General features: G+C 32.0%; 3 protein-coding genes across 7 annotated transcripts; 2 read left to right on the forward strand and 1 right to left on the reverse strand.

Annotated features, from left to right (window-relative positions):
* Nucleotides 1-218: 218 nt before the first annotated feature.
* LOC113396424 (bifunctional 3'-phosphoadenosine 5'-phosphosulfate synthase) lies at nt 219-23,476 on the reverse strand. Of its 2 annotated transcripts, none has more exons than XM_026634354.2 (14): nt 23,199-23,476; nt 13,502-13,676; nt 10,609-10,781; nt 7,698-7,835; nt 6,665-6,784; nt 5,675-5,815; nt 4,908-4,970; nt 4,257-4,496; nt 3,795-3,950; nt 2,570-2,675; nt 1,979-2,121; nt 1,403-1,564; nt 999-1,107; nt 219-610 (listed from the first exon to the last, which is right to left on the reverse strand). In XM_026634354.2, exons 1-14 carry the CDS (start codon nt 23,235-23,237, stop codon nt 501-503), a joined length of 1,875 nt encoding a protein of 624 aa, XP_026490139.1. In that variant the 5' UTR covers nt 23,238-23,476; the 3' UTR covers nt 219-500. The 2 variants fall into 2 exon arrangements, with proteins under 2 accessions (XP_026490139.1, XP_026490138.1); XM_026634353.2 differs by lacking the exon at nt 23,199-23,476 and adding an exon at nt 19,874-20,107.
* A 593-nt stretch (nt 23,477-24,069) lies between these two features.
* LOC113396426 (putative uncharacterized protein DDB_G0291608) lies at nt 24,070-30,558 on the forward strand. Its single transcript, XM_026634357.2, has 9 exons — nt 24,070-24,372; nt 24,469-24,546; nt 26,480-26,618; nt 26,759-26,894; nt 27,171-27,336; nt 27,606-27,659; nt 28,761-29,080; nt 29,534-29,665; nt 30,156-30,558. Exons 1-9 carry the CDS (start codon nt 24,264-24,266, stop codon nt 30,252-30,254), a joined length of 1,233 nt encoding a protein of 410 aa, XP_026490142.1. The 5' UTR covers nt 24,070-24,263; the 3' UTR covers nt 30,255-30,558.
* Nucleotides 30,559-52,227: 21,669 nt separating this feature from the next.
* On the forward strand, nt 52,228-65,409 carry LOC113396417 (protein FAM13A-like). Of its 4 annotated transcripts, none has more exons than XM_064215076.1 (11): nt 52,228-52,361; nt 56,777-57,408; nt 57,625-57,723; nt 58,210-58,476; nt 58,585-58,768; nt 59,154-59,287; nt 59,930-60,211; nt 60,378-60,605; nt 60,742-60,858; nt 60,993-61,178; nt 61,621-65,409. In XM_064215076.1, the coding sequence occupies exons 3-11, from the start codon at nt 57,700-57,702 to the stop codon at nt 61,798-61,800; spliced, it is 1,602 nt and encodes a 533-aa protein (XP_064071146.1). In that variant the 5' UTR covers nt 52,228-52,361; nt 56,777-57,408; nt 57,625-57,699; the 3' UTR covers nt 61,801-65,409. The 4 variants fall into 4 exon arrangements, with proteins under 4 accessions (XP_064071146.1, XP_026490122.1, XP_026490124.1 ...); XM_026634337.2 differs by having other exon boundaries at nt 58,282-58,476; XM_026634339.2 differs by lacking the exon at nt 57,625-57,723 and having other exon boundaries at nt 58,282-58,476.
* Nucleotides 65,410-66,668: the final 1,259 nt, after the last annotated feature.

The raw sequence follows: 66,668 nt of genomic DNA on the forward strand, positions 1-66,668 counted from the left end.
TTATAAGTAGGGTATACGTGAATAATTATAAGTAGTAAAAATATTTTGTAGCATTACATTAAAATTTAAATGTTCAAGCGTGTTAAATTTTTAAGTAGGTATTTAGTAATTTTTAATAAAACTTAAATAGAAAAATAATATATAAGTAACTACATTTAATCATATAACATACATTATTAATAGCTTTTATTAGTGTACTAATGAACACTTTTATGTTATAACAAAATACGGTTTTTATGTGCAATCGTCTAGCGGTAACAAAAGTTATCGTGATATTATAAACGGACCTTAATATATTTTTTTTCTTTAAATAAATGTCAAAAGTAAAAAGTAAATACATTTCGTACTGTGAAAATTGGAATGTGTATAACTACACAAAATAATTCTTTAGAGACAATTTAGGAATGTAAACCATTATTTGGAGACGACATTTTTACGATTTCCAAGGAGTTTAGTAAAAAATATATATATTTTTAAATATATTTCATTTTTTAAATTAATTAGTTTGTGTCCATTTTTGACTTAAGCGACTGATAATATTCTGAGAGCACTTTCCAAGCGCTCGGCGCCATGAAACCCTTGGGCGGTTCCTTACCGGCTCGGGCCAGACCTAGAAAATAAAAATTTATAACACAACAATTTAACAAACAATTATAAACAGATCTAAGTTACGACAGGGCCAATGCATGGATCTCGAGTTCTTTCTCAGCTCAATACAAATCCGGAAATGTATCATTGTTTAAAAGTTGCTGTTATTGATAACTAAATTAAATTATAAAGGTAAGTTAGTCATAAAAGTTAAGCATTTTATAGGTTAGTTACTCAACATTATAAAATTTATCAAAAAATCAATCAATCACAAAACTTATATTCTTATTATATAAATGACATGGTTGGCTTCATTCTAATGCTAAACAGCAGTACTTTATATTATTGTGGATTAAAGGGACACCACACAGTAAAAAAAACATCTAAAAAAAATTTTAGTTAAGATTTACCCCGCATTCTAGTTCCGGAAATGAAGTCGAAGTCTTCTTTACGAGTCGGGTCAAAGAAAGCCATTTTACCCACTGATGCGTCATAAGCTGCTACGCGGAACGGAATAATCTAAAAACCAAAATAAAATAATATACTTTTTAAAATAAAACAACAGCGTTTCGACTTGGATCCTTCTATTATTATTTTGCCCCTTCTTTCGATCGACTAATAATCGTAATACAGTCCAGTCATTAAAGACAAATCGAGTCCTCATTGCTCGCTTACTGAGGATCGTAGGTTTAGGGTATATCCTTAGGGTTGTAGCTTGCTACATGCCAAATTTCAGCAAATTCCATTCAGTGGACTCAGAGCATACAAATAGTTTATAATGACAAATTCGGCTCAGAGGTGAGCCGGATCGCACCTCGAGGTCGGCGAGGCCGGGCGCGACGGCGAGCAGCATGGCGCCGTGGCGCGCGTCGAACAGGTCGCCGGGCGCCGCGGGGTGCGGCACGCCGGCCGGGTCGCGCCCCACGATGTAGTGGTTGGCGCCCGCGTTCATGCGGCACTTGGCGTGCCACTGCACCTGCGCACGCACGCTATGCGTCACTACGATCCCAGCGCCGGACTCAGAGGGACCGGAGCGACTGCCCTGGGGCCTCCACGGGAGAGAGGTCGCCACAATAGATTCCGAACAATTTTAATGTAGTATATGTTTAGATATCTAGACATAGTCAAATTAATATACTATTATTAAGTAATGTTTTGAAAGTAACTGATGGAAGGAGTTAATATACTACTGACAAATTTTTTGCAATAAGCTCTAAGCTGTGCACGGATATAAGCTTTAGTAAAGTAATAGAATTATTTCTGAATTGGATGACATAACTGTTAAACGAAGGAAATTATTTAAATTAGCAATGGCATCACCAAAAATATAAAACCTTTTGAGAAATACTACTTTACCAATAAATAATTTACAAATAATTTAATATAATACCTCAGTGGGTCCAGCATACATCATAGGCGAGGGGAAAATGGCAAGAACCGTAGACTTCGAATCCAGAACGCCTTCGTTCAGAACGGCTTTGTGTTGGTTAATTCTCACTTCCAGCGGAACGTCGTCGTCTTTTGTCCAGCCTCCTTTATTTTACAAGAAAATCAAATTAATCATAATATAATGTTCCGAGGTTCTGGGTTCAAACCCAAGGCCGGTAGAAAGTTATTGGGTTTTTCTATAGCAAAATTCTCAGTAACAATTCGGCGTCTGGAAGTGTAGTGACTTGCGTGTCTCGGAAACAAGTAAAGCCGTTGGTGTCCTGCACCTGAACTCTTTCCGGTCATCTTGGATTTGCCGTCTCTTCCGATTATGAGAGTGAGTGAAAGAATAAAGAGTATACCTGTGTTTGCGCACACACTTGTGCAATATAATCTGACCTTGATAGTTGACTTTGAGGTTTTAGTAGGCTTTAGATTGGACGCCGTGGCCAAAATCGCAATACGACATCACATAAAAGCGTAAATACAATGCCCAATTAAATTTATAATTAGCGTCGAAGTATTTTACGATGTGTATAAAAATAAAGCTTACCCAGAGGGTGTAACAAGAGGACGGGGTTCTTGAATCCTCTCTCGAGCAGCTGCCGGCGCGTGTCCTGCATCAACAGCGCGTGGCCGTTGTGGATTGGATTACGAAGCTGGCGAAAAAATTCATAATTAACTTTGTATAATTGACATACATAGACGATATACATTCGAATTCTCAACTTTTTTCCCGTGTATTTTTTGGATGTTATATATTGTACAACGGTAGTTCTAAGCTATCAAACGACATTATTTCTAGGTGGTAGGGACCGATGCTAGTCTGTGCAGGTGCACTCATCCGCTAAACAGCAATACTTAGTCTTATTGAGTTCCAAATCGAAACGTGAAATAGTGTAACTAAAAAGACAAGGGGCAAACCCCAGCTCACTTCCCAAGTCATTTATATTTGCATCTATTTGATTTTACACAGTCACAATTTAGTGTTACGATTACCGATTCCCAGAAGTGTATATTTGTTTGTACATTTGGTAGACCAAAAACTTTAAGAAGCGTTAACCTTGAATAACTTTTAAAACGGCTTGACTTATTGAAAAATCATATTAGATCTTTTTTTAGAGATCGTTAAGTTTCCTATAATAATATGATTTGATTTCTACGAAACACTATTTTAAAAGAACACAATAAGTTCCAAATTTAAAAAAAAACAACAGTTGTTTAAATGAGAAGAGGCACCTCTTAACATTAGGAGCAAAGTCAAAGTTAAATTTATAAATCGATATCACGATGAAGTTAAGTATCAGATTTGTCATACGATTTTTAGATAAATTATGACTCGTATGATGATAATAATTATTAATCAATAATCTGAATTTTTATAAATTAGATCTAAATTATAAAAAGAGAAAAACAAAATCAAGAAATTATTTATCATTATTTTTCTTTGCGATTGTTTGATTTTATTTGATTGTTTGTGTTGTTTTTCGATCTGCTGTAAGTAATATTGTAAGATACCTGCAGAAATCTGCATCAATGTAATTTATTTGATCGTGCTATTAGTGCAGGCGCAAGGGATCAAGTATGGTGGCGATGTAAGGAATTATTGATGATGAATTTTTACGGCACCAATTTCTATGTGCGGCGGTGAAGACTTACCATTGGGTGGTCATTTAGCTGTTCAAGGCGAAGAAGCTAATGGGACCATAGATTTATAAAAAATTGATTTAACGGTGTTGTATAAAAATATATCTGTATTTTATAAAAAAATATCTTACTTGGAAAGCAAATACGGCGTCCGCGTTCAACTCTTTGAACTTTTGTCTGAGCTCGTTAGGCGTGAGACGGTACGAGTCCAAGCCGTCGTCCCAACGAATACGTTCGAACACCTCCAAGTTACCGCCTACGAGCCAGTCACCTGATTCCTCGATCATCTGAAAAATACAATTTGTGTTTTTTGGAACTTTTTTTTTTAATTCAACCAATTACAAGGTCATGTCAGTCAGAGAAAGAGATAGAAATAGAATAAGTAGAATTGTTCAACGTGTCCGCCCCAAAGACGGATTTAACTCAATTCGAAATGAAGAAACATGTAGTTAAACATATTAAAATGATTGCATATAAATTTCGTCTACGTCTACTTCTAATAATCATAGATTAATCACGCTCTCGACCAATGAAGTCGTGTCGATTTGTTGTCAATTTGTGATGAAATGTCGTTCATTCGGCCGAGCCCCGACCTTGATGTAGGGGTGCCCGGGGTGGTAGATGCCGAACTGTCGCGCGCAGCGCTCGGGCTTGCGGTGCGGGTAGAACTCGGGCGCGCGCAGGACGGCGACGGCGCGGCCCGCGTGCACGAGCGCCACGGCCGCCGCGCCCGCCAGCCGCTCCTTGTCCGCCGTCTGCAGCGGCAGCACCACCGGCACCGACTGGTTCACGAGCGACGAGTCGCCCAGCGTCAGGCAGTTGGAGTGGAGGGCCTAGAGTCGGAAGGGAAACTGATACTACCCGGTATGGTACTGCGGGGTGAGCGGCCAAACTCCAGCTTTGTTTGTGCACCAAGAATTTACAACTATTTTTTGTTTGTAAGGAGCCGAGATGAGATGTGTTGAATAATTCCTCCCGTGCTCGGCGATGAAGAAAAACATCTGAAGGAAAACTTTATATACACGTACAAAGTTTACCTTCAGATGTTTTTCTTCAATTTCAATGAAATTCTCTCACATTTGTATCCCCCAACCCGCATTGGAGCAGAGAGGAGGAGAATAAGCTGAAAACCTTCTTCTCAAAGGCAAGGAGGCCTTAGCCGAGCAGAGGTATGGACCACTATCAGTTTGAAATTCAGATATTAGGATTGCTAACGATAAATATTAATAAACAAAAACACTCACTTGTAAATATTCAATTTCTCGCATAAAACCTTTGAGCGGATAGGCCCAGCCCTCGGATAGCACCTGAAATAAACAATGGACATTAATAACAATATTATGTTACTTTTCTACGTTTAATACAGTAATATACCATAAGTTTTTATTAAACAAGACACGACCAAAGACGTCAGAGAGATACGATTAGGTTTTTGTTGCCTGCAGCATTTTAATTAATCAAATGCAAATTATAAAATACACAAGAAATAAACGACCCGATTCTCGAAGTGAATTCATTATTATAATTACTTTTGCCATAATGTAAAACATTTACGTTAATCTATTGTACAAAAAATTAATTGCTTTTCATTAAAATTACCGGTAATTTAATTAAGATTATTTTATAAATAATATTATTGTATAATTATCTTCTGAAATAAGTTAAGAAATGTAAAAAAAGCTATTTTTTCTTTTTCTCATTTTCATTTTATTTTAGTAGGCAGACTAGATAATCGTCCACCACGATGATGATGAGCAGACAATGATACTGCAAGAAATTTTAAACTTTCCTTGCATCATCCTTAGGAAATAAGCTATTCCTGTGCCAATACTAAGTCAGCAATACTAAATAGCACTGTTAGGCGAGTAGACGCACACGTGATAAGCGGGCGTCTATATATGTCTAGAAGTTCCTGCACGGAGCCCTACCATCGTATAAAATAAGCATAGAGCATTTTTATGATATGACAATAATGTGACTTTATCGTATCTAATAAATTTGTTCAACTCACTTGAACCCACTGCAAATCAAGCTTCGTGATCTCAATCTGAGGGATCCTCGCCGCCTCTTCTATGGCGCTGCTCAATCTGTTCCCGTATATAAACAGTTCTTCGACACCGGCACCGTCGACTTCGTAACGAGGTATTATGCCCTGTGAATAAAAAATTATATAACAGAACGTTCTTAATTTGTTTTACAAAATGTATTTTAAATGAAGCCCTTTGATTGGTCGAAATGGCGCCGTATAACTTACCACGTGAGTTTGATTGGATGTTACACCTAAATAGTTGGACGGATATATTTTATGGAAGTAGTTTTGACTAAATTTTAATTTACATCTAATGAATGGGGTTAACTTCTAGTACAGAAATACATACATATTAACAAGTTTAATGTATCGACCACTAGACCTCTGCTATATTTAGACTAGGTCGGTTTCTATATATAGCATTACACATATAAAGGGAGCGATATGTTAATCGTAAATATGACCATTTAATAACATGACAGCTAATATATTAGCATAACTTAATACTGCATAAGAATTTCTTAGTTCTACTGACATCGAAATTTTTATGAAACAATAATTTGTAGTTTTCTTTTTTGTAAAGTCTTTGTTAAAAATAATCATTTACTTGGTGGTAGGGCTTTGTGAAAGCCCGTCTAGGTAGGTACCACCCACTCATCAGATATTCTACCGCCAAATAACAGTACTCTGTATTGTTGTGTTTCGGTTAGAAGGATGAGTGAGCCAGTGTAATCACAGGCACAAGGGACGCAACTCCAAGGTTGGTGGCGCATAGGTGGTGTAAGGAATGGTTAATATTTCTTACAGCGCCTTTGTCTATGGGCGGTGGTGACCACTTAGCATCAGGTGGCCCATATGGTCGCCCGCCAACCAATGCCAAAATAATAATAATAATAATCACATTAATTTTAAATATATTGTTATTTTAAGTTTATTTAAAACTGTAGAGTAACGGAATGAACTAATTCTCACCTGTGATTCAAGAAGACGGACAACTTCCATTGTAGATTCTTCGACTGATCGTCCAACTGTTTGGATGACCAGCTCTGGGGCTTCAGGCCGTTCATAGTCTTGAGTGATACCAGTGAAACCCTGAAGACATAATTAAGTATTGTATCACTCATAATAAATATTTTATTATTATTATTATTGACAAAGTCAGTTTCGTTCGCTATAAATATTATTGTAGGAACTGTAGTATTACTGAAACATATCGAGAAAGACGATAAATTTCATAAGTAAAACAGGTTTGGTAATATTCCAATATAATAAACATACACGGTTTAACATTTAAAATTAACCTAAAATTTACTTTGAAACTTAGTTGATAATCGCTATTAGCCCCCCCCCCCCCCTAATCCACTTTCTCTGACGACCTAAAAGTGGTAGTATCAAATAGATTTCATTAGCAAGGGCCTTTAATTCATGTCATCGGATCACTGTTCATTATTTTTTTAATTTCATATTTTTAAGCGTACGCAGTAATTTTACGGAATATGGCATTCATTTCAAGTGAAAACATCTTGGAGGTTTTTTTATGTGTATTTGTTTAGCTTTAAACGTTAGGAAGAAAGGAATCAAGAACAACAACAATCAAGTTAAGTCTTCACCGACTAAATTTCAATTATTATTATAATGTAAATTTATTTTTAATGAGATTTTTCTTCCTATTAACCTAACATAAAGGATTCTATCATTCTTCTTTAATAATAAGGTAAATAATTACTTTACAGGCAATGAATACGCATCTTAAAATATCGCATACGTATATACAATATCTCGCGTAGAACTTTCGCGTAGTTCGTTCGTGTAGTTGTTTTCATATTATACTAAAAAGAGTTACATACGCCCGATTATTTTCAATAAATTCAATTTTCAGAATCAGTTAAAAACCTAGGCAGAAAGTGTGACGTCTAATTTCAATGGAGCAATATAAAATTAAACTCTGAACCAATTAAATTACATGTATAAAATGTTCTTTTATAAATGTAATTTGATTACCTACCTTAATTTGTCCTTCACGGGCCTTCTTATAGAGACCCTTAGTGTCTCTCTGCTCGCAAATTTCCAATGGCGTGTCAATAAACACTTCGAAGAACGGAAGATCGGAATCGGTGTGAGTTCTGCGGGCCACTTCTCTGTCCTGTTACGAATGATTTACAAAATTATCAAAATTATGACAGACTGTAAGCATACGAGTACTACTTTTGTAACTTCCTGGGTAAGTATACATTATCATCCGTGTAGCTATGATTTTATATTCAAGTTTTTATTTTTATACCTTGTTATACGGTAATTAGGACAGTGCACTTATAAACTATAAGGGATTACCCTTCATCAAACCACGTAATAGTTTTTTTAAGGAGTTATTTATAGCGAACGGTTTTCGTATATTTCCCTATACTTGTGATACAAGATAAGTCAATGGAAAGTATCCTATGGGTTCTGATTCCTTTTGTGAATATATGGGAAATACAACAAAAAAGGCTATATATTTTGATTGCTTAAAGAGAACATGATGTCTTTTGGGTTATTTTTATTATAAAAAAAAATCTTTATTTAAAATGAATCACGCTATACTTGCCTGTTAAAGGTAACTTAATAACTGTAATGAATCGTAATAATAAACCGTTTTGAGATCAACTGTGAACTGTTACACAAATGTTAAATATAATTCCTCAAACTTAATATTCTGTATATAACAATTAAATTGTATAAAGAAAATATTTATATTTTTTGGAAGACCGTGAGAATAAAGTCGCTCTTTATTACTTTTATGAACACTTATCATTATAATTAGCCATTGTAAGATAACCTTCCATGAAAATTGTATCACATCATTTTAAACAAAAGTTGGATTGTCCACTTTAATCGACCAATAATTAGATCTAAACATTCATAAAAATTCTCAAGTATTATGACGTATAAAACAAGTTATAAATGCTTTAAAATCTGATAAAAAAATATAGGAAGTCGTGAGGAGATTATTTAGCTATCAGCGATATAGAATCGTTATAATCTGATAAGTTACTTTAGTTTGGTATAATACATTTTTATAAAAAATAAAATATAACATAATAACGATCAATGTACCTCCCGGGTCACGTTACTGCATTCACAATTATACTAGCGACCCGCCCCGGCTTCGCACGGAAGCAATGCTGATACTATAGAATGTCTTACAACGTTCACAGTTTTTTCAGTCGTTAGACAAAACAAACCGCTATGTCAAATAATCAGTGTTTTCTACTATATTGTGCATATATTATACATATAAACCTTCCTCTTGATTCAATCTATCTGTTATAGATAGATAGATAGGTAGATAATGATCAAAGCATACACAGAGACAGACAGCGGAAAGCGGCTATTTTTTATACTATGTAATGATTCTTGCAATGAACATTTTTTTTTAACCGACTTCAAAAAAGGAGGAATTTCTATGTTCGGCTCGGTGTGTATGTACACTTTTATATTTACTTTTATATATGTTCAGCAATTTAGACATGAATAGTAAATCGATTTTAAAAATATATATATTTTTTATTTGAAACGTTATACATTTTTTGTTACCAAATCATTACTTTTATATATGACTAAATAAGATATTCAATTTTAGGGAATAATTAAAATAAATGTGCGGTCGCTTAACCTGTGGAGATTAAATGAACAAAATATGTATATATTAGTATATGCCAAAGGCGATCAAGAAATTACTTTGCTAATATTGCACCTGCCTAACTGCTTTCATAAAAAGAGAAAAATTCTCTAGAATCACATACAAACTGTTTCAAAACAAAATCTGTCACTTATCAAATTTCTCATATAGATCTCCAGATTGTATAATCTCGGCACAAACATTTTATCAGAATCCAGCGCCAAATCGTGCCTGTTACGCTAATGTGTGGCACATACGCTGACCTTAGAGTAATAAAGATACTACCCATACGGAGGGTATGTCACTCAGGCGCTAGATTTTCTACTCGGCGCAAAGGCAATATTTTGAATTATTGATTTCCGGTGTGAGGGGTGACTGAGCCTGTCCACTCGTAATTGAAAAGTCACGATTACTGGTTACTTTTATAGACAGATGAGAAACTGTATGCAAATATTGACTACAGCATGTATTTTTTTTAATGGAAGCCATGCGTACATTTTGTCCACCTACTATAAACTCATCATTACCACCCAAATATGTTCAATGTCTAAGAGAAATATAATCTATTCGCATCATCTTCAATGCACCATCAACCATTGAAAGTAAAATATTGTGTTTGTTATGCGTGTAACACTACTTCATAACACCCTTCAAACCGCACTATAGTATATTGAAGTATATTGCTGTTTGGCGGCAACGAAAGTGAGATGGGTTGATGATGATATCCAACCAACAGATTGCAGCTACAACGATCATTTGGGGGACATTATATGATACCATAATGCACGCAAGCACAAATCCAATCTCTATTCCAGCCATCATAATCAAACGGGGGAATTCCCACACGACCGCAAAGAGGCGCAGGAACAATGGCTCTAAATATTTTCCAAGGGATGGAAACATGTCTATGTAACACTGTACATAGAAACTTCGGGTTGCAACTGTAAACTACTTTTTGACTATAAAAACTCGATATTTATTCCTTTTTTTATTATACGGAACTCAGTTCCAAAGGATCTTAAAGAGCTTTTAACTACGACAAGTAACAAGACAGTCTGTTGGCACCTAATAAAATTCCCGGTTATAATCATTGTACCTAGCAATAATAATTACGCTCATTTAGTTCGAAACTAAAACAACTATGAATAACACAATCCGATGATATTTTGATGCAGAATAACTTATACCGGTATATACCGGTTTTATCAATGGACGATACCAGTTACTGTAGTCACTCTAAACTAGAATATTAACTTACTTCTGCAAATGGGGAAACAAAACTGCACAAGCAGACGACTCCGCTGTCGGCGAAAAGTTTCGCCACTTCGGCCACCCGCCTGATGTTCTCCTCTCTGTCTTCCTTGGTGAAGCCAAGGTTCTTATTAAGACCAGTGCGAATGTTGTCGCCATCGAGGCCGTACGCTGGTATACCTGGAGAAAGAATTCCCATATGATTTTTTTGTGTGTGACTATCTCCTCAAGCCACGTTTGTTTTACGAACCTTGCTGTATTGAATCGGAAAATGTAATAACAATAATGTAATAACATTACGCTTATCATGATCTTAACTAAATAAAGAAACGACTCCAAAAGGAAGAATACATTAAAAAAAATAAATAGGTAGTTACAATTATCCACAATCGTTCAACTATAATCCGAACAAACGAACTCGAACTGAGAATGCAAACGGCCTAGAATACAAGTAGGCACAAGTTAATTAATGCTGTAAACACACACAACAACCATTCATTCCGACGTATGCGCTAAAAATAGACGACATTATTATTATGTAATACAACAATTGTTATTAATTAAGTATAAATACGCACGTGTAAAGGAAATCTTAGCTTAAGTACGTTCACCTATTGCAAATCATGTTTATGAATAAACTGCATGCACGACAGTCGAGTGAATCGACGATGTATGATTTCGATATTTTATTCATTATTAAAGAGCATTTGTGTAATTATGTAATCAAATCATTTATCAAATTAGTAAATTAATATTATATTAATTATATAGTTAATTAGTAGTTCCGAGCATTTTGCGAACAAATTGTTCTAAAAGATACTATACCAAAACTTTGTATTAGAGAATTTAAAATCACTCAAATAGCTAAGACATCATCATCCGTATAGTAAAATCTGTAGGTGCATCAAATTTTACCTTTGCAATTTGGATCAATCCTTATAGAGTTATGAGTTTTAAAAATCACATAAAAAAGGGGAGGAGTAAGCTGTATAAGTATTTCCTTTTTTACTTTAGGAAGTGTCAGCCCGTCTGGGTAGGTACACTTATTACATTTTCTACCACCAAAGAGCAATAATTAATATTGTTATGTTTCCGTTCCAGAAACATGTGTCGACATACATGGGATATATTTTCTATAGTTATGAACAGACTTCATATAACTCCAGGACTTTTCTTTATATAAATTAATATCCCGTACGTGTGTATGTAATTAAACTCCATTTTGATAAAACAATGTGAGTATTTGAGTTGTACCTTACGGTTTATATTGTACCCGATAAACGGCGCTACGATCGTTAATAAAATTCTTATTTACCCGGACGAAGTCGGGATAGACGGCTAGAATTCTGTTTGAATAGTTGTGTTACAAGTTACGAGTAAGTACGATCCTACAAAACACATTTTCACATTCATATCCGGAATTCTATAAACTTTCTTATATGACAACAAATCATCTGTCTTATTTGTATCTCGCTCTTGCATGATCATTTTTAGCATGGCAACACTTTTGTTATTCGAAATTCTTATTGTAAATTTCATATTTCAATAACAATGAAAAAGTACTCAATGCTAATAGCGTAAGCCGATTTTTGTCCCAGTGATTATGGGCCGATGGCTACACATAAAAAATCGGTTGTGGTCTTATTTTGAAGAGCTCCAGCCTCCAGCCACATGTACAGAAAAATAAAAATGATTCTTGATTGCAATTAACTAAATTTACATGACTATGAAAAGAAAACAAATGATAAACGTGTAAACCTACTCCGACATACGTTATTTGTTTTGTGTTTTAATTTAAAAAAAAATTAATAATAACTGACTGTTAGGCTGCGGACAAGGTGAACTAGACGTTGCAATGTCTAGAGTCCGTTCTGAAAACTCACTCAGGATACAAATTGACAACAACTCGCAGCATGCTGTCATTGATGGAGAAGGACCATTCGACAGAAACATTGTCGCGCGCAAAATATTACAATAAGTACAATGCTTACAGTTCATTGCATTGACCTTTTATCAAACAGATCATCATGTTTCAAATAACAATGTTTAAATTTTAAACTGTGAAAGTTTATTTTAAACAAAATTAAAGTAAATTGTTATCGATAAATTCCAAATATAACTGAACTACTGTATAAGTACTATTTGCCTTTAAAAAGGTTTAATCATTTTGACGCCAAATTTAGATGAGTGACTTGCAGTTTACAAAGAAATTCAAAACAAAATCTGTTACAGATTTCGAAATTTCTAAAAAATCTATTGAATAAACGCGAAGTTTTGCGGGCGACCCACTAATATATAATAAATAAATAAACCATACCATGCTTATATATAAGATACAGAAATATATTAACAAGAATTCCAAAATAAAATATTAAAAAGATTTATTACAAATTATACCATGGCTAATCATTTTCTATCACGAGTATATTCCAATGTATTTTTATAAACGTTATGAAAACGTCTTAAATTTATAAATTTACAATCTAATCTCTTGTATATTAGGTATGTACAAATATTGAAGACAGAATGTTTATAATACCGGTTTATAGTAAATTTATGATTTAAACTTTCGCAACTTTCACAGAAGTTCAAGTGACGGAATAAGTTTCCATATACAACTTAAAATTGCTTGCGGTTATTAGTCCCCTAATTGTTTTTATTTTAAAAATCCGATAGCTTCATTTGACATGTATGAATAAAACAATTTAACATACATAAGAATAATTATAAAAAGAAAGACATTTACTCCCCATTAAAAAACAAAAGTTTAAATCACTGAACATCTTCTTTGGGAGACAAACAATGAAAGAAACCTGGTTACGATTCTGGATGAGGTCCAAAATGAAAGTATAAGAAGTAGTTCTTTCAAGTGAAAAAAAAACTCTTAAATTATTTTTTACCTTTGGAGACAAGATACGCTTCAAGTGCGAAAGCTATACTAGTTTTGCCGGCGCCACTGAGTCCGGTAAACCAAACGGTACTTCCCCGAAACGCTCGACTACCCAGAGCTCTGCTTCTTTTAGCTCTGGACACTTGGTGCTTCTGCTCGACCACATTTGTTGCTACTTGCGCACACTGAAACAAATATAATCAAGTTATACCTAGAAAATAATAATAAGTATAATCAGAAATTGATATTTGTTACTAACAATATTACTCGAACAAGGTCGGCAGCACTAGTGCTTATATTAGGGTCACTATATTAAGAACGTTTTCTAGCTCTAGTAGGCAGTAATTGCAACGTGTAAGCCTTAAAACCCAACACCTCTAATTTACATCAACACAGTAAATTAAACGTTGACATAATCTGATAAAGTTGATGTAATTAACCAGATTCCTTTTGTGGCAAACGGTAGAGTCAACACGTATAACAAGAATCAAGTTAAATTTACTTAATTAAACGAAATATATACATATATATATAAACGAAATATATATATAAACGTTATGTATATATAAATCTTAGTACGTGGGTGTGTGTAACTGAACGTCTCCTAATCGCTTGGACCGATTTAGATGTGTATTTAAGTAGATCCCTCGATATATAAGATTAGACCCTATATGTAGCGATCGGTAAGTAAATAAAATTCTTATTTTACCCGAAGTAGGGACGGACAGATAATTAAACTATATAGTGTGAAACGTACGCGCTGCGTGTATTTTTATAAGTTTTATTGTTTTTTAAGGTCAAATTTTCCAAGCTGGATTCGAACCAATTCCCCTTATCTCACGGAGTTGAAATTTCACATATTGATTCAGTTCCGACAACGACGCATTTTTATGGTAAACATCACCTGATTCTACATCTAGGGTTGGCTCGGACGTAGTATCTCTTAAACGATCAACAAATCAACAGAAAAAAAAAGTTGTATACATATCAAAGGATGTTTTGCTAATTTATTAACCATATTAGTGACCATTCACAACGGAAATTAATACAGGAGATATAGTGCCTAAGTGTGTGCAAAAACACATATGCATTCTATTTCATCACTCTCGTAATCCGATGGAACAGCATTTGGCAATTTGTCACAATAGATAAAATTCAGGCACGGGCCAAACAACATTAAGTGATTTCCGAGGGACAGGACTGCTACTGCTAGCTTCTAAACTTTCGGCAACTCCAAAACATTTTATTGGCCCGACACGGGTTTAAATCTAGAACCATGAGTTGAAGCCTTATGAGCTATCCGCTATATGGCAATCATTTCAATACGTGGTATCTTATCAGTGCCTCTATTAAGATATTTTAATAAGCAAGCGAGAATAGAAGGTAGAATGATCTCATTAACATTACAATTCTTATCACTATCATAATAGCAAACTGCTATACTAATATAATTAAGCAACAAAATTAAATTTTTAGTAACGCATTTGTCACTATCTATTTCCCTACCACCTTCGACTTCCTCTACAAAGGCATTTCAAGGCAATAAATAATAGATCACAAACCATTTGAACGCGGAAAATTGTTTACAGTTCATTAAATCGGAGGTTACTTGCAACAATAGACACGTAATTCATTTTTATTTTAAAAATTAAAAAGAAAACAATAATTGGTGAATGTATTTAAAATAAGAACAACCAGAAGTAACGGTCAATGTGACCTTCAAAAAGGTCGAGTTTAAAATTACATCTATTACGGTTTACGACTCTAAAACTGTATAAAACGAGTTCCTGTTCCTTATATATGTGCATCATAACATAATTAGTATTAGTAATAAAAAAGTTAAAATTAATTGTAACAGTGGTGACTGTTATGAGGTAATAAAATACGACAGGTATATTTACAATGCGCGATACTTTTTCATTATTTTTTTTTTCATACATATTAATGGTTTACTTTAATGTAATTATAGACCTAGATACATTAAATTATATTGCTAATAATTCGAACAAAGAATTAAACGATTGTAAATAATTATTACGTCTATTATTCACTATAAAACGCAAGCAATTTGCACGTATTTTGTAGGTAACTTAATGTTATTTATGTATGCACATTGAAATATTTAATAATTTATTTAACGACATCGTGTTTTAGATATAATACGTAATATCCATAAGTGTGTAATACAAAAAAGATAAAATTAATGATTAAAAAATCCCGAGATTGTATTAATCTACATCAAAATAAACATAATGTACAAACAAAAAACTATTCGGCTTCGTGTATTGAACAGTATTTCCCAGAGAATGGGTTGCGACACACACAATAGGCTATTTTACTGGTTTTTAAAATGCATTTTATATTATTAAGTACAGATTAAGGAACCCAGTAAAAGTTGTTTATTTTGAAAAATAAACTTAAAGCCTGGTCAAGTTAGACCAAAAAATAGAGGTAATTTTACCAAATTAGCTTAGAGCTAAAAATTCAACTTATTTATTATATTTATTAATAAAATCGACCCCACAAGTGCAAAAAGATTTTTTCAAATTCAAAAATCGTAATCATGGCTTCTTTGGGTTTTCCAGCCAAACAGTAAGTTTTATCGTAAAAATAGTTCAGACAATAATTGTAGATAATGTGATTATCTATAAAATTTGACTTTATACTTTTTCTCATAAAAGTCCCCGTGTTTGAGATATAACAAAAGCAAGGGAGAACGATACTTTTCACATTTATTTTATAACGGTGTATCGAACATTCGTACCAATTTTTAAATCTGTGTATTTTAATAACTTCGAATCTCTATTTTGACCAGGCTATTATAAAACTAATTGTTATAAATATTATATATTATTTATCACAATATTACAATAATTATAAAAAAATATCTTATAGGTAACTTACAATGAATGCTAAATCTGCTAAGATATATCATCGAAGTCGGAATCGCATGAAAGGCGGAGAAAGTGAGCACTTTACGTAAACAAAGCCACATAACTAGTAGTAACGTTGGATACTGCAGTTATCGCATGCGTGCAAGTATATACTTGCAAATAAGTATAAATATATATACAAAATATGGTGCTCTCTTTTATACACAATAATTGTAGCCCGTACAGAAGAAAGAGAAAACTATATTTGTAACAAATTTTATTAATAACACGGCCCTATTGTAGGATGAGTGTTCGAATTTATTAAATCGAATGACAAAAACAATATAATTATTATAAAACCTTTATGCATTCTTTCGTTATTGATATTCTACGTAACTTTCGTTTTCATTAGATTTATATATAAATACACTAATATTACAAAGTTCTATTTTTTTGTCTGATCCATGCAATAACTACTAATACCAACGAAACTTTTGTCTTATAACGCAGAAACGGGATGTAAAAAGACTTTGTCGTATGTTAATATGATGCGTATATTTATTTACAAATATCGTTTCACACAAAAGACAAGATTATTTATATAAATATGTGTACTTTACGGCAGACGACAGTATGATTATAATTTCCTTATGTTTTTTATTATATTAATCGATTGAGTTATCGAGAAAAAGAATTACACGGTCGGAGAGAAGATCATTGGCCAATAACAACAACTAATTAATAAAAATATGGTGATTGTCTTAATTTTTATTTATCATGGGAAATCTAAACAACCTGAATTATAGAAAAATATGTCGCGAAATGTTAAAATTATTTGTTAAGTACATATATAAAACAAATCACAATTTTAAACCTTATTAAAATAAATTCCATACTGTATTTTTTTTTTGTAAATATCGGCTTAGTTATTTCAGAATCTTACAAAAGGTTTGCTTACTTTCAGTACAATTGAGTGCGGACGGAGATCGTTACGTAAAGTATATCTTTAATTTAAAAATATCTCAAGTTAAAACCTTGAATAAACGAGTATTCGTGCGAAGACAGGCCAGAACTGCTATTGTGTAAAACCACAATTGTATTCGAAATCACTTTCAATCGAACTCTCATCTAAATTGAAAAATATTTGGTATTCTGTAACAGTATGTCATATTACGAGAGTGTTAGACGACCAAATAAAGCATAAACCTACATTGTTTAAAAAAGTCAATGACGTCACTTCTATTGTAAAATATGTTATATACCTATGTAAATTCTTTATAGTTTAAAATAATTTACAACGCAATATCAGAATTTTATTATTACGCAAATTTTATTAAAATTATAAATATATAAATATTTTTAAAAAAAGTACGTTATCAATGTCAACCTATATACTTTTTTATAATATATATTAATGTCAAGCTGTAAAATTAAATTACTTTTCGATTACGCCGAGCTCACAGCTTACCAGCATAGCAAAATAGGTAAAATTAGAGGAACAACATCCGATACAAGAAAATCGAATCGTGACGATGATGGAACAAATGTTTGGAAACTCGCAACATAGTGGAGGAAATAAATGGGCAGAATTATAGATAAAAAATATATTTACTTTTTATTCGATACTTTTATATAGTTTCCGGTAGCGTCATTATTAATATATACACATTAAACACCATTCTAACATTGTATTATAAAATTATTATCAGATATATTTTTATATGAAAAATATATTTTTTTTACTTTGGATTTAAAAAATATATTTATTAAGAAAGTATTTAATACAAATATTAGGTTACGTATGTGGTTATCGCAGCTGCTATTTATAGATAAACGTATATTTCTACCTATTATCTAATACTTAATTTATTGTATATTATTTACGTAATCAATTCTTACATTAAGTACGCTAATATTAAAATTGTATTATCAGATATAAGTTCATACTAAATGATAATTCAAATGGGGTCCATTGAACTTGTGGCTCGCACCACCCTCAAGATACGAGTATTATCAGTGGCGAGACAAGGTTGAATACAATCGTCAACAATTCTTATAAAAGTAAAAATATAAACTTTTATTAGAATCCCTAGAATCTTCTGGAATGTACAAATGCATGGGACACTTACTTTAGGCTTTGAATCCAGAACTGGGGCAATAATTTCTCTAATTTGATTTTTTAAATGTCTTTCATGCTACACACCTCCAAACGATCATTCTGAGTAACACATATGAAATCATTGACAAAATATATTTTTATATTTACTCCGGATGGCCATCCTTTCGCGGCGGTCCCCGATTGGACTATTAAAGCTCCCCTTATGTTTTGCTGAATAAATTAATATCTCAGGTACCAATCGATATATCACAATAGACTCAAATCATGTAAGCTTCTACAAACAATGTATAATTAAAGAGCTAGCATAATGTATTAAAGAAAATTATTTGCCTCATTTATATATTTACTTAATTTTACTCTTTATTTAGAAATGGAATGCGTATCTTTATATATTTATTATGTTCTTTGATTCCTTTGTCTCGCTTAAAGATGCAAACCTTCGATTTCATCATAATTCAGAAGATGTTGTATGGCATTTAATTTAATAAGAGTTGTCTGATGATTTGTAATTAAGTTTTGTAGGGTTTGTAATGAAGTGAATAGAGAGCAAAAAGATAACATTGTTTAAGCTGGATAAATCATAAGAGAAGCATCAAATTAATGCATTTCTAATTCTACGTAGTTTACTTGCTTACTTTACGTTTAATTCTACGCTTATCTCTTTTATATTTCTTCGAGTCACACTTACGCGTAAAATTTTAAAAATATATTAACGATATATCAGATTTCTTTTCCATATTATCATTTATTATCAGTTATATATAACGTATATTAATCAAAATAAGAAATTTAATATTAATATTTTCTGTAAACAAAAATTGTCAATTTGTGGTTAGGGCCTATAATTTTAGATACATATATATTACAACATATTTTAAGACACAGCATCAAAATAAAGTCACTAGGATATAAAACAACGGTACCTACTGGTGAATAAATCGCTTGAATGAATAGGAAGTCATTGTATAATATTTGTTTATAACTCCGTCAATGTTGCCATGATGAAGTCGGGAGTCGGGACAATAATGATGGGTAGCTATGGGCTTTGGACCACAATTCGTACATATACGAGCTAACGCCTGGCCATTTATTAGGAATGTAAAAATTACCAATCTGTTAGATTTCTTTTATTTACATCTACATATATCTATGACATATAAAACATTATGTTATATTAAAACTAGTTAGCAAAAATGAAAGTATTGGATGATGCCGTTTAATGACCGGACACTATTCTCGAGGAAATATAAACAAGTGAAAGTAGAATCTTTTTTTATTGTGTACAATTTATTTCTTTTTTTTTCCTAATTAAGTATTCTATTAGTATGTTATTACTAATACTTTATTAAATAGTTTTAAATTTAAAGTTTATAAATAAAATATAACTAACCGTTCTGATTATTGGATTACCCCATTGTCCAATTTTATACTTTTCAAAGGTTTCCGCGATTTTCTTATTTCGTATTTCCAGACTCATTTTTAAAATTAGAAACGAGCGCTATTTGCCGCTTTATTTTTCCCGCCAAACAGAAATACGTTCGGAAATTGAACCGGTTATGAGAACACGACAGCACGCGTGCTGCTTCACAAAGCACTAACACCAATGATCGTATTTCCCTTATAGCTGTAGCGTTGTTGACTTCGAATGTAATTCAATTTAATTGATAAAATGCGCTCAACTGTAATAACAAACAGGTACGTGCCAACCGTTTTCATTTAAGACTGTCAGCGATACCTTGATTAAGTATTATTGTTTAAAAATCTTGTTTTTTTTTCAATTGTATAGCTAACAAATAGGCCACCTGATGAACACCTCCGATATACACCTTGGCTCTATATAAAATATTAACCATTCCTAAGTTCCTCACATCATCAATGCGCCGATAATCATGGGAACTAGAATATTTTTTCCCTTCTGCGTGTGATGACACTTACTTAACTTTTAACCCGGAAACCACCATAATAATAACAACGGACGAGCGAGTGGTCCGAGCCAGAAGGGTCGAAGGGTTGCACTAAGATCTAAATACCTACAAAGTGTGAATGCGATCAATTTAAAACATTGTTTTAAAAATTGCAAGATTATGTTAAGTGTTGTGAGATTAGCTCTGTTATTTAACTCACTGTAATAATTTAATTTCATATATGTTTTAAATAAGATATACAATTATATATTTATTTAAAGATTTATTTTCAAGGACAAATTCGTATGGCGCACTTGTATTAACATACGCCATGGCCAGAACACCTGCCGATATAGTGGATCAACATTCATTTTTATATATGTCGCCGCGAATATTATTTAGCTGATAAGGTTAATTTATATATAATATTTATATATAATATTATACTCTTAAAAATTATTGTAAATGTTAAAATTATGTGTGGGTAAAATATGCCCAGTATTGATTTTATAAAAATTGATTAATCGTGTAATTACTATTAATTACTTTTAATTATTTTCATTTAAAATTATTAATTGTTTTATAAAAAGAATTGTCAAAACCATTTTCTAATACAGTGATTTTACAACATCTGTTTGTTTAATAATGAAGTGTTTTTGTAGTTGATGTCCGCCTCTGGTGGGGCGGGCGATTTAATAAAAGAGGGTTGATTCAAGTACAGGGGGCTCTTTGTTACCGACTTCGGAAGAGAAAACATTGTAAGTAAAATCTATGTTGGGTAAATAAGAAAAAGCTGTGTTGATTAAATAAAACTAACTATTTTGAACTATTGCTTGTTTTTGTTCATACTCACCTTTTTATTTTTAAATCAAATAAATGCCGTCGATATCTTAAAGTTGCTTTTCAGTATAAACATAAAATTATTATAACTATAGCAGAGCCGATGATCAGAACAAGGTCAGCGGTTCAAAGAAAAAATTTAAAAAACAACTAGTTTTTGAACCAATAAGGTTTGGAAAATGTTGCTCTTTCTAATAAAAGCTTTGAGGTGATCGTTTTATTTGTAAGGTAATTTATCCATTTAAGAATCACCTTTAAGCCATTCCAATTAAAAAAGGAATAAAGAAATCAATGTCATATTTATATATTACATGCAAATTGATTATTCAAGATTTCAACCAATGATATCACATCTATTCATCGTTAAAATTCATGATTTTGTTTAACTGCTCTTGTATCTAGACACATAATATTTATAAAATGATTTCTTCTCTGTTCAAATTCAAGCTATATTTAAAATTGTTTTTGAGGATGCTCCTCCAATATCTTTTCTTTTTATTAACTAATAAAAGATAGATATATTTTTAATTGAACATAAAATGGGCTATTTCAAACTTCATCGTTGGCCTTTATGTAAGTAGTTACCACTCATGACACTTTCTACCTCTAAGCAATACTAAGTATTATGTTCCAGTTTGAAATGTGAGTAAGTCAACACAATAAAACACAATTGACATAACTGAACTAAGTTCTGAATATTTGTGGAGCATTTACAATAATACCTACTTACCATAAGGTGACTTATTTACCAATATGCCTACTTATTTAAAAAAAAAGTTTATATAAAAAATACATAGTTGAAATAATAGTAACATTATTTAGCTAGTGTCATTAATTTGAATAAACTATCACACAAGAACATGTCAGGGTTATTTAAATGTTTAACTTCAATGATAACTGGTTTTCCTACAAAATATTATACCAATTAGATTGTACTACGTAGTTCTAGTAAACTGGAAAAGAAATTAAATAATAAATTGACAAAGGAAAATATTAGAAAAAGATAGTGACAATAAAAAACCTTATAAATTTTTAAATAGAATGTAGTAGCGATTAAAATTTCTATAAATTTTATTAGTTTAGGTCAATGTTATTATTTGTTTAAATAGTAAGTTAACCTCTTAAGGATTGACTTTCTTATATCCTCACACATTGAAGGTAATTTCTGTACCAAATGACGAGTTTAAAACACACATATTCAAAATTGAATGTATCAAGAAATACATATCAATTTACAAAAACTAATTTCACATCATGTCAACCATAAAAAAGCAATTAGAAATTTCTAAAAATGGTAAAAGTTTGTCTGAAGCAGTAAACTATGCCTGCAAAAACAAGAACAGCATAAATAATATTGATGAAAAAATTTTATTAATCAAATTGGAAAAATACCAGAACAGATGCTGGGAGCAGCATTAAGCTAGCCATATTACCTAAGACTAATCAGTCACTTTAGAATTAGTATGGTTTTTAGTTTTTCTAATTTCTATCTGAATACAAAATTTCAATATCAAGATATCAAATATCGAGATAAAAATTTACTGGTTTATATTAAAATATATTCTAGATAAAAAAAGAATTGTCACCTTAGATATTTCTAAAAAGAAATATTTAAAAAAAGCAATATCATTTTTATCATTTTATATGTGAAGTGTGGAATGATACACAGCTAAACATAAAAATACAAGTAGGTACCTACTTCTCTATTGTTTTAAAATATAAGATTTAATTTAATAGAGAACAAATTAGGATTAAAGTGATAATTTATATAATACATGGGTTTTATTTAATTTCGTAAAAGCATATTATAAGCCATCTGTAACACTTTGTTATCTTATATTTAACTGTCGCAGTTAATTCATGCTGAATATCATTCTGTATAATACGTAATTAAATAGTATTATTATTAATGTATACGGTTGAAATATTATAAAAGTATAATACAACTAATTTTATTCAAATTTTACTTACTGCTTTAAGCTTTTTTCTGGGTCTAGAAGGTCCGTCCATGGTTAAGGCAGGCAACGATATAAGATACGTCACGTCAACTAATGACCCAGTTATTTACTGCACTACAATAAATGATACAACAAGTGTGTTATGAAGTCCTACGACAATTGATGTAGATATTTGCTCTTTACATTATATTATTAGATATAATCTTATCAGAACAAAATAAATTTGAAATTATTTCATTTGAGATTTGTTATGACATTGACATTTGTGATAACCGATAACAATAAAAAGAAAGAATGTAAAAGCAATAAGGCTAAGAAATGGGTTGAAAGTACATATCTTTATAATTCTAGTTTTTTTATGGCATATTCTATTTAAAATTTAAATGAATAACCGCTCAATTTTTATGTATTATATAATTATATTATACTTATTTTATGAATTTATAAAAACATGTAGAGCAAAAATATTTATTATTTCCAAATTCAATTGTAATCACATTTATTTGATGTTATATATTTTACCCAGGACAGATTTGATATCTTGTCTAAAATCTAAACGAACCTAAAGCTACTCAGGTGTCCGTTTGAAAAGAAATAAATAAATTCTTTGATAATCTGGCCTCAAATCAAGTTGAGCCGATATCAAATTAATTACTATTTAATAAATTCGAAAATCATGCGAATGATTTATAAAGTTGGATAATTCAATGATCATTACTACAGACTTTAAAGTTTAGTTAATTGTGGCTACACTCATCAAGGACGCCACCGATTCTCTACATATTATTATTAGCGTAGAACACGATTAAAACGATTATATTTTTTATCTGTCAGAGTTGAAATAATTGTGTCAGAATTGAGACTCTATAGTCTGTGCTGTATTATTTTTAATTTAATTAAGTATATTTGGATTATTAAGATTGACAATTTATGTGAAAACAAGTAGTTGCTTATTTCTATTAAAAATAGCTAAGAAATAGACGAGTAAACAATGACAAATGAAATTAAAAGTATTCTGTTGTGTCTACGTGTAAAATAAAGATTTAATTTATTATTGCTGTAATATTGTAACTACAAAATGCCTGCCGTAACGTCAACAACAGCTGAAGATCAAAACGATGGAGATCAGAAAATGTGGAGTGCCCTCAAAAGATATATAATACGAGAAAGGCAAAGAAAGAAAGAAGGTACATTTGATTAGTAGGAATAAAATACAATACTGTCTTTGAATGTTTGGAATAATGTTTAATATTGAAATCTTTCCATTTCATGATTTCTTACAGAATATGAAGCAGAGGTAGAAGAAGAAAGATTGAGAAAGGAGCGGGAGGCACGAGAAAGACAAGATGTCATGACATTAGGTGAAATATTGAAATAATTAAAAAAAAACATTGTTGTAATGGGGTTGAGTTTTTAACAGTGATTTGTTTATTTAACTATATTAAAATATGGTATTATGAAAAGAGATTATACTGCATACAAACTAAGTTTGACCAGTTTGTAATATTTTTATTAGTAGCAAAGTTCTTATAATAAATATAGCATCATATTTTGTTAGTTAAGTATTAACACCATTGCAGCAAATGTTGGTATATGGTAGAGGTTTCTTCCATGATTAAAACAATATTTTCTTTGTGGTTTCTTTTGATAATTTTGCTAGAAGGCTTAAAAATGTACCATAGTTTCAGTAATAAACACATTGGACTTGAGAAGAACCAGCTAAAGAAATTCTGTAGGTTTTTTTTTAATGTTATATAATACAATTATTGTTTTCATAAAATAAAAAATATATTTTCGTCAAATGAAACGGCCTGGTGGCGATCATCTTATTTCCAAGGTGTGCGATCAACTGAGAAGCCTTTTAGTTTTGTACTATCCTTTAGCACACAAACACTCTATAACAATACTTTTATATTTTACAATTGAATATTTTTGAAAATTTTCTTTGATCCTGTTGTAAAAACCTATATCTCACAAAAGAGTTACTAACCCTGTGTAATTGGGTAATTGAAGTAACAAGTATTAGTTTGTTGCTAGTGTTAATAGCAGTTATGTTACAATTTCTTTGAAAATCGTTTATGTGTGGACATAATATTATAAAAACAAATTGAGAAGTGACAGTCTTTATTTTAATTTTGTTAAATATACATCTCTTATTGAATCTTTTGGGCCAAGGTTATAAATTGAAGGAATAGCCTTCTTCTGCAAAACAAAAACGGTATTCATATCAGCTGCATTACTCCAGACTAGAATGCTATAAGACATTATATTTTGGATATAACAAAAAAACACATAGTGAGAAAACACAATAAACACAAACATATTTCAAGCCTTTGTGGTAAAAAAAAGAGCTGAGTCTAGTCACCAATCTATTTATATTAGGATCCCATTGAAGTTTAGTGTCTGTAGTGATACCAAGAAATTCTATTGTTTCTGGAAAATATAATGTTTCCCCATTTAAAATTAAATTTGTTTTGACACATCTTACATTAGGAGTAGTGAATTTAATTCATTTTGTCTTCTTACTATACAACAGTAAGTTATTAACACTAAACCAATGTACTATTTCAGGGAGAGCATTGTTCACATCGTCATGTATTGAACAATGTCTATTTATTATAAAAATTAGAGAACTATGATAAGCAAACTATCTCGTGTGTATTATCTACATATTATAAACATGTGGTAGGTCATTTATATAAACGAGGAAGAGAAAAGGGCCATGAATAGATCCTTGAGAGACCCTCACATTAACTGGAATCACGGGAGATATATTTCCATTTACAGCAACACTCTGAATCTGATTGCTCAGATACGAAATCAGAAAATTGAATTGAAAATATCTTTAAGGCATCTTGTGACTATAAATATTTTTAACAAGCTCAACAGTATTAAAAAAGTGTCGCTTTTGGAGCAACTTGTTTGTATTAAAATATATTAACATTTGATTTAGTATTCATTTTTCAAAGATCTTGCTAAGATTTGGTATAGTAGTATAGAAATGGTCTTATAATTGTTGGGGGTATTAAGTACTACCTGATTTTAATATTGGGATTACTTTACTATGTTTCATGAGGTCAGGAAACATGCCGCAAAGAACTTATAATATATACATACCTATACATATACATACCTATAATCTTCAGTCAAATAAAATACAGATTTTATAATAAAATTAGTGTCAATTGTGTAACACAAGATTATCATAATCTTGAAAAGTATTATATGAAGAATAAATGAATTATGGTATCAATGGATGGTAAAATTAATCATAAAAATGTAAACAAATTGCAGAAGAAACAAAGGAACAGATTGAGCAACTAGAACAGAAGTTAAAACAATTAGAGAAAGAAAAACAACAGTTGTTCATGCAACTTAAAAGAGTACTCAATGAAGATGAAATCAGAAAGAGACAGCAACAAAAAGAGACTAAGTAAGTAATATTATTGTGATTATAGGCCTGTAAGTGTTTTTTTCTGGATTTAAATTTGTACGAGTATTAAGCCCTGCATTCAAAAAGAAAATGCAATAAAAATAATGAACAACAAATAATAGTATCATTATCTCTTTTAGTGATATGCAGTCAATGAAGATGCCTATGGGTAATATCCAGATACCTATGTTCTCTGTTCCAACATCAATGGGTCAAGGAGAGCCTCCGCAATCACAAGGCAGAGCACCACCGCTAACAACCCACATCATGAACAAAGTAAGTATCCTATTGATTTTAATCAGTATGCTTCAATAAGTTAAAAGAGTTTAAAAAATCTGATATTAATTTGAATATTAATTATAAATAATAAGTATATTCATTTTGAACCTGATATCTGTAGATGGACTACATATATCTAGATGAATTCTACACCAGTCTCAGTAATCACACTATGAGACAAATATTTTAGACAATTCTTAATGTATTCAATTTGAACAAATAATGTAGATTTTAAAGAAGTTTTCATAACAATAAACTGTTTTTTTTTTCAAGAATAAGCACTCAAACTACATGCTGTTCCCACAACAGCAGAGCTTAGTCAGAGGTCCGATACAATCAAATGTGAAACGAACAAGGAGTCCTTCACCAACCTATGCTCTGTACGCACACAGATTGCATCAGCCTCCTATGAAGCACCAAGCCGTCTATTCTGACCACAGTAAGTTAAAAAATTGTAGCAATTATTTTTGAATGGCAAAAAGTATCCTATTGATGGATCTGGAGTATTTTGAGTCCAAATATAGGTCAAATGTAATAATAGGTTAAAAGGAAATTCCAAAATTTAAAAATATTCTATATTGATTAATTTTGTCTTATAATTAATATTTTTCAGCTATTATAACTTTGGAAGTGCTAGAAAAATAAGACTGACATGATATTTTTTTCAAGATTTTTTTAAAAGGATCGTGTATTATAAATCTTTTGCAGAAGTAGAGGATGGTCGTATGGGCCGCCAAATGGCGCGCGCAGTGCTTTGGACCAGTGAGTTTTATTCACGCTAGGTGTCAACACTGTCGCTTCTACTTGCACGCTAAATCATTTCCATCATATCTTTTTTTGCCACGTAATTTGACAGCTGTGATATGTTTTAGGTCTAGACTTTTTTTGTTTGGAACTATTTGACATATGAACATTATTAATTCAAATTTATAGTACACAACTGTTTTAATATGTATGTTTGGTTTTTCTTAGAAATTTCTAATTTAGTTAAAGAATGATTAATCTCACTTATAAATGAAAAAGCTGATGTGTTTTCTATCTTTTTGACTCCATTGATTTGACATTTGAGAAAAAAGGAAGCACTATCAAACCTAAGCCGTTAATGTCAAAATAACAGTTACTTCATTATATGTAATAGGATCTATAGCTGTCAAAATATATGGTAAAGAAACTATATGTTTCATTACATTAATATTTTTATTTGTTTTTTTCTGTTGTCTTTCGTCTTGTGTCGCTTTATGTATATGTTTCAGATTTTCATGTAATACCTTAACAACCTTCTTCATGTTCTGTTTCTTTAACTGTTAGTTAATCATTAGTTGCTAGTGTTAATTTAAACTTGGGTTAAACTAACTTAATCATTGGAAGATCATTAATAGCAACAGAATAGACAGTGAACCTGTTTAGGTGGGTTTAAAGTCTTATTGCTTCTAATTTTGATATGATTTTCAAATTATTATTATCTTTTTAATCTTCAGTTTGTCATTAGTCATAACCATGTTAATAACAATTCCTTGATCATACAACTAATATTACTGACCACATGTAAATATCATTAATCATGATAACATTCAATAGAGTAATTTGATTGTGTTCTGTTATTGAACTTTGTGTTTTTATTTAAGTATATGTAAATTAAATTTCACATAAATATATATAATTTTATGTGAAAACTACTGTTAGTTTATATTATTTAATAATTAATAATTACTATTCAATAAGATACTAGATAGAAAATTAACTCTTAAGCTTAGTACTGATGACGCTTACCCCGAAAGCATTCATGAGATTTATGGTTACCTCGTCGTCACCCATAAAATGGTTTGTATATAGATAAATATTTATTTAATTCAACATATACAGAGTCGCCGCAATACGCATCGAACGTGAGCGGGTCGGGTGTGTCGTCGGGTTACTACGCGATGCCGACGTCGGGCGTGGTGGGTGTGGTGGCGGAGCGCCCGCCGCCGCTGCTGTACGCGCACCACGGACACACGCCGCACGCGCACACTCCGCACACCCCGCACACTCCGCACCAGTCGCACCAGCCGCACCAGCCGCACCAACCCCACCAGCCCCATCACACGAACCTCATGTACGCGCCCGCGCAGCCGCAGCTGTACTTGGACATGCTGAAGAACAGGGACGGTCAGCAGCACTCCGAACAGAAGAAGGAGGCCCAGGTATGAGATGGGGTGTGCTTTGTATTATTTACACTTATCATCATCATCTGATTAAACACCAACTGTTCTCACTGTTAATGTTGCTTAATTGCTCGATCGAACTGGTGGACCTACATTCAATGGTTGGACAAATAAAAAAAATTAAGAGTATTCTATCGAGATATTCTCAGTAGCAGTTTAAAGTTTGTCAGTTGCCAATTGTTACACTTACACTATACACGGAAAGCCGTTGGACGAGCGGCTGATGTCTCCGATCATACCGTATTGCCTACCCATCGGATACTGACAATATCAGAAGAAATAGACAGTCTGCGCACCGACTTGTGAACTACACGATATTCTGTGCAGTTAGATAGACGAAATAATCCGCCGCCGATCTCAAGAAGAGATGATCGTTTTGTACTGCTAGACATCGAGCGGTCCTCCACGGAGGTAGTGACCCGTGTGTTACAGCCGCAGGTACTGATCGGGCTGAGCGAGGGCCACCACCCGTCGGTGAGCAGCGGCGTGTCGTACGCGCAGCCGCCGCCCGCCGCGCGCCACCTCGCCATCCACCCGCCCGCGCCGCAGCACGCCAACATGCAGGTCGGTCGCCGTATCTGGTTGGGGGGGTATTTGACTAGGAGATTGTCGCTCCCTACTCCATGTAAAGCACGAACATTTGTATAAGATATCAGATCATATCAGATATCTGAATTAAATAACTTATTTTGGAGGTGCTATGGACATCATTTTGAGTATTTACCGCGGCCTATAAAAGCTCAGGAATTCAGTTTTGCCGTCCCCCTAACGCGCAGGCCGGCTTATAGGGAATGCCGTTGCCGTTGCTCATGTTTGTTGTTGATTTGGAAAAAAAAAAAACAAAGAACTATGTAATTGTAATTGATCACAATTATAAGGGACTTCGTTAAACTGTTGTCTTCTATAAATCCCATTAAGACATACTTTAATATCAGTTGTGATATTTTAAGCCGATATTTTATCTGTGGTCGACAACGTCATAAATCGAAATTATTAAATGTAAATCTCAAGAATAATTGATTACTGTTTTTAACTAACCATTTTATTGTTACAGACAGCGAAACCGGGCAGTATAACCCAGGGTTACCCAGTTCAGCAATCAAATCCAAATGTACAGAACCCGAATATATATCCCAACAGACACCGCTATTAGCTAATGATCGTCCATCGAGACGCCTCACCACCACATCCATCAAGAAATATAATCATGCATACCAGAAACTATAAAGATCTTTAGTACAAACATTATTCAATGATATTTAAAATGGTGACTTTAAAAATAACGTTTATTTTTATATTTTATTGTGCGAAAGTTTCGTTATATTTCATTATTATACAGTGTGTGTGTTAGTCGGTACAATTAAATTGGTATTATAATAGTTGTATATAAAATATATTATTACAAGCAATTAATACTAGCTATTTGAAAAAGCCATTCGCCAGAGAATTATTCTTAACTATGTTGATCTGTAAAAAATATATTATCTATATAAAATATATGATCAGACTGAGGGCTTTGTTTCATGTTTTAATGTTATCGAGTTAATCTAGTGTTCATTGTTTGTAACGTGCTTATTTTCTTGCGATAATCGTAAAATTATTGTCTATAACAATTAAATTAGAAAAATTAAATGTAATTAATTTTTTATATATTTGGTAGTGGTTTCTATTTAAGTTCTTAATTTAGCAAAAGGTAAGTTTATTTTCATAATCTGTGGCAATGATCTGTAATGGCACCTGCCAGTTTATCCTTTTATAGAACTTGATGTTCAGATTGCCCAATAATATTACATGTATAGATTTTTTTTAAATTAAACACTTAATTTTTTATGTCTAAGAAATTTGTAGTATTTTTATTTATGTAAATAGTGTCATTAAATAATAAATAAGTATATAATCGAAGTGCTGTACATTTATATAATTGCTTGTATGTAGATAAAAGTAATAATAATAATTATATTGTATAAAAATTGGTTATCTTTCATAATTTTATCCCCGCAACCTATTAGGTAGTGTTGAAGTTGATATAATAATTATAAAATAAATATATAAACTTTTTGAACTGTATACAGTTATCATCGTTACAACATATTTTATTCAATATAAAATGCAATTAATAAAAAATAACTAATCAACTGTGTAAAATGAGTTCAAGATTATCTTCTAATAATATTTGAAGCTCTAGATTCACTATTTGTATTTAAGTGCCTAAGAATAAACAAAGAAGTCATAGCGTACTTGCGTACTTTTGCTTTTGACGGTAATAGCCGCCGCGCCGGTGCTATACAGTACAACCCAGCGCATTGCTTCTTTCAATGCGCTCTCGTGCAATCGTAATAATTCGACACTTACTTAAACCTGGAACCTTCCCTTACGAAAAATCCGTCTACGGCTAAATCTTTGGCTTCAAAGACGAATGTTCGTTTAGAAACTACCAGCGATCAAGGCCTTCTTTTTTATTTGGTCCAGTCGTTGAAAATATTTTGAAGGTATTGAATATTAAAATATTTAGGAGACAATTAGTACATTCCCTGTATATAATACTGTAAACTTTTCCAACCTTTCGTTCGCAAGTGTTTTTTTCCGCGTTTTCAAATATTAGCAACTGAGGCACTATTCTTTTTTGGGAATAAGTATATCCCTACAAAACAGTACCTAATTATTTTATAGTCCGAGTAACCGGGGTAATATGTTTATGTTTAATTTGTTACCTTTCTCGTTTTTCCTGCTCTATAATATAAAACACCTCATCAGAGTTTTTATTGTGAAACAGACACGCTTAAGTGGCTTGGCGCCCGATCTTTAAGACACTAATGAATGTCCAGCCAAAGTTATATTTTACTCAACTATGACAGCAAGTGTTTTGCGTTTAGCACTCATCTCAACTAGAAAAAGTACCTATAATGTCCAAATACGCATACGCGTACAATATATTTTATAGTCAGCGGTGATCGAATCTTCTAAGTACTGCAAAAGTTAGTTGTAACTTGACCACTGTGCCCAAATTTACGAATTTTATAATTGAATGCGTAATATATTTTGTATTTTAGGTGGTATTACTTTAAAACATGATCTATTAATGGGAAAACAGTGGCACAGAAATATGTTATGACAAAAATATAAGCTTTTAAACGCGACTTATGCGGCCAAAAATATATATTTGAACAATATTTGGCCAATTAAAATTAAATTGAGAGTATATCTTCAAATATTCGGGTTAAGAAACTTAATATCATAAACCCTTAAAAATATTGCAATCTCACAGGCATAGGGTGGGGTTAAAGGTGCACGCGGGAGGCAGTTTGACCTGCAAGTAGGTCGCGACGATCGATGCACCGCTGCATCTTGCCACAGGGTTTCGAACGTTCTAGATGAATTGATGTTTAATTAAGTATTCAGTGAAGCCGTATCATTTGATTCTAAAAGGTTATCATCGCATCTGTTTCTTTCATTGTACGATTACAAATACTTCATTGTACGATTATGTGCGATTTCGTCGATAGACTCGTAATTTTATAACATAATATTCCTTTATTTTTGAAATATCAGCATTAATATTAGTATTATTTTGAACACTTACTACACTACTACTCTCAGTACTGTTTTTTGATAATTTAATAAGATTCTAATATTCTTAAACGAGTTATGTAGTAAGTATATTATCGTTTACGTCTCTGAAGCGCTACTCCTCTAATAACCTTCCCTGACCTTACTCAACTACGTTTATACGCCGCTCCTATAACGTTATTTGTAGATGCACTTCTATTTCAGTATAAATATTTTATAGAGCCTCCATTGAAAGAGGCTTGCTTGGCGAAGTGAGGTTTTGAAATTCTAATTTATAGAAATGTGTTACGTAAGATGCTGGAAGTCTAAATAAAATTGCCCCATATTACTTAATACGAAGCATTTAATTGCTTGTATAGAATTTATCAAAATGATAGAAATATTGTCAGAAATCACTTTTAATATGATGACGGTTAATAATGATGAAGATACACATCATCTCAAAAAAAAAATCAAAATATACTTTATTCAAGTAGGGTTTTACAAGCACTTGAATCGTCATTTAACGAGCTATTTAAAGTCCGCTATAAAATTAATTACAAAGGATTTACTTTGGTAGTACCTAAATTAGTAATGGGAAAACTCTGCCGCATTTATTTGTTACATTGGGCCAAAAAAATGACTTCGTCCGTCATTAGGCTTGGAAGAATTTAAATTTTTGGCTCTCAGCTCAAAATTTAGTAACTTCTTTGCATAACAAAGTCATATCTACAATAGTGCCTTATTACAGTGTCGATTCGAAAGTAACTTTACGTTAAAGAAACTGACCAGAGAGTTGTAGTCTTGTTATTAATATAGACGCACCTTTTAATGCCACGGACATTATAAAAGGAAATGTCTAACTGGGACAAACAAACTCGGTCTGGAATTGACATACAAAAAATAAGCTTCAAACCTTTCATACTAAAACCACCTTTACCACGCTAAAAGTTCGATGTTCGGAGATTCATAACATTGAAATTGAATATAATTCTGTCATTGAGGTGTAGCAAACAGGTAATTTGCTATGTTTATACAAATTAAACGAAGAATGAAGAAATTTAACTTTTTATTTATGTATATCATCGAGGTGCGGTGCAGGCGAAATTGTTGGCCCAAATGCGAAAAGCCAAGTTAAATCGTAATGCGTAGAAGTCGATTTTCAGTACACAACAAAGTGAGCCCGAGGGTCAGTTGGGCAAGGAAACCACAGATAAGATGTACAAGGCCTGTCATTTGTTTGATGAAACCATCAAGTATTGATTTACACAAATTAATATACTTATATAATATAATCAGTGATTATTTTTTATCATTATTATTTTATGCATGTTTAATTACAATATTTTTTATTCTAAATATTATAGAAATAATTATATATCGCTTTTAAGAATTACCAGAGGTGTCAAATACCGTTCTATTTCAGACTGGTAACATAATCGATAATAAATCAAAAGAATAATCTTTCATTATTTTATTTTAAAATGTTTATTTCCAAGTTGTACAAAAGAATGAATCACATGGATTTTTTAAAAATGTTGTATAATTTGTAATAATATAAGTACAACTATTCGCACGTAATACATTTTTTTTTTATTAGTGCTCCGACATTAAGCAATTGCGTGATTTATTTAAATTATAAAATTATGCTAATAATATTATTGTTACGTGTTTTGAAAATATTACCTACATGAAACTTTTAATTACGATTATTTTTTAAATTTATTTGCTTTTCTATTAATTCGATTAATGTTTGTATTTAAATAAATATTTTTATTCATATATACGTCTGTATATCTATATATATTTTATACATACTTACACGTTATACGCTGTCACTGTTTTTCATCTATAGTAATATTATAAATGCGGAAGTAACTCTGTCTGTCTGTTGCCCTTTCACGGTCAAACCACTGAATCGAATTTGATAAAATTTGATACGAAGCAAGCTTGAACTCCAAGGAAGGCCATAGGCTACTTTTTATACCTAATACTTGACGACCACTAAAACGCTAGACAGATTTTTGACTATCAATAAGTAAGTGTAACGATTCTATATTGAAAAATATTTTTGCCTTTGACTTTGGATAGTGACCGCGCCCTTGACCACTAATATTACATAAAGCTACGATCAATTAATGACATTTTAATTTGCTCTTTTGCTTCTTTAACAGACCGTAGTTATGATTATCGGCTGAAAATACATTTAATATTTCATGTTTGTGACTTGGCTTCTGCATTCTCCAGTCTGTCTGGCCGACGTCCAGCTGCAGCCGTCGATAAACTTGGCAATATCTTCAGTTATGGGAAATATAAATTGAAACTTGAGGAGGATATATTTAATCATTTGTACCTATTGTACAAAACTACAGGATTATAAATAAGTAATTTAACTTATTAACGATTCCATTATCATTTTGCATATAAGTAATGACGTACGTATTATGGATACAGGAAATGTGGGTTTGGTGGAAGAAGTTTTATTGATGGAATAGCGACCCGTCCGGCTTCGCACGGATGCAATGCTGGTACTAAATATACTAAAGAATGTCTTTATACACAACGTTCACAGCTTTTTTGTCATAAGACAACTCAAACCGCTATGTCCCTGCATTTCAAAATATTTAATATCTTCGAAAATATTTATTTAAATGACATGCTGTAAAAGGCTATGTTGATCTATATTAAATGTACAATGTATTTAAGGTACTTTATTGGATAAGGATTAATGCTGTATTGCTTAAAATCGCTTCGTATATAAGCCATTATTTCTCGTAAAAAGTAAAGGATAAAAAATGGTTATTGTGGGTTATCCCTAAGAGATAGATATACCATCGCGGACTTATTTGTAGACCTTTTTTAAGGTGTACAATACTGTAGTATAGTATTTTGAATTATCTCGTAGGGTTCAGCCAGCATTTGCAATGTAAGCGCAAAAAAATGTGTTTATTTACATCACATTAGAAAAATCTAAAATTATTAGTGTTTCTGTACTATATTATGTATGTTTTATACATATAAATCCTACTCTTGCAACACTGTATCTATTAAAAAAAAATTTTTTTTGCGTAGTTTTAAAGATCTACGCATACATAGGCATTGACAGCGGAAAGCGACTTTGTTTTATATTACGTAGTGAAGAAGCTAATTTTGAAATAGCTTTCCAATACGACACCTGAAACTGGACATGCTGAACGTTAAAATATCGTCATCAAATAATTATTGATTTAAAAGACTATAATTGTTGTAAAGTACAGAGGGAATTATATTTTAGTACATAGTCATATTTAAATTTTGTTTATTAATTTGATTTTCTTTATGCATTATACAAGACGTATTCTATCCTACTAAATATTGTATTTAAATATTAATATAATGAGCGGCACGGCAGTAGCAAAAAGTATGAAACAGATTTGTTTTCGTAAAAAAAAATTAGCCATGTATAATGCACGAGTCTTAAATTTTTTGAAATGCTATATATTAAAAAGATTAGGTACCCTGTCAAGTATCTACGTTTTTAAGATTGTTGTGTTTAATCCATTAACGATACAATGATATAATTTATTGATTCGGTATAAGTAGATTGTGATTCGCGTAGAACCAAAACACTACATTGTTTGAATTTACCGCCCTTAGGAGACTAGCTTGTTAAGGATGACCATGTATTATAGAAGCAATAAATATGTTAATGTACTACGATTTTGTTGTTGATAAAATAAACTATGGCTTAAGGTTGGTTACATAGTTGTATTAATTGCTTTGGGACACAAACAATTCGAACCGACCCAAATAACCAAATGTATTTTTAATTAAATAATGGGTACCTACATGAAGTTTTAATTATAAGTATAATATGCTAAATTAACCTCTAAAGAAGAATAAAGTCTTGGATTATCTCTAGTAATAATAGTTTCCAGAAAGATAAATTTCTGTTTTTGGGGCTTATCCCATTGTTAATATTATAAATATGAAAGTCTATATGCTCAGATGTTTGTTACTAACTCACATGAAATACGGTTCTTTTCGCATATGTAAATAGTTTATAACGTAGATTAACACAGAATTTCTAACCCGGTAAATGATATGGTTTTGATACTTCTAAATGTATGTTAATGTTATTATATTATCTTAATATAAATTAGCTTGTCCTTCGCATCTCCGTCTGTGTAGATTTCAGAAAAAAATGTGTCTGTAATAACACATCATGGAAAAACAAAATCAATCGTCGTAACCCTTGCTCTGGATAGAGAAAAATAGCTGCAGTTCCGCGTTTAACGATTAGGTGTTTGATAGAATATATATAAATAAGTGGACGAGATAGTAAGTTGTGTCTACCGCCTGTTGACACTCGCGCTTTAAGAAATATTAACTTGGCCTTACATAGCCAATCTTCCACCAACCTTTGGAGCTAAGATATTAGTCCCTTGTGCCTGCAAACGAGAGTACAACTATAGACTATTGTTGTTTGGCGGTAGAATATCTGATAAGTGGGTATCAACCCACACAGGTTGTACAAAGTAACCGAGTAAAAGTTTGTTTGTAACGCACATATTTTAATTAAATGAACTCTGTGACAATGAATGACTTAGAATTTTTCGTTATTATAGTATGTTAACAGTCTGCGGAGATGCTAATTATAATTAATTTTACTACGCAGTGTTAGACTTGATAATAAAAATATCCATAGTTGATTGCTAATACATTTCAAACATTAATATACTTTCCTCAGAAGGCCGTTCGTTGAATAAAAATAATCAACAACAGTAAAAATGTTACACAAACGCTATATAATATATCCTATCTTCTAAACCTAGCACCTAAAATCCTTTGTCTCGACAGCCTTTAGTTAATTTGAGCTTTACGTTCACGTAATAAAGGCCTCTGTGTTTGGTAGGTATTATCTCATCTGATAGCTGAATGTAGACGATAGTTGTACGCATGCGCGGAGCTATCGACTTCCCCTCCCGTCCCTTAGAAAACTGAACGTAGTGTTCACAGGACTCGACTAAACAGCAAGGATGGCATATCCGGTACAGCCAATGCGTATTTACTTACTAAAAGTTTTTTTTTTATTTCAATCAACTTTAAGAAAATTTAATTATCTATATTTCTGTTTATTCTTCTTCTCTTTCTTGCGATACAATGCATTTGTACTTCATAACATGTTTATATATATTGTCGCGTTTATATCTTCAACTACTTTTATCATACTTGACTAATCACCGGCGAGCCTTTAATGAATTTTCATCGAGGTTTCCTCGTTATTAATAATAATATATTACAATTTGTTAGCTTATATTTAGGTAACAATTATTTGTTCATCTACTTTATAGCCAAAGTTAATATAAAGCGGATTGGTATTTTAATGAAGACGAGATTAAAGAATTAATTATTATTTAAATCAAACTGAATGTTTAATAGACCTTAGGATCCTATAATAAGGTTCATATACATAATATACGACTAGTGTAGTGGGATACCTGATTGTAACGAAGTTGCTTTCGCTTTATATTATGTATTAAAAAAATGTTATTAAAAGTTCCATGTGAATTAAAAAAAATTACAAAAATAATTTGAAATAAAAGTGTAGATAGAAGGAGATAGAGAGAAAGAGAAGGAGAGGTCGCTTGGAGGGGGTATAACGCTTTTTCCTGTGACGACCTTTTTGATTTGACGATTTCTTTCAGTTCAGTCTACTGTGAGCCACGTAACAGAACTTCGTTACAATAAAAATTATATTTTTTGTACTGATGTATAAAAACGTGACATTAGCAAATCAACCATAGATAGAACTAGGTATATATCGTAATTTCATTACTTCTTGATATCATTGGAAGATTAGTAAAAAAGTAGATAAATTATATTTTCCCAAGATATAACAATAACATTTACTTGGGTTACCCAAGGCAAACCAAACCAAGCCCGTCTGGGTAGGTACCACTTACTTATCCGATATTCAACCGCAAACACCAATAGTTAGTATTAACGTGCTCCGGTTGGAAGGGTGAGTGAGACATAACATCTTAGTTCCCAAGTTTAGAGGTGTAATGGCGACGTAAGGAATGGTTAATACATATTTCTCACAGCACCAACGTCTATGAGAGGTGGTGGTGACTCATTTGCCCGTATTATGCATGTATTATACAAAATGCACCGTAATGAACGGTAAAAAGTATCGATTAAACGTGATAAATACCTTATAAAAGATGTAGCGGTGCTTTTTACTTTGGTATGCTATTCTTAATATTAACCATGAATAAGCTACCTCGTCGTATTGTAACTTCGTAAACGATAATGGAATTAACCATTTCGCCTTTTCCGATATGAAAACAAACAAGTATCGAATATCGAAATGAAATATTGCAAATAAATTGTACATGTATCGGCTGCGTGTTGTGGCTTTTGCGTATTTCGCTTGCACAACAATTGATTCACATTTCGCGAACATGATTGTATTTATTTTAACATTTATACATTCATTTCATTTACTATTTTTATCAATCTTATATGAGCTATGATGGCAACTTTGTTCGTATGAATTTTTAATGATTGAAAAGATTCAATCATTAAACATTCATTCACTTAAGAAAGTAGGTTAATTATTAAATAGAGAAAGCTTGGAGTTTCTTGACTATAAAAATAGCAAAAGTATAATTAATCAACATTATAATATAATATCACAACCAAATAAAAAACATCATTTTTACGACTGTTTTTTTACTTGCTTCACTTTTGTTTAGAACTCATTTCGGTTTCGTTCTCATCATGAAGGAAAACATGGTATCCTCGTATCGGGTGATATTCTGCCATATTTTTTACCAACCAGCAGTGGAATTGCTTGCAGGAGTAATTGTTAATTTGACTACTAAACCATTCGTAACCTTATTTAATTCATTTTTAATACAGGCATTGTTTACAACACTGCAAATATAGGCTACAAAATTATATAGGATATATTATATACATTCAAAAATACATTACATAATATCTGTGTAATTATGTAAAACTAAACAGTAGTATCATTCTTGGAAACCTATTTCGGTCTTGTGCAGACTATAGAGGTCGTTTAAATATACCTCAGCTTCGATCCACTGCGCTCGCAATTAATTTTAGTTACAAATACTAAAAATATACGTTTAATAAATGACTAACGATGTACAATTAGAAGTTTGAAGATTGATGTCTTACTATATTCAAGAAATGATTCGTTTTGCTTACGGATTACAGAGGGGTCTAATTGACGCTTAAATTTTTTGTCTCCGTGTTTTAAACATGTTAATCGTAGCATTCTAGTATCAAGTATCAATCAAATTCGTAGTAACAAGTCAATAGTAACTTCTGAAATATGTCTCATAGATAATTCTATTAGCCATAAGCAAAAATAATTATTTATTTTGATTGATAAAATAAAATTGTTTGTCTAAATCTCACTGGCCTTTGATTGATTAACCACATATTATTATTATCATTACGAGCCCATTCAACTCATACTCTGGTAGAAGATTTATGTTATTTGTTTCTCTTTGTAACGAAATGTATGTTTATATTTTTCATGTTAAATGTAACCTAAGAACGTAATCGGTACATAAATAATAAAATCGTTTTCTAGTGTACGTTTACAGCCTCTTGATGTCCTTGTATGTCATACGGATATATACGTAATGAAAACCTAGAACTCAACTAAGCGGAAATAAATGCAAATGCAATTACTGGTAGTTTTATACTAACACCGCCTCGTTGGTCTCGTTGCTGCAACCTCGGTTTATACGAGACGAAGATTTTAAAAGGTTTTTCTCAATATTATTTTACAATTGGCGGATTTACCAACGGGATAAGTAAACTTGAGCCAAGGGCGGCTGATATGCAGGCTGGTAAATTTAAAATAAGTCAAGAATATGATGTCTTACTGATTTTATTCACCTTTCATTGTACATTCGAGTTCTATAACTATTTTGTAGACTTTATCAACTAAATGGCTAAATTATAATTTAAAAAAAAAAAAAAACTTGTAGAGGTAAAGAGTCAATTATTACATTACATTACAGTAGCAGCCTGTAAATTTCCCACTGCTGGGCTAAGGCCTCCTCTCCCTTTGAGGAGAAGGTTTGGAGCATATCCACCACGCTGCTCCAATGCGGGTTGGTGGAATACACATGTGTCAGAACTTCCTCACGATGTTTTCCTTCACCGCCGAGCACGAGATGAAGTATAAACACAAATTAAGCACATGAAAATTCACTGGTGCTTGCTTAGGTTGGAACCCGAAACCATCGGTTAAGATGCACGCGTTCTAACAACTGGGCCATCTCAGCTCTCGAGTCAAGGGAGTCAATATTATCCATGAACTTTATGGTTTCCAAATCTTTCCAAATTTACCGAGTGCCTAGAAAAATATCTAAAATCGCTGGTCTTCGTTATTTAAATAGTCGTTTTCATACAATCTGTGGCACGGATGGAAGAGAGGAGGACTGTATTCAAGCATGCACTTGCGTCCTATGATATATCCATAATGTTTAGTACTTAGTCCTTTTTGTTTCGCTGGAAGAACGCATTTACGCGAGTTCCCCACGTAAAATGCGGGACACACCGGCGCCAAATGCCAAAATATCCATTATCGGGGTACGGGAATACACAGGTCGCTTGAGCATACTGCCATGCCAACAGTTTAGTAATACTGAGATTAGCTGCCAAGGCCAATATTTCCTCAGGACTTCTTCATAATACTCATATACTTTATTTTAAAGTCATACTTTATTTGCTTCAAAAATATAACTTTTATCGGCTTAGATATTTGTATGGTATTTTAAAAGTTCTTAGAAGACGTACATGTTGAAGTAGTAGGCACTATTTCAAACTATTGTAATAAGAGAAAATGAGAAATATACCTAAGTACGTATTTATGTGGTGAGGAGTTTTACGAGTACAAATAAAGAACGAATTTATTTTAACTTTGGCCGCTTAAAAATCTCATTTTGTTTATGTAATATTTACAAAATGAACAGCAAACTTTAAGAAACTTTTATACATTTATTTCAAAAAGCAAAACTTATGTTAATGTTTTACCGTAAATTCTGTTGTTCAAAAGTGTTAAGTCAATTATGATTAATAGCTTATTCAAATATTTTTAGTAAAGATGATGTCCTTGTTTTCGTCTTATCAATAGTTCAGGTGACCTTGTTGCCCGCGCTATTCAACTCAATCCTTGCTACATTTTGTCACCTAATCATAAAAGCGTCTGAGCATCGCATTGAATTATAGGTATTAGGTTAAATGCTACCCCGGCGCACTGCCAAGGTCACATCGATCCATGTGCAAAAGAGACAGCTATTCATATTCACCTCCCTTTCTAATGTAAAAGCGTTGAATTTCCGCCAGACTGTTGGTAAACAAAAGAAAATGCGTATCGCAAATCGCATTGTATTTTGTTTATGTTAAAATTATATTATGTGACGTAAAGTTTAAAGTAAGTTTGAGCGTATCCCAAGCCTAGGATGTATTCATTTAATTGTATAAGGTTTATGTCTTTTGTTGCTTTAAAACTCAGTATACGGGTACTGAGTTTTAAATCAATTCTTCTCAGTCTATTAATCTTACAGAACTTAACTAAGCTTAATATGATATACTTGTAGTATTAAAAATTTAGTATAAAATGTAAATGTACTAACATAATTGATAATAATTTCTGTTTAGTTTTGTTGTTGTATGCAAATGCAGATTTTTTTTATATTAATTAATAACCAGTATAAGCAAATATAACGCACATCATCTGTAGAGTCAATTTAACAAAAAAAAAAAATCCATTTTCATATTTTTATTTTGATATATGTATGAAAAAGTTTTATAGCATATTTCTAAAATATTTTTATCATCGAACTACTAGAAAAATATAAAAATACAGATCTCATTTAAAGGAAACGGCAAATACCTATCTTATTTATTATTATTTATTGAAGTTTAAATAAATTTCTATTAACAAATAAAGCCAATAAGGCTGCTTTTTGTCGCATTCCTCCATTACCGTTTTATATTTTATTTGAATATAATTAAGACCTTAATGTGACTTAGGTAAATAAACGTTATATTTAAGGAATAAGGAAGTTAATTAAAATTATATGTAATGAAAGAGAACACTATATACGATTATATAAATTAAAGAGAACGCGACACCGTCCGCGACCCTAACATCAATCATGTCAAAGCCAAATCATATTTTTTCCTATTCAAGGTTTAAATTAGGATTGCGATATGGAACTAATTCGTTCGTTTTTGCCTCTTTTCGGAGTTCTATCTCACATCTGAGTCCATGATCTAGTATTATAATAGAATGCTGGTTTCCAAATCTAATACGGTTATATAAACATAGAATGTTGCAACCATTCAGTAGAATACATTTAGTTACTTGCATACTGACAAATAGCCCTTAAGAAACAAATATATAACGATCCTAAAAATACATTTTTCTTATATTATTGTCTATGACTCTGATACGTCCGAAAATCTCCGAGTGACTGCATGAAATGTCGTAGAGTTGGTTATGGTAAAAAACATATGGGATATTTTATCAACCTAAACTTAATATTGATATCTTAAAATGTTAACTTGATATCTTAAAATGTTAACTTGATATCTTAAAATGTTAACTTGATATCTTAAAATGTTAACTTGATATCTTAAAATGTTAACTGTTTCTAAATTGATAATGTACTTATATGCTGTTTTTATTTTTGTTTCAATTTTAATTTTAATTGTAAATATATATATATATATTTCTTTTTTTTTTGTGTATTAGCTTTCAGTGGAAACTATATTGATTTGTGTTTTATGTTATTTTTGTTTTATATTACAGTGTTTTTAAAATTGTTTGTTTCCCAAATAAATAAATAAATATTGTTAGATCGAGCAGCGAGAATGGCATTTACAATGAGTAACATGAGACTTTAGGTCTAGATATAACTACTTTGAGGTTTACAATGCTTCTGCTTGATAATTTATATAAGAATTTGAGTTAATCTATTGCTCGGTACACAACAAATCAATCACTTGAAACTAATGTGTTTCAAACTTTGCGTTCCAATTGATCGATGTTTGTTTGACTACTGATTTAATAGAATAACTTAAAATATACATACGTTTCTTTTTATATCAGTCCAACTGATTTAGCTCAGATTTTGCACACACTTTTGGTGCTTGTGTCAAATCAATCTAATAAGATTACTGAATTGAATTCCTTTTAGTTAGTACAAGACTTAACTATAATGTTTTTTAAAAGATAAATTTAAATCTTAAAAGTGAATAATCCCTTAACAAACTTAAAGTTTGTTCTCGTTTAGTTGTTGCAATGAACGATGTCATATAATAAAATAAAAATAAATAAATCTACAATGATTAAAAGATTGTCTATGAGGCATCGCTTTATAAACATGTTTTTAATTCTATTCTACTTTTGTAATCTGTTCCTTTACATGATGCGCAAAATAAAGAAATTCCAAAATTTTAAAAAGCCTTAACTCTCCTTTTTTGTAAATCATATCAAATTAAAAAAAGGTCAAATTTAAAAGCGTTATACGATTATGTCTTTCAGCTCATATAGGAACTTTGTTACACACGCCCTTTTTATTCATAAATCCTCTCACAAACTTTGTCTGGAAGAGATTGATTGGAGTAATAAAACCGGTTTTGCACCAATATTGTACTATAACCCTTATTTAAAGAATTTTGTAATATATCTCGTTCGAACGATACTATGTGTGTAATAAAGTTACTCTATTCCATTTTCCAATAATAAAAAGCAATACTAAATAATATTACCTGTGCAACCGGCCAGTGTATGGTTTACCTTCTGATTTCATTTTATGCTAGATTAACTCTTGAGGCCACTCACCGCTGTAAGTATTTTACGACAGCGGTTTACGTCTCAAGGCCGGGACTAATTTAATTACATATGTTTACTACGTGTAAGTACTTATGTATTTAATAAAAAACGGTTAAGGTTAAAAATATTAAAGTCCGTTTCTTTTTTTAACTTTGTAATTTCTTCAATAAATATGTACTTTTTTCAACACGATCTTACTTGTTTTAATTTATTTCATTAAAAACAATGGATGTCATTGAATTTACGATAAATTGGCAAGTGTAACTTACGAAAATTTAGGATATGGAAATTTCAGTAGTACCGTGATTGGAGCGAGGAATGGTCCTACTGCTGAGCAAAGGCTCTTCTCAGAAGAAAACGAATCGGAGCATATTCAACCATTCTGCTCCATTGAGAAGTTTCATTGGACATATGAAATGAACTATGAATACAAATGAAGCACACGAAAAATCGGTGGTATACGTATTTGAATCCGGCATCATCGGTTAAGATTTCTATTCGTTGGGCAGTCTTGGCTTCGTTGGAATAACTGGTAAGAAAAAAAAAAGAAAATACATATGTGTGAACTACGAGTATATCAGGTTGAAGTACTAACTATATTAATTACTGTTATAACAACTCCTACTACTTACTAACTAAACTGTAACGCTTACGCGTGTGTAGAACTGCCATAAACTAAGAGGTCTACCTTCGGGTTTAATTGATAGTTGCTAGTTGGTTTGTAATTATGGACACTGAAATTTGTCTTGAAATCACCATTTTTACAAACTCGAACAGGATATTCTGGAAATATGCGAATACTGATATTCTGGCTTTGACGAAGAATTGAAAAACTTTGATACAGTAATTCTATATCTATTATATATTTCTAGCAAAATTGGAAAAATACTACTCATATAAATATATTCATAATTAGTAGTAAATTGAACTAAAATACGCAAAAAAATATAAATATATAAATTATACCGTTATATTTATGCGTGTATAATTAAAATATAATATACTAATAGTCGCCTCTTCGAGGATTTGTATTATAAGTAGAGCAAAGAAAATGAGAATAGTTCGCATTTTTCTAAGTGAAACCATATAGAGGCATTTACTCATCGGTAAGGCGATGAAGACTTTAAAACAATGAAGATTATAACAGGCGAAAACCGTTAGCAAAATTAACATGATTGATGCCCAAGATTAGGAAAAGGTTAGTAAAAAACATATGAACACAGTGAATATGGTGCATATAATTGAAGGTAATTTAATTACGGATAACAAATACACAATAATGTATTTTGCCGACCATTTTCCAAGACTTTCCAATAATGCACGGGGATAGTATAGTGCACAGGTGCGTGCGTACTCTGTTCCCTAATCTTCATTGTCCTTTGCAATGGAAATTAGGCCTAGAATCAATGGTTTTACGTTCTTCCCGAAGTAGGTATCGGTGTGTAGACAACCAATTTCGAGTAGCTACTAAAAATTACTTCACAGAAAAAGAAAATAAAATTTGTTTTCCCGATCCACACTGAATAAAGAAATCCTTGGTTTACTTGTGACATAAGCTGGTTTGCAACGATGTACGATTCTTTAAATACACACATAATAATATCCTAGTGTGTGTTTTCCTAGTGAGAAAATGATTTATGCCCTACAATTTCACCGACGAGCCATTGCGTATTGATCTTGTGTAAGCCCGCATGATTTATCCCTAATATTGGTTTCAATTTATGGCAATACTAGCTGTTACCCGCGGCTTCGCTCGCGTTGAATATTAAAAAATATTTACAAATTTACTTATAATATTAAGTTAATGTAAGACCTCTTTGTATACCACATTAATGTGTATTTCAGCCCTTAAGGATATCCAGAAACGCTTAAATGCGAATCAACTCATTTTAATCGGTAGCCCAAAATTAAAATTTCATGCTTCTTACTTCAAAAATGACGGACTTCCAAACTATCCGATATACGAAATGTCTACCCAATTTCTCTCCTTAGGCGTAAAATATCCAAAAAATCTTAAATGCGAATGAACTCATTTTTAATCGGTAGCCCAAATATAAAGTTTCCTGCTTCTAACTTCAAAAATGACGGTCTTCCAGACTATCCTATATACGAAATGTCACCTCTATTTCCCTCCTTAGGCGTAAAATATCCAGAATCTAAATAGGTATCAACTAATTTTTAATCGGTATCCTAAAAATAAAATTTCTAGTTTCTAACTTCAAAAATGACGGACTTCCAGACTAACCTGAATATAAACTCATTTTTAATCAGTAGCACAAAAATAAAATTTCATGCTTCTAACTTCAAAAATGACGGACTTCCGGACTATCCTATATACGAAACGCCTACCCAATTTCTCTCCTTAGTTTCAAAAGTGCTTGTAAAAGCCTACTTGAATAAAGTACATTCTAATTTGATTTGATATGATCGGTAGCCCAAAAATGAAGTTTCATATTTTTAACATAAAAAATGACGGACTTCCATAAAATCTTTCAACCCTTATTTCACCCCCTCAGCGGTAGATTATCTAGAAACGCTTAAATATGTATTTAGTCATTTTTAATCAGTATCCCAAAAATAAAGTTTCATGTTTCTATCTTAAAAAATGACAGACTTCTATACATACTTTCAACCCTTAGTTCACCCCCTTAGGGGTAGCATATGCAGAAACACTTAAATAAGTATTTACTCGATTTTAATCAATATCCCAAAAATAAGTTTCATGTTTTTAACTTAAAAAATGACTGACTTCAATAAAAACTTTCAACCCTTATTTCACCCTCTTAGTGGTAGAATTAAGAAGTGGTATTTACTCGTTTTTAATCAGTATCCCAAAAATAAAGTTGCATGTCTCTAACTTAAAAAATAACGGACTTCCATACAAACGTTCAACCCCTATTTCACCCCTTTAGGGGTAGAATTTCCAAAATTCCTTTCTTAGTGGGTGTCATGATATGTTAGTTTATAAATTTACATATAAGTTTTATGCTTCTAGTTCTAAAAATAACAATACTGTCAACAACTTATAACCTTTCACCCCCCTTTCAACCCTTTACAGCCCTTTTTTTCCAAATAAAAAGTAGCCTATGTTCTTTCTCAGGCTCTAGCCTATTTGTGTACCAAATTTCATTTAAATCGGTCCAGTAGTTTTGACGTGAAAGCGAGACAGACAGACAGACAGAGTTACTTTCGCATTTATAATATTAGTATGGATTAATTTCCGCCAGTGAATATAATTTAATACTTTATGGATATGAATGAATTATTAGGTTTGGAACATTTGGAAAATTGTTTCATTTATATTTATATCTTAATGGCTCTATTTGTCTGCGGTCCCATCTTGTATCAAATTAATTCATTTTTAATGAATTATACAACTGTGAATATCCAGAACCAGTACAGTATACCTAAGATAAATTATTAAACAGGTACATGCTAGTGTAGCGTGATCAAGCTTTAATTCATTGAATGTATAAACGCTATATATAGTGAATGAAAGACTGCTGTTATGTAATATATAATATACTGCACACAACTTAGGTACTATTTTATGACTAATAATTCTGGAAATAAAACCATACAAGTATATCAAAAATAAACTCAATCAAAATTACGTCCTTACATATGAAATTTTCGTTTTGTACGGGAGGAATATAAAGTCAATTTTTTTTTGTAAAATATATTTAATTAATCAAAGTATGCACCGTTGTTATCTATGTACTTTTGGGATTTAATAGGTAGTTCATTGATTTCTTTGCCGAAAAACTTTGGGGGCGAGAATCAATAAATACTTTGAAGGCGGTTTGGACTGCCGTAAAAAATTATCCAAATTCCGGAAAAAATGGTAATCGGTTGGAGCAAGGTCCGGGGAGTAAGGTGGATGTCGCAGAAATTTCAGTTGTAGCTCATCTAATTTAGTGGTTGTTTGTTTTGCAGTGTGTCTTGAAGGTCGAAATTTCCAGAACGAAAACGTTGAAAGCAAAAACGAACCGTGCTTTCTTTTTCGACACCAGCGCCGTAAACATCATTTCCTTCGAGCTGTTTCTGCAGCATTGGTGCGGTAATAAGCGACACCAAAGAAAAAAAAATGAGGAAAAACATAACTCAAATGTACCCTACTAGCTAAATGATTTTATAAATTTGAATTTGGAATTCTTAACCAAAGATGAGATATTTCAAATCAAAGTGGTCAGCACGACAAAACCCTAATTTTATATGAAAGGACCTAATATGATCTACGAACGGACAACACGTCTGCTGATGTTTATTATTTAAATTTAGGGGATTAAGATTTGTAAAGGGATCAGTAGTTTCTCTTTTTATTTGTTATATAGTGTTTTTTAACTGTATGTGTTATGCTATTTCTAGTTCAGTATTCCAAAAACCAAAATACAACATGTCTAATTTAAAAAGATTATCATACAACGTTGCGAGTAATCTTTCTAATTTAAAAATCTACATATAGACTGAGAAGACACTGAAGAAATCATAAGAGTTCCTTTTAATCTGTGATTCCTTTAAACTATAACATAACATAACGCGATACCGTTAAATTACCACTATTGAGATAGCTATTTGTGTTATTGACAAACTAATTACACTATATAATAATTATTATTATTGCAGAGTCCTTCGGCAAATACTAACTACATACAAAATAATCTAAGACAATAAGATTTAGACTAAAACTAGTTATCTCTTAATAGTAATCGATATATTCCTAATAGATATATGGAAGAGATTTATCTTTATTATTTTATTTTATTTTATTTGGAGAATCAATTTCGCCGAGGACTTTTCTGAGCGCTCAAATATCGAGATTACAGGATGACAATTTATAACACCTGTAACTCGACAGCATAAAGCTAGTCAACGCTTTTGTGGGACAATATATACAGTTTCACAGAAATTGTGTCAATTCTCGTATACATTCTGACAACCTGCGAACCAAGATGAAACGCCAAGAAACTAAGTATGTAGTTACTCTACTATAGGGGCTATTGTAGTTGCATCAATGTATTTTGAGTTTCCAATACTGATTTTTTTATTATAAAGATAAAGGTAAGCGGATGGTCGAATAGGCTACCTGATTATAAGTAGCCACCACAGACCACAGACATTGGCGCTGTTAGAAATATTAACCAATTCTATCATCACACCAATAGGCTACCACTATGGGAGCTAAGATTGTGTGATGTCCCTTTTACCTGCAGTTACACTGGCTCACTCACTTTTTAAACCGAAACACACCAGTAATAATGGGTCAGTACTGCTTTTTGGCGGTAGAATATCTGATGAGTGGGTGATACCTATCCAGACGGGTTTGCACAGAGCCCTACCACACTTCCTCTTATAGATTTTTTTTCTTAGTGGTAATCGCTAACCTAGACAGCTTCGCGCAAGCCAGTATATTCTAACGTCAACCTCTAATACTTTATTTATCTTTCTCCGGTTCGAAGCGTGGGTGAGCCAATGTAATTAGTTAAGTACGGGCATAAAGGTCCTCTTTTGCTTCCATTGATTGTGACGCATGACGAGACGATGTAAAGAATGGTTAGAATAACAGAGAATTTAAAAGGGGACCGTTTGAGTTGGTATGGATATGTGAGGCGTAGAGAGGAGACACATGTAACTAAAAGAGTGATGAGTCCTCTTCCCCGCCCTACCTCTACCATGAGCGTAGAGGCAGGGCGGGGAAGAGGACGACTTAAGAAGACTAGGTAGGAGTGTGTGAGAAGGGATATGAAAGAGATGGATGTGAACGATCAGATGACGAATAATAGAGGAGAATGGAAGGAATAAACATACTGCGTTGACCTCAAATACTTTAGTACAAATCAGGGAAAAGCAGATAAGTTATGGGACTTACGATCTCTTCGTACTTTAAATAAATAAAAAGAAAACGTGACTCACTAAAGTGTATTACTTTGTCACAAGATTATCGTCGCCTTAAGGCTGCGTTTTCTGCCTTAAATTCAATTGATCAACAAGAATATTTTAAAGGTTTTGTACAATTCACTTGCTATCTCACAGTGGAACTGTTTGTATTATTTATGATTGGTCCTGTTTTATATGTATATAACAATGTAATTAAAATTTGAATCGAAATATTTTTAATTACATTGTTATATCGAATATGTATATTATCCGTATTAAAGTAGGGAAAGTTTTTGAAAAGTACTACTCTGTCGTAAACATAAAAACTACGAGACGCTACAATGAAGACTCCGCAAACAACAAAATTATTTTTAGTAGAGTCGAGACGTACTTGCTTCTATGTCAACAAAATAAATCAGAAATTAAATAACTAACGACTTGAGTTTGAGACTATAAGGTGCTGCCAATAAATTATTACGTCTCTTCTTAATAAGCGACCTTTGTAGATAATAGATATTACATAGAACAATGGAGGATAGAGGTTTGTACGGCATGCTCTTTATACAAGTTTTGGTACGCTCTGCGCCGGCCGGCACTCTGTGGGCTTACTTCACAGTTCACTCTACCTATTCTAGATATGAGACATGTCGATATCGATAAAATTTAAGTTTAATATTATTACACTTATAAAAAAATTGCCTGAAGAAGTATACGCATAATAAAAATTTAACCCTATAACAATAACTTTATTATAATATTTATAACACTAATCAACATTTCCAATAGTATACTTCAATAAAATATAATTATACCAACTATGTGATATTGACAAAGCAGAGCGAATTTCTTTATTCTTATTGATACATTACAATTATACATCAGATTTCCGTATTTGTTTACAAATAAGCAATGAGTATAATAAAGTAAATCCGGCAGCCAACATCCGTTAAATCTCCCAATGCTGGGCAGAGGTCCCCTCTCGTCTCGGAGCTTATTCCAAAGCGCTGTTTAATAATATAAAATAAATAAATACATTTCTTTATATATTTTATGGTCATATTCATTTTAGTTCAATCTCATACATAGATACATTGCACTATGAAAATTTACAATATTAATTTAAAAAATGCTTCGGTAGAACTATATTTTAAATGTCTATTAATAATTCTTATTTATAAAAGTGAGGACAGCATAATTCAACGGATGAAGTTAACGTTTTTGAAAGTAATAATGAAAATATCAGACATAGAGTGCAGAGGGTACAAACAATTAGTGATAAAATGATTGTTTTGAAGGAATTCATATAATTCCTCTCATCCAGTTAGGGGTAAGGCTTGTGTCCGAAACGAGGATCACCATTGAATTGGCAATACAATGAAAATGTATGAAAAAAACGAGCGTGTGCAACTCAGTATAGATCTATTCGTTCACAAAGGTTCCTCGACGCTAAATTATCGGCGTACATTAGTGTGAGTGAAGCAAGTAGTTACAAGATATTTTATTTAAGAATAAAGTTTGTGAGATGACTAATGAAAGAAAAAAGACAGCAAATAAAATACAAATTATATTATATTCGTTAATGCACGATATTTACGCGTAACGATAATAAAGTAGAGGCCTTTGTGAGTGAAATCTAAACACGGGAAGAAGTGAACCTTTAGAAATGTGATATATAGAAATTCGAATTCGACCTTGAAATTTTACTATCATCGAATTCAAAGCAATTTCAATTGCACATTTGTCACTTTTTACATCTAAATAAATAAAAAGCTTTAATAGGTTATCGATATATTGCCCTCACTATCACAACCCAACCTCCTCCCCCAACCTCCCTTCAGTCACTCTTGCCGGCTGCTGGCGTGCGGACATTTCAGTCGGTTTATCGTTACGACGCCATTTAAACAAAATTTCTCTTCCTTGTTTATCTTCATCTTGTGTTCATAATCTTTCAAACTTCTGGATAAGGTAAGATATTATTTTTTAAATAAATAATTTCAAATATTAATGTTACAAGAGGGCGATTTTATACTCAAGGACGTTGGTTCTCCTTGTCTACTGTAAATATATGTACGCAGTACCTGGCTTCCTTGGTACGTGAAATGAAAATATGAAAATTCTCCTTATTTATCTGTAAATGTATTTAATTTACGGAAATGGTAACATTTTTAGACATAATTTACGTAAAATTACAAAATATATAGTCCTTTTATTTCATTGCTATGTTGGTAATAATAGTACGGGTTCCTATTTATGGTTTTTGATTATTTATTTTATTTTATTTATTGCCAAAGCGTTAATTATAATAAAAAAGCAAAAGTTACCTCTACGAAAAAATTGTGCAACGGAGTTATGTTTAAAATGAAGGCATTTTTAAATTCCACTAAATTATTATAAAAGAAAATATTTTCTACGATAATATATTTGAGTATTTAACAGCTATATTTATATTCTCTATTATATGTGTTTTACTTTTTTATTACTTTCTTCATTATATTTTATTTTAAAATTATAATTCTAAATAGTTATAATTCGAAATTATTATATTTGTATATAATAGATAAATGCATGTCTATGAAACATACACATAAATAGAGCTAGTGCATTTATAGCTACCGAAGGGTACAACGACACATCTAATATCTTAGAACTTAACATGTCCTATTATTATACTCGTAATGATTACTTAATAATATCAGTGTTTAGGATGAGTCAACAAATATTTAAGAAAAATCTCCATTGATCAAATTGTGTTTCGTCACCGACACGCCCACTCGCGATCATCGAACTCCGTTGAAATAGGTCATCCTCACTGTTTATTTTAATCCTTGAAAATTTAGCTAGATCAACAAAGAACTCCAATTCCCGACTACTTAATTTTTTTTTCTTTTTGTCTGGGCGGTAAATTGCGCTAGCTGCCGCGAAATATTCTGCCGATGTCACGTAATTATGACAGTGAAATCATTTGTAACTTTGATTGAAGATAATTCATGTTTAGTCAACAAAAAGCTGAATTAAAATTAGCTGCTATAGAAATCGTGACGCCTGGAATGGTGACAAGAATGCTAGCAGCATTTTCCCTTTGAATCGTCGAAGTCCTATTCTCTGGGTGAAAAATTACGCGAGCTCTTCTGTGACCAATGAGTGGTAACACTTTCTAATCTACTTGGCTTTGAATGTTGGACTCAAGATATTTACACCAACATGGTCAATTAAGTTCCTGATTAATATCAGGATTGATAATTATAGTACTAATATACTAAAATTTCAATTGTTTATTTCCTATGACTATTTTCTGTAACAAACTTATAAAAAAGTAACCATTTTTTAACGGTTTTCGTATTACTTCATTCTCAAAGAGCGCTTATGAAATTCTTCCCCTTCTCAAGTGTATGCATTTATATGCCCGTTTGGGTACGCCTGCGTATGTCTACTGTGTACATATGTCTAATCGCCAACACCATCTTGGTCGTATTATACAAATACATATTTAGATGCAGCTATTGTTAGTTTCATTTTAAAGTGGCGACCAAATTTCGCCCTTGCAGTCCGCGATATTGACCATTTTAAGATATGTTAGGTTAGGTCTGTTGATGGTGATCTTAATTTTTTTTTTAAAGGCCAATATTTAGGAAATATTAGTATCAAAATATTATCTTATTGATGATAGACATAACTGTTTTAAATTTTTAATGTCCCGGCAACGAACCTGCAAGCCCCTCGGTGTTGCAGATGTCCATTGTCCATGGGCGGTGGTAATCACTTGCCATCAGATGAGCTTCCTGCTCGTTGGACACACATATGACATAAAAAAAAAAACATATCCACTACGTATTTATTACGTAACTAACATGTAAATAGAATGATAATTAAATTTGTATTTTTTTTATTTTTTTCAATTTGACCAATTTCATTTATTATTTCTATGTGTGTGTTTTTTGTTATTAAATATTTAAGGAAGGTAAAGAAAATACGCCACTCGATGGTAGATACATACATCACAGATAAGTAAGTAAGATGTAAGTATACCTAAACCATTATATTATGCGGTATTTATGATGTAATGCCTCACCTGCAATACCTGCAAGTATCCTTTAAATGGACACTACACTAATAATAGGAATATAACAAATAGAAAAATTGTTTACGTCTAAAACTCATTGTTATATATATAATATATTAATTTAATATAGTGTAATTAGTAGTAAAACACAATAATAACTCTCTAGTGATAAAATTACATCCATGACTAGTACCTACATAGTATGTATAGCTTTTGAGCGATGGAATAATTGCTTAATGGGTAGAACCCTTCTAGCTGGACCTGCTATAACCAACCATCGATAAGAGTCGTTATTTCGTAATCATGACGTCAGCTCATAAAATTTAATGATGTAAATTTTCGTTTATGTTTATGCCATTAATAATATTTAATCAATCAAAACACACTTTATTCAAGTAGGCTCTTTTCTTATAAGTACTTTTGAATCATTATTTGTCAAGACTAAATTAAATTTAAAGAAATTACCAGTTTGGCTTATAGATTCTAATGAGAATTACGACCAATAAGAAAATCAGATGTAATTGTTACTGGAGTCTAAGAGGAAGAGAGAATTTGGTAATATCGAGAGCGCAGTAAAAAAAATGAATAATAGTTGTAGTAAGTAAAACATAAAATTATCTTGAAAAAATATTCAAAACATTAACTATTTCAAATGCTGGAAGTAACTAATAGCTCAGTTAGAGTTATTAAGTAATAACAGTTCCCTCTTATATTCAAATTCAATATGGCGTCCATACCTATGGCGGAATTCCACTAAATAATCGAGCAATAAAATTCCCGTGGGTATTTTGTGCAATCCGACAACGTGGCTATTGATGCCAGAGCTTATTTTTATGAAATATTTTCCTATGCTAACTTTTTATATTTAATTTTAAAGCTACCTATTTCTAAAAATAAAAATATCTTTCACTTTTAAAGTAGAGCGACTGTTTTTATCCAAATTATTTTTGCAACTGTATTGACTCTTTTAAAGATTCTGGGAATAGCATTGATTATACATACATACATGCCGTAAGTAAAATAACAATAAAAAATACAGTAAATAAGTATGTTATATACTTACTAAATTATACCTTTGTAAATGAACGCCTACATACTTTTCTTTGGCAGACTTACAGCGTGTAGTGTATTTATTATAGGAAGCATTTCAAAATATTTTGAAAGAAGTTATTATAATGTTAAATACGCTGTATAAACGTTACAAATAATGTATTATATTATTAACTTAACCTTTGATTACAAATAAGAAAGCATTGCGTACACTATAAAGATTTTTGCTTTGTGCAAGTCCGTCTGAGTAGGTAAACTCAAAAATTAAATTGAAAGATGTCCATCCTAATCTACTGGGCTGGGCACGTATTAGCAAAGTTAACAAGGAATGGTTAATATTTCTTACAGAGTCAATGTTTTTGGGCAGTGGTAGTTACTACTTACAAGCAAGTGGAGCATATGCTTGTCAGACTATTTTAAATAAAGTATAGAAACTAGAGTCTATATTCATGATATAAAAGATCTCGTATTTATTCTAATAAAACGATTATAAAGTCTTACTGAAAAAAATACTAAGAGCGATTTCAAGAAGGTTTTAGTATATAATATTCGTTTGAAAGTAGACACGCTTCTTAGTTCCACCCGCTTTAAATACGTATATACAATATATATTGTTTTTTACTTCGGTGTATTTGAATAAGGATAAGTCTCTAAGCCTAGCAATAAAGCAGATATGTGGTCTACGATACGCCTACGCGAAAGTCTTTCCAATCTATATATCATGAGCTACGAGTACATTCTATACGTTTTCGGGGTTGTGATAATAATCTGTTCCGATTTGGTAAGCTTTAATTTTAGTCGATGTGGCTCAGTGAAGCTCGTGAGTTGTAAAAAAATGGTTGCAGTTATCAATCCGAACTATAAGTTATGTTTCTCGAGTATTTAACTTACGTTTATAAAAGGTTTTGTTCTGCAGTAAACAAAAACAACTTGAGCTAAACTTAAACATGAAACGACGTTACAGTTTACATCCTTAGTAAAATAAAATACATTATAAAAAAAAACATTGTTGTAACGGATGTGACAGGCGGCCTTATTGTTGCAGTAATGTACGTGTCTCGTTATGCTAGCAGTTTTTTCATGAGGTTAACCTCGACTTGTGTCTAATTAAAAGTTATTAAGTTTTTCTATCAATAGATTCTTGGGATTATCGGAGTTTGAGAGATGGCAGTGTTTAAGTTATGAAATGCAAATAAATTAAAAATTGGCTTTAAAAAAATACAAATAACAGTAAACTTAAATTATATAGAATATTTTTTCTTTGTTTCAGACGTGATACAATAAAAACGACTCCGACGTCAATCTTCAGCGACGGTATTTTAGTGACCAGTGAAAAATAAACTAACAAAAATGACAGACGATATTTGAAAACAATTCTAAAACCGTAAACTAAATATAAACAAAATGTATACCTACAAAGACATGAAGATAGCAAATAATTATTGCTAAGAGCTAAAAGGCTCTGAAACTTTAATCCTCAAATTTCAATGCTAAATTACAGACTAGTGTCAACGCATTTTCTGAAGCAACCGTAACTTTACTTCTGACGATAAAATATCTATAGACTGTTTGTGTCGTACCAATATGTGCCGGGATCGAGATATGCCGGTGCAAAGGAGCGACATCATCAAATAAATATTTATACGCATCGTCGAGGAGCCTAGTGTAGTGTACAGTTTTCCGGCAAAACGGCGCGCGATTTAAACGTACCGTTTCGTTTTGTTTCTTTTATTTTGTTTTACATCAAAGGATAAGCAATAGCCCTGTTATTTGTTATTGGTTTTGGATAAACGGACAGGGTCTCGGCCGGACTCGGGACCCAACGCTACCCTGGCCAGTCGGAGCCGGCACAACATTTCCAGGATATTCGACTCTATAGTGGGCGCTGCGAGATATTGCATTGTAAGTGTGGTTTAATATTCATTTTACCATAAAATATATCAGACTCTGCGGAGCCGTGTCTTGACCTACATGTTATTGTTTAATGTTATATACTTGACATCGTTTCATATAATTCATTTGGAACACAGCCAACCAACTAATAAACAAAGGTAACTTGTATCCGTACACTTGCACGCTGTATATAGTACTTCAGTGTCGGAAATAATTTAATTTCAGAAACACGTTACGGCCCATCGCTTTTGGAAATTTGGGAATTTAATTTCGAGTTAAGGTTTAAAATCTGAAGCGAACATGGTTCTATTGGAAATTCATCAGGTACTTGTAAAAGACAAAGGCAGTGGAATTTCCATTCTTAGATTTTTTTAAAACGTAGTAACATTACAATTTTGCCGAAATAAAATGAATGTACAATATGTTTATAGCTTTATATTCGCTTCGCTAAGATAAAATATTATGAGGTTACTGAAAAAGGTAGACGTTCTTAAGTGACGAGGTGTTATTGATTAAGAGCTTACAGTTGGTCTTTCAGTAGCCTTGCTTAATGTGTAGGTCGTTTTTGTAAAATATGTGAGAACGCTTAATTTTACATAAAATAGATTGGTCCCACTTAGAGGTTTCGCTTTAGACAAATTTTTATTGAATATGTACACTTGTACATTTTAATATTAGAGCTATATACACTACCATCAAACCACATCCACAAACTGGACATTCCATTTATCGCAAGAGGCTTTACTATACACGTGAACATCCAACGGTCACTTATTTTGGCGCACTAATACATTCACATCTACACGTTAGGGTTACGGGCACGATTCCGAGTGCTCGAGCGAACACCGGGTTGTAATATCTGGGCTCGGGTGGCGTGCGCAGTGCTGCGAGCGGAGCGAGGGTGAGAAGGAGAGGGAAGACATGGCGGCACCGGAATGCGAGCGAGAGGCGCGCAAGCGACGCGAGCGTCGCGATTCCGGTTGCGCACACGAGCGAAAAGAGCGCAGACCACACAGTGAGGAGCGGACGCCACCACCTCCGCCACCTCCTCCACTACATGACCATAATCGACTGGAGGTGCGGATTTTGATTTTGGTTATGAAATAATAAGATTTACTTCTCTAGTTGGTTGAATAAAGTGATATTCAGATATATGAATATTTATGGAGACCAAATTTTTCGCAGTCGGAACGCCGAGCGGAACGCCTCTCCCGCGCTCGTCGTCCTCAACATGGTGGCAAGCGGCGCCGAGCACCCGCTCGCTTGCCACGACAACCCAAGGAAAACGACTACGTAGTATCGCACACAGAGGAAATAAGAAGTGGCACACCACCACATTTCGAATATGTGGTGCAGCAAAAACCAGAACGTTAGACATCTATATATTTTTTTATCAAAAATATTTTTTAAGTAATTTTACAGATTTAACTTATGGGGAGGGCTTTGTGCGAAAAGCTCTTGGCAGGTACAACATTTTAGTTCCCAAGCTTGGTGGCGCATTGGCGATGTAAGGAATGCTTAATATGTCTTAGAGTACCAATCAATGTATATGGGTGAAGGTGGCCACTTACCATTATCGATTTCATTTCATATATCGAGCTCATTTGTCGATTCATCTACCTCTGAAAAATATTTCTTCAATCCTTACATACTATGTATTTTTCCATTTCAAGTAAGACAACCTCTCAAGGTACCTATGAGAAAAAAATAAATGTCAGTTGAAGTAAATTTACGCAAGTTGATGTAATGTACAGTGTGTGAAGACAGTGAGCAGTCCTATGTGGCGGCCGGTGACGCAGTGGAACACACTCGACGTGACGAGCGCAGCGAACCGCCCCGTCGCTCTCAACCTAGCCCCGATCGACGCGTCGAAAAAATCAGCAAGAAGGTAAATTAAGTTATTGCATTGGATCTTTGTTATTGGAGATTATTTTCGGAAAATAAAAAAAATGGTTCAACAATTTGGTGTTAATGTAAGCCCAGAAATTAAAATAAATGTAACGAACTGCCTCAGTGGTGTTCTGTTAAAGTTGTACTTTTTATGTTATTTTAAAGGTGTTCAGTTTAATACATTTTAATTTGCTGTAGATTTCATTAATCCGCTTTGTATTTGTTTATATAACGTGCAGGATTACTACGATATTTATAAACATGTGACGAATGGTACAGTGCGTTATATTCACGTTTTGGTCACTAATACCTACTTATCTAATTAAATTATCTATAATAGATTTATTTAGTCGATAAACAAGTTAATTATTATATTCGGTTTGATTGTTTTGGTTTCTCGAAGATTCTATTTCTATTTATGAAGTATTAATTGACTTAATGTAATCAACACTAAATGGTCAAATAAAAAAGATTTTTTTAATCTATTTTATGATTTAATCGAATTAAATGTTAATACTAAAGTAAGTCTCATAACAGCCCAAAACTTAAGGATTTTGATACGCATATCTACGGGAAACCTACCATTACGATACTTTGAAGTTAACGTGACTGATAAATGAATTGTTAAAATAATTTTCAGATCAATAGCTTAAAGAAAAACATTGCTAAATATGAATGCGACTTTGAAGCTCAAAACGGTTACACAATGACCCAAAGTGATCGTATGACTGACGTTCAACTAACTCGTATGTACGAAACCTTACGAAACTTGCAATCAGAAAAGCGCTGTATTAAAGCTGATCCTGTGGAATATGCGCTGAAAGTTCAAGCTGCAAAATTACAGAAAGAGAAGGACGATGAACTCGATGCAGCGCTTAAAAGCGATAAACCCATGGCCGAAGTCGTTCGCGATATTGAAGAGGTCGGTCAAGTCTTATTCAGAATCTTTATTTATTATGAAATTGACTCGATGGCTCTATCATTACCTTACTGCCAATATAATTTTCAACAACACGTGACAAGCCGATTTACGACAATACCATTTTGATATGTATTATGTAAAAGTGAGCCACATTTCTCAATTCCAGTGGGTGGAGTTCTGTCGCAAGTCCACCGGTAGAGCAAGTGTGCCGGAGTCGAACTGGACGGCGGCGCAGCTGGCAGCGGAGAAGGCGTGCGTGCAACGCGCGCTGCTGCGACTGGAAGCAGCGCGCGGCCGCCCGCCCGCGCACTCTGCCGAGCGCGGCGCCGCGCGCCATCTGTACGAGCGATACCGTGCCGTCAAGCGGGCCCTAGCTACCTTCCGCCCTGATGCTGTGAGTCAGCTTAGGGCTTTCCACCATTTTAAATTTGAAACACTCAACTACACGATATAGTTATTAATGTATGAAATCAAATTGACTGCTGTCGATCGTAACTATCGTATGTAACAATTAATGTTTGTTTTTGTAGATAATCTGCGGTACAAACGGCGAGTTGGCAACCATACATGAACATGAAACTATGCTATTTAACACGAGCGTCGATAGTTCGAGCGACTCACAGGAGAAGCCGTCTGATCCCTCCCAGGTTCGTAGAACACTTTCTGTATAGACATACGTTCATTTGGATATCGTTTTATACTAAAAAATATATGATCTTTGATAGATTATAGATGACTTGGAAACGAAAGGAATTTTATTTGTTTCAATTTGTACTTTTAGGAAACTGTAGAGACGCCTCTCCAATCGCCACCGACTCGTGAGGGTGCCGAGGAGATGCCATCTTCAACATCATCGGCCAAGTCCGCCACTACCAGTGAAGAGGCGACTCCTTCTAACGAAGGCTTACATTGCCTCGGATTAGAAGATCTAACTAGAGCGCTTGGTGAAGCTAAACTACAAAAGCTGGTAAGTTTAAATCTGATTTCTACATCGAATACTTTAGTTTTGTAAATACTTTTTTTAACTATTAGCTTTGGAAATTAATAGAAAAGATTTGAAAAAGATCTTGCGTTCATTCCACGTTTAAAATTTTTCAAAAACCTAGTTTTTTTCTTATTAGCAAATAAAAATATCATAACGAAATCTTCATGGGTTTAATTCTGTCACGAACCCGCAATGGGACAGATTGGATGGGTCGAGTACCTTCTCTTTAAGAGGAGCTTTGCAAAACTTTGGTTCATATATGGAATTTACATCTATGTTGCCGTGGATTAAGGGAACTTATAAAAGTGGAAAATACGAAAATTTAGTCATAAAATAAATTGGGCTGTAATTCAAAGCTTTATAAAGCGTCATTGGTCTTAAAAATCGTCTGTGTAATGGACTTATAAAAAATGTTATTAAACAGGTACTTCGTCGATGCATTAAAGAATATGAAGTCAATTTTGAACTTCAGAACAGCAGGAAAGTTCAAACGGATGACAAGAAGACACGTGAAGAGGAATACCAGCGGTACAAAGCTGTTAAAGCCAGAATAAAGCTTATCAACGCTCTTATAAATAAACAGAAAACATTGAATAAATCTTAATTTAATCAATTACTTTTCCCAACACAATAAGAAATAACGTTTTGAAAAAAGGTGTTGTTTAAGGAAAGGTAATCTTTTGGAGCATTGGGTCGCACTAATAAAGTAAATTATCGAGAGTCACTTTTTCTAAGGTAACAGGTTAAAAAGTTATGTATACTCGAATTATAGTACAATACAAAAAAGTAACAATTCAACCCTTGTATCGACTAACACTATAGTCGAGATGGGTACCAGTTCTCATGCTATAACTCTTGTAAAAATATTTCACATTGTACTCCTACACATAGGTATATTACAGGTATATCATTATACATTCATCTCAACATTTAAATTTATGCAATATATAACTTTTTGTGTAATATGTTTATCAGTTCGTGCCATTAGAGATATTATATTCTTAGTAGGAATGCTTGTTTATCTTGTTTGTTTATCTTGATGGATGGTGAAGAAATCGAATCACTCCGGATGTTTGAAGAATAGATCTTGTGCTTTTGTTGTTATTTATAATCGATTGTACTAATCACGTTGGAAATTTTTCCCAGTGCCAAAAGTTCAACTAATGAATTTATTTTATTTGCCTCAACATTAAATAATATCAAAATTCAATTCTTTCTTGTTAATATTTATTGAAATTTATTTAATAGTATCGTTACATGTGCTGATAACCTCTTAATGTACAGACAATTTGAGAAATTATAATATCTGTAAAAATACTCTTATCTTAAAAAAACATTGTAAAATATAATTTATCGTATCATCATTTCTGATATTCATCAGATAATTCATGATCAAAGACAAAAGAGAAATAGCCTACTGAAGTATGTCGGATAAACTGACTTTAAATATAGTATAACTGTGTCTTCAATTTTCTTTTGACTTTGCAGTAATTAGCTTCGGACATGAATTAATCTGTTGCAGCTTGAACTTTTTATATACTAATAATAAAAATCGCTATTAAAATTGATTAACGTGACGCATTAAATAGGTATCAAACATTGTACATAATTCATATAAAAATGTTATAATTAATGCAACTTTTATTAATGCTAAGTTCCAGTGCGTGATCTTATTATCGAAACACACTTACCAATTATTCTAATACTAAATATTACTTAAAATGGGTTAATGTAAATATGCAGATAGTACATAAGACGTGACAAAAGTCTCTCACAGGTAATGACCACTCACAGCCACGTGGTCAATTTGGGCTGTTTGCGTTCCTGCTGTCGATAAGAACGTCTTTGTAGTTCTTGTACAATTTTCATGAATCTTTGTATTGCAATATTAGGTTATACAGAGTGTATATAATAATTTACGTCGTACAAACGATTGTAAATACGTATATATTTACAACTTACAATTCATTAAATAAATCCTTGTATGTATAACGTTATGCCTAACTATTTCTTACAAAGTATATAAATGAAAAAATAAAATAAAAAAATGATCTCGAATAGTCGATTTTTTAACGATACAAATTGCTTTTAAGTCTATATATTTAACCCTAATATTTCATAAGACAATGTATTAATAACTTTGTACCTAATTATTGATAACATCAAGAGAAAAAAACTAAAATGTTTGAATATAAAATGTTATCACGTCACTTTTAATTAACAAAGATTTTTATATTAGTGTTTAAGAATCGCTTGATATTTAAAGCGGAAATCCGTCGCCGACTTACAAACTTATGGGTAAAATGGTGTTTTGTGGGGATTAATATACAGACGAAAATACTATGAAGAAGATTTTGAGAATTCGTAATCTTAACCACATATTGTAGATGAATAGTGATTTAACAATCCTGTCAGTCTGTTAATGACAATTAAAAATGAAATTATTGTTCGAGTGCGCACATTTATAAAAACTTGAACAAATAAAAACTTTACCAGATAACAAATAAAGGTAAAATGTAATCTTCAATGTGCGTTGAGCACAAATTGGGGTATAAACAATGATGTTAGAATATCATTGGGGATAAAAATTATAATGTAGAAGAAATTATATATTTCTCTTGCTCGATAATAATATGATTTCATATACGAAGAAATTCGTGAAATTATTCGGATTGATATTTGAAATATTTAATAATGTTATATGAACATTGAGTCGTTTCAAATCGATTTGTTGCCCGCCTGAAGTGTTATAATATTTTGTAATAACCAAATAACTAGCATTAAATTCTATAAATGCGTATGCTGTTAATTGTAAGGCTAGTATGGTAATTTCATAGCTTTACTTTTAAATAAAATATCCTAAGAATATTATACACTTCGAATGTCAGTCTGAGACTTTCTTTTTATATTTTTCAATATCATCATTTTCATTAACTAATCACGTAATAATGAGTACAGTTTATTGGATTTTTTGTACTATGTTTGAATCAATTTAGCTCATTAATATACCCAATTTAAATATTTGCCTTGATCGTAGACGTCATATTTATTTGAGTGGTCTTCTTTAAGGACACCTATGATATGAATGAAATTTTCCTCACTAGGATCTGTCCTTATAACGTCGTGTACCTTTCTAAATTAAGATTTTTTATTCGTAGTATTTATTACGTTATTTTAAATGTTTCTAATTTTATTTAAATTGAATAAAACTTTTATTTTTCTCTAAAAGAGGAAGTAAATTTTAAATATTTCTAGTAATAAGTGATTACCTGTGATTTATATTATCGTAATGAATCTTGTGCGACAAGACTTTGTTTTTTATTGATGTTGTAGTGAGATTTAATTATTTTAAAAATATTAATTTATGTTTTTATTATTAAATAGATTTTCATTAAATTATAACTGTTTAACTAAAAAGACTTTTCGTCTAGAATAATATTAATTTATATTTGTACTCAATTAAAACTCGACTATTTACGTTTATTAAAGATTAACAGTTAAAGATGTATTACTAATCTTTATGTGTGTATTTAAAAAATGGCAATTATTCTATTATCGTGTTAAGTTGATCTCCATTTAAATAATTTGCTTAAAATATTTTTGTTACATTTATATAAAAATACTTTTATTTAGAATACGATCTATTTACTAGATACAAATAAAGATATAAATAATTTTTTCATCGCCTGGAATTGTAAAATATTGACGAGAAAAAAAATTAATGGTGTACTTACCAAGAAACTAGCTCACGAAAACGATTTCGAGAAAACGTATTGTTACGTCTCGATTTTTATTCCGCTCGCTGTTAATAACTTTATAATAATAAGCAATTATTGTATTAGGAATAACAATAGTGTAATGCAAGACACAACGTATTTTTTTGCTTAATTCGCTTAGATATAATTATGTCTTAGAGCAAAAAAGTCTTCTGAGCATATTGTTTTTATTATTATTACTAATATTTAGACTGTAAGGAAATTAACAATACTTAACTAGCGGGTGGTAATAATAATCGTTTCGTATACGCATCTTCCAATTTGGTCCATACTTTATATTATAAGACAAAGATCAACTGTTCGGGTAATGATCGTTGAAAGGTTGAGCATATTGTAAAATTATGTACTTAATATTTATTGCAATATAGTATATACAATGGCATGTAGCGTTCCATCAATTTTATTATTGGATGTTCAAAATAAAAACATTACAATGATATTGTATTTTTACTTTTTTTAACTAGCCCACCTTATAAATTATCTCACATATGTAGAAATAAAAACAAATCTGTGACTTAAACAAGATGGTAGAATTCATGTGAAAAAAATACAAACAATTTATTTCGAGTTAACATTAAACTTTAAAATTTAATGATGGTCATTGTGTTATAGTTTTTTCTTTCATACTTATTGTGAATTCATTCATGGCACAGATAATATAATATTTTCAGTATTACACAAATTTATATGATCAAACTAGGTTTGGTTAAATCAGAAACAAAAACAGTTTATATCAATAAAGTTTATTAAAATATGATTTCAACACATTTAATAATTTAGTACTCTGGTGGAGGCGGAGGTGGTGATGACTTAAATTTATCAATTAAGTACTCCGAGGGTAAAAAGAACTGTTCGAATGATTTATGAGCACCCAACGAAGACTTTATAAGATATCTCTCTTGTAAAATACCACTAGTTGTGACTGTCTTTAAGTTGTCTTTGTTCGTGTCATTATTACTCGTTATAATATAATTCGTTATTATTTCTTCACTTGATTCTTCGTAACTAGGTCGGCAGTCAACAAAAGCGAAAACTAACATAATAACAGTCAGATAGCACATCACTTGATTTGGTTTTAAACAGTTAAAGTTTTTTAAAAACATCGTTATAACAAAATACATCGCAACTGCGTCCTCGTCAATTATTTCTCAACTTATCGCTGTTTAGTTGAAATGAATATTTGTATCCAATTTGTAAATATAATTATAACCAATAAAATACTGATATTATTCACTGAATTAGTCTAATGACGGTGATTGGTGGAATCTTACTGCAATATATTTCTTATCTCCTTCTAGCTAATTAATGGATATTTTCAATTAAAATTATCCTTATTATTTGATAAATAAAAGTGAATTCATGTAATGTTTATGCATTAACTCAAATGAGACTATTGCTTACTTTATTTTCACCATGAAAACTTAATACTAGAATTAATGTTGAAATAAACTCATTCTAGTACCAATTACGTCTAATTCCTAAATCTTCCTCGTTTTCTTGCCAAGTTAATAATTGAAGTAGTAAAATAAAAACTATTTTCGAGTTCAAATTATTATTTGGTATTGTTATTATATCATTTTAAATTAAATTTCTTTCAATGATGTTTGTTTAATATAAATTTATAATATTTTACGATACAAAGGCAAACAAAACCCTTATGCGACTCACTGACAAACGGTCAAAGATTATCTATAAT

Source organism: Vanessa tameamea, chromosome 6, assembly GCF_037043105.1.
Source record: "Vanessa tameamea isolate UH-Manoa-2023 chromosome 6, ilVanTame1 primary haplotype, whole genome shotgun sequence".
Lineage (NCBI taxonomy): Eukaryota > Metazoa > Arthropoda > Insecta > Lepidoptera > Nymphalidae > Vanessa > Vanessa tameamea.

What these genes read in the sequence shown, in the direction of transcription:
- LOC113396424 (XM_026634353.2), bottom strand. Translation starts at nt 19,960, where the DNA reads ATGAGTCTGGAAATACGAAATAAGAAAATCGCGGAAACCTTTGAAAAG. An exon ending in CCGGGCACCCCTACATCAAG is followed by an intron (nt 3,951 to 4,256) that starts GTCGGGGCTCGG and finishes TGTATTTTTCAG; the next exon opens with ATGATCGAGGAATCAGGTGA. An exon ending in TGTATGCTGGACCCACTGAG is followed by an intron (nt 1,565 to 1,978) that starts GTATTATATTAA and finishes GTGCGTGCGCAG; the next exon opens with GTGCAGTGGCACGCCAAGTG.
- LOC113396426 (XM_026634357.2), top strand. Translation starts at nt 24,264, where the DNA reads ATGCCTGCCGTAACGTCAACAACAGCTGAAGATCAAAACGATGGAGAT. An exon ending in ACAAGATGTCATGACATTAG is followed by an intron (nt 24,547 to 26,479) that starts GTGAAATATTGA and finishes AACAAATTGCAG; the next exon opens with AAGAAACAAAGGAACAGATT. An exon ending in AACAGAAGAAGGAGGCCCAG is followed by an intron (nt 29,081 to 29,533) that starts GTATGAGATGGG and finishes CGTGTGTTACAG; the next exon opens with CCGCAGGTACTGATCGGGCT.
- LOC113396417 (XM_064215076.1), top strand. Translation starts at nt 57,700, where the DNA reads ATGGTTCTATTGGAAATTCATCAG. An exon ending in TTCTATTGGAAATTCATCAG is followed by an intron (nt 57,724 to 58,209) that starts GTACTTGTAAAA and finishes TCTACACGTTAG; the next exon opens with GGTTACGGGCACGATTCCGA. An exon ending in GGTGCAGCAAAAACCAGAAC is followed by an intron (nt 58,769 to 59,153) that starts GTTAGACATCTA and finishes TGTAATGTACAG; the next exon opens with TGTGTGAAGACAGTGAGCAG.